At 42.0% G+C, this 60,948-nt stretch overlaps 1 protein-coding gene across 1 annotated transcript; it reads right to left on the bottom strand.

Moving 5' to 3' along the window:
• Window positions 1-202: 202 nt before the first annotated feature.
• DEPDC1 (DEP domain containing 1) lies at window positions 203-21,154 on the bottom strand. The gene is made up of 12 exons (XM_036756185.1): window positions 21,107-21,154; window positions 17,105-17,370; window positions 14,035-14,182; window positions 12,046-12,164; window positions 11,491-11,621; window positions 9,808-9,855; window positions 7,669-7,809; window positions 6,368-7,231; window positions 5,512-5,684; window positions 2,985-3,161; window positions 2,571-2,756; window positions 203-1,677 (listed from the first exon to the last, which is right to left on the bottom strand). Exons 1-12 carry the CDS (start codon window positions 21,152-21,154, stop codon window positions 1,537-1,539), a joined length of 2,442 nt encoding a protein of 813 aa, XP_036612080.1. The 3' UTR covers window positions 203-1,536.
• Window positions 21,155-60,948: the final 39,794 nt, after the last annotated feature.

Genomic DNA, 60,948 nt, shown 5'->3' with positions numbered 1-60,948 from the left:
ATGATGAGGTGCACACCTAGACAGTGTTTTTAAATTGACAAAAATACTTGGGAGCTGTTACTAGCTGTGAACAATGTTATCTTGGTAATGGCTCTGCAAATAGTGGTTGAAAGATTTATTTTACCAGGCCTTTTATACTTTTAATTTCATGATTACAAATCTTTTACTATGGCTACTTATATCTTTATTAAGGAAATTAAATATATGAATATACAAAATCAAACCATTGAAAACCCCCCCACATAATGATTTTCACCTCAATTTCCAACACAATCATATTATCACATACTTTTAAACAGCAAAGATGCTTGTATATAAAGTACATGGACATACTTAAAATGTAATTGGGTTCAGTATGTTCGGCAATTTTAGAGACAATATACCTGGCTGAAATATCCACTTATCTAAACCATCTCTCTTTAAACTACCAAACCTTTAATAAAAAGTGGTAACACGTTAATTAGAATGCTACCATTTAACAATTAAGGCATCGTGAGATTCCACTGAGAAGCAGAATGTACAATTCAGTCTTTTTTGACCTAAAGAGTCAAAATATTATGGTGGAGAACAAATGAGCAAAGTGGAGGAGGAAGCTATCCTAGGGATCCATGGAAGGCCACGGCGTGAGGGTCCTCAGTATAAGCAGCTCCCTCACTTCATTGCCATGTTACTCATGACACCCTCCTTCTTGAGCAGGTAATATTTCTAAAGAACACTTTTAACCATGCTTCTGTGAGGGAGGTGGGGCAAAACTACAGAGATTTTACAGACATCTGCTGGCACCAGTCCTGGCCCTGGGCTTGTGCCTATGAAAGATGCTCCCCTCAAACTGGGTCCAAGTAGAGAAAAGAAGACAAGATGGAGTGAGGGCCTTGCCCTTCTGGCCTGGGAGGCATAGGCCAAGATTTATATTTCTTCTGTATCCTTAACACAGCAGTGCATCTCAACTGGTTGAACAACCAGATTGAAATACTGTAACCCTATCAGAAACAAGTGAAATGTTATACTGTATTTCTAGCTTTTAAACAAATACACACAAATATATAAAAAACACAGAAAAATATGAGTGCAAAACATAGCAGAATATATAAGTTACCAAGTTTATAAAGATTCCTCACCAAGCTATCCTTGGACTAAATGGCTAATTAGCAACCCTAATCACCTAGAACTTCATGTCACAACACATTCACACAGCACACGCGGGTAAATTCTTTTCAAAGAATTCTGAGTTTGTCTTGCTGCTCAGGCATCCTTTGGCCAGCGGTCAAGTGCATCAACTTCGGGCACACGTGGTCACGGCTTTTCCAGTTGTTTGCATGAGATGCTCAGAATACTTTTGTACACTAATTGTACTTTCATTCTTCATTTGTTTACCATTGAGACCTACTGGGTTTGATGTGATCTTCCATAGGAAACCCAGAGCCCTCATACTTTGGCACCTTTCCATGTCTGTAGCATGCTAATTTTGGAAAAGCAGACTGCCTTAATGTCATGTCCTTCAGTATATGGCTTCATTTAATATCGTCTGATTATCAGTTAGTACCTAAGGCTACGGAACTTTGGCTTTCTTAAAATTAGAATTGGTTGCTTGATTGTCGGCTTGTCACCAAACAGGGCAGCTTCACTTTCTGTAGTTGGAAATCTCGTCTGGTAGATGGCAGGATATTCCTTCTGAAACTTAAAAGATTTGGAAGGATGACTAAGGCTTGGAGTGGCCACCCAACGTAAGGGTCACAGATCTGGGTCCCTGTCTCAGCGCTAGCAGGACTCTCTCTAATGACATGTTGTTTAAACTCCTGGGCTATTTAAACTCTGTAAAATGAGGTTGAACTATGATCTCTAAAGGTGTAACTAAATTTGAAAATGTTTCTAAATATTGCAAATTACCATGTATTCTCTGTGTTCTCCTTTTGCCTCAGCATTTCAATTAAGCAATGCGCATGCCTCAAGTGGTACCACAAAGTGTGGAACATCCAGGAGGTATTTTGTCAAGCATTTACTGTAAGCATCTGGGTTTCCTTCTGCCTAGCAAGTTTAGTTTACTATCAGACCATGACACATTTGTGCAGCAACAGCTTCATAAACTGCAAGATTATCATGCAGATCTGTGTGGTTTAATAATAAAACTTCAAAAAACCAGAATTGGGAACCTTGATTCCCTGAAGGCAATTGACAAACACACTCTGATGTCAAGAATTTATTTTTAAAGTATGTTTTTGGGGGTCAGAATATTCCGCTTAATTTCCCTTATCTTCTACGTCTACAGTATGGTGTAAAGATAACTGATGCTCCGAAAATCTTGTAAGATATTAAATCAAAGGGAGATTTAATTATATTTACTGTACGACATTTACAAAATAGCAAAGGTTGAACAAGAGTTTTCTGATGGATTCCATAAGCAGCCACCTTCTTGAGGCTTTACTGAAAGCCACTTCTATGGCTGGATTTATTCAGATCGTCCACCTTCAGTCTGACCATTTTATTAGGGTTGTTCTTTAAGCAAACTGCAGTTCTAACAATATACTCAATTTAGAAAATGGTTATATAACTAGCGAAGGATTTCTTCTTACCTGCTTTAATTTTTTCTTTTTTTCTTTTAGAGGTAAGCTTTTATCTTTAATAATATTCTCCAAAAGTTCTGCAATTGCGACCTGAGAGGTAGAAACTTTCTGTTCATCAAATTCCTGGGTGCTTATCTGCTGACAGTAGGAGTAAGTTGGCAAGGCGGCAATTGCTTCATCCCCAGGACACGTAATCTGAGAAGAATTAAAGGATACAGGACAATTCTATTATTTCTGTTCTTAGGTGAAAAAGTATCATTTGAATGAAATTTGGTAACTACTGGTCTGCAGGTGAGCCACACCTGGGGCTCTTCGGAAAGGTTTGCTTCGACATTGAAATGAGCTATAAAGCTTACTTCAAGTTTTTATTTTACTTTAAGACAGAATGGCTGATACTCTCCTATTAAGTTTCCCAGCACCTACATGGCCCTTCCTCAGGTAGTCCAGGTGCTTCTCCACGGCAGCCTGCAAGTGGGACGGCACTTGAAGAATTTCTTGATGATGATCCATCAAAAAGGAAACTAATCGTGTAGCAAGCAGCTCATCGAGATCGACTTCCTCAGCACAGCACAGCACGCATCGGGAAAACGTCTGTATCATCTGGAAGCATTTCAGAAATCGGGAGTAAAAACCCAGACTTTCACAGGAATCAGAAGATCAGTCATTTCCTGGCAGTACCATGCTGAAGCATTCAGATGAAGCCATAAGCTGATTTCAATGTTCAAATGAAGACAATTTACTCCTGTTAGAAAGATTAAGAATGCTGGCTTTGCTTAATTCCCTACTAATGATCTTGTATTAGCTGTGCATTTCTCAACCACACAATTCCACAGGATTAAACAGGTTTAGGATTTTCTTTTAATAGATGTTCCCTATTTCACCAGGAAACTGGACAACACTCATTAATACCAGATTGATGTAAGCTGCTTAAGTTTAAAACTGGTTTAGAAAACAATGACTCCTTATATAAAATCAATCCAACAGAAATATAAATTAGGAGAATATATAACATACCAAAAACCAGTATTCATCAGGAGTTGCAAAACTGGAACTGGTTTAACCTTTTAAAACTTTGGAAAAAAGTCATTTCATACCACATTGAGTTTAATTCAATTGAGATTTATTAAGTATCTAATATACACAATAACTGCTCTAGGCCCAGGAGTGATTCAAACATCTATGCATGGACAGGAAACCTTGAAAGTTAGAAGGAACAAATGCATAGGAGAAGTCAGACAGACATAAGCAATCCGGAGAAGGGGAGTAGGGGAATCACTTATCTCAGGGGGCTCAAAAAGCCTCTATGGAAGAGAAGGAGCCTGCCCTGAGCTTTAAGTAAGGGTTGAAAAAGTAAGTCTATGACAAAGATGGGGGTGGAATGTACAAAGACACGGTGGGGTTAGGAAAGCACCAGAGAAGATAAGAACCAGCTATGAGTCCAGTTTAGAAATATAAGGTATGTTAAGGGCAGTTGTGTAAAATAAGGTCTGAGGCCGACTGCAGAATGCCTTGGAGAACAGGGTAAGATGCATGGGAGAAGGATGGTGTCATAAAAAACAAAATAACAAGTCAGGACAACTAGATCAGGGGAATCAATTGTGGATGAGTTTCAGATATTTAGGGGCCATCAGGATGGAAAAATCCAACAGGCTGGGGAACCTACAGGGTTGGGCCTTAGAAGAGGTGGGGGCTAGGGATATGTACTGAGACAGTCATTTGAATAGAGGCAAGAATCCATATTTATCACTAAACCCAGGTTTAAAAGTACAACCATATACATGTAGAATGATTAGATTTTTAAAAGTCCTATGGCTCTTGGCTCTCCTGTTAATTGTCAATAATAGTCATGCACTTACAGAGGCCAAGTCTTTAGTCTTTCATTCCAAGTTTGGGTGGTTTTTATCTCATTGTGACAATTCAATTTTTTAAAACTTTCACAAATCTGGACTGTTGCAGAGATGTGGACTTTGTGGACTGCCACATTCGTCCCTCACCCTTCTGGTGGCGTGTGTACTGTGAGTACTATAGGGGAGTGTTCAAGCTGATGCCACCAAGGGAAGAGCCTTCTTACTGAGGAAGTACCTCAAAGAACAATTGCTCATTTCCAAAGTGTCTTTTCTTTGGAGGTAAATGGTCTTTCCAGCCTCTATTGCCTTCATTAAAAAGGCAGGATTTGCAAATGGCAGAACACAAAAGGGCAGGGGCCTTTGTGAATTTTTCACAATCTTCCAATCTTTTGAAATACTCCTCTCCATAGTCCTTTTATGTTGGGTAGAACATAGGGAGCGGGTGGTGAGAGGGCATCATTACTTTGTAAGGTTTCTTTATGGGGGCTGATCAAATGTCAGCTTTGTGTGTTGGTCCACTCCACCTTATTAAATGACTGGAGAGGGTGGAGGGTGGACATAGACCTTCCAGATTCCCCATTTAAGGAGGAGGTCCAGGGCATTAACGTAATCGATTCCCAACTGGGTTGAGAATTTCATCTTTGTTTCCAGAAACTCATCTTCCTGCAAGATGGAATCAACTCTGAAACTCACACCCGCTCATAGCCCCTGCCCTTGGTGGTCAACAGTGTCAAAGACTGCAGAGAGGTCAAGGAGAATGAGGACTTAGAAAAGGCCTTTGGGTTTAGCAACTAGGAGATCACTGGTAACTTTGGAGGCAGAGGTTTTGGGGGTCAGAAGTCAGACTGTAAAAAGTTAAGAAGAGTGAGAGGAAAGTCAAGGCAGTGATTGTAGATAACCTTGTAGGCAGTAGGGAAGGAGCCAGTAGACAGGGAGAGACTGAAAATAAGTGAGGGTGGGGAATATTAGGGGGCAACCTTCTGATGTTTTCTCTTACAATTATCTACAAGGTTGACCCACTTCCCACTCATGTTTCATTATTAAATGTCCTTTTTATCTCCTCTTCCCACCAGAATCTATCATTTCCTAGGGAGCAAACTTACAAGTGACCTTGTCCCCATTGCATCATGAAGTTTTGGCATATCAACGTTCTGACTCATCCGAGAAATCATTCTCATTAGAAGTTGGAGCTTTCTCCGGTTTGGCGGAGGAAGCAACAAGCAGCATATCTGTAAGGCATCGATGGCAACTCTCTCTAAATGAGGCTGTAGTAAACCTATAAGGAAAAATTATTACCATAAAAAAAGTTAGGGATATCATGAACTGTCATTAGCAGTGTAGTGAAAGCCAGCATAGGTTTCCTATCGCCTCATTTCATTTACTCCTTAAAATTACTGTAATGCTGTTAGTGATGTTTAAAGAAGACTTGTTCACACCGCGCAGAAACGATGTGGTGAAACAGATCAAAGACTAGACACACAGCTGGGATATCAAGTGTGTGATCGTAGGCAAGTCAATTGCCCTCTCACGGTCTGAACTTCCTCATCTGTAAAACAGAGATAAGAAGGCTTACACTACTACCTATCTTACTGGGTTCTGAGCTATTTTGTAAACCATAAAGCTCTATAGAAATGTCAGCTATCATATGTCCATCTGGCTGTTAAGAATCATTCACCTTAACAACAACAAAAAAATTATTCATAACCAAAATCACTGCTATAGGGAAGAAGAATGATGGGAAGAAATATAAAGCTACTATACAAAATATGCTATGGATCAAAAAGCTAAATAACTCAAAACTTACAAAAATACAAAATATCTATGAAAAGCACAGCCAACAAAACATTTTGGTTTTGCAAAAAGTAAAGAAAATTCTAAGATACAACAGGAAAGCAAAAAACAAAGGGTTAGTCAACAGTGAAAGTTACTATTTCATGCACTTGGAAGCATCAACCTTACTCGGAGTGTCAGTCAGCATAGAAGAAACTGGAGGGAAAGACTTTCTTGAAAGCTCTAAGGTACTCTGGCAGAGTCTTTTCCTGACTGTGGTTCTGGAATCCCAAGGCTCACTTTCCATGGCTACAGACACATCTGTGGTGCTCTGTCCAAGGTGATCCACGCAATTTGGCCTCATTGTAATTTCAGCAACAGGCGTATTGATGCGGCAACTTCTTCTACGATTACTGAAAAGCAAACTCTGAGACCTACAAAGCTGCTTCGATTTGAGTTTCCCATTGCATGATTCCTCCTGGTCTTGAACAGTTACCGTGGATGTTCTTTTAAAACCAACACAGGATGACTTTTGACTCTCTCCGTCTGAACAAATATCCAGTTTAGAGTTCTCTTTGGATTCAAAATCCAAGAATTCTTTTTCCTTATTTTGTCCTGTTACATTAAGATGAGACTGATTGAAGCTCAGGCCTTCTGTACTACCAAACCCTGAACTATCTACAATTCTTTCCAAAGAATAGCACCTTGGCTTAAGCTTAGATAAAGGCAAAACAGATTCATTTTTCAGACCTGTTAAGTTCTGACAACTCCCTCCAATTAAGACATTAGCCCTGGATCTTCTGTCGCTTGGATCACAAAGTGGCAGTTTCTCAGTGTAGAGGTTTTTAGATTCCTGCTCATTTATATGAAGAGTCTCAGAGGTTTTTGAGCCTTCCTTATGCTTCTCTTTATGAAGCAGACTAAGAAGAAGACACTCAGTCGATTTGAAAGAGTTCATATTATGTACAAGGTGGCCTTTTGAAGACTGTGGATCATCTTGGATTTTATGCTTTCCACTGGTTCTATTTGGAACCGTGATGTAGCCACAGACAACTAACAGAAAATGAAACAAAAATTAAGAGGCAACTGGATTGACAGTGGACAAAAACAAAAAAAAAAGTTAAAAAAAGGCATTATATAGTGTTAGTAATGTACAAAAAGCAGGTATTTAATTCAGAGACCACTTAAAAAAGAACCACGCAGGATTAAAATGCAAACATGCGAGACATTCCAGGTATTCCCATCAAAACATGACCATTTTACTTCAAAAAAAAAAAAATTTGCACAGCTGATTAAAATTTCTACTTCAAATATTTCCAATCAGAAAATAATTAGGATTTCTACTATCTATATTCATGTACTAATTACCCGAAGAATTCAATCATTTTAATATTAAAATTTAAAAGTTCTCTATCAAGATTTCCTTTGTATTTTTTATACAAGAGAATTCCAAAAACTAAAATCCATAGGAACCAAGACCTCATACATACCCAATATATTAACAAATAACTCATAATATTCAAAAGTAAGTAGCGGTTCTGGGAGATCTAGAAAATAGTCGGCAATGGTTCGGAATACATCTCGTTCAAATCCAACATAAGTTGGTTGACTCAGGTCATTACTTCTTGGCCCTAAAAGATTGAGTGAGAAAAGGGTATATATAGTTGTACCACATATATTCTTTTTAAAAAGTTTTTTTTTTTAAGGAGCTGTAAACCTCAACAATAAACCTCTCCATAATTGATCCTTAAAAGTTTTATGTATATATAGGAAAAAGAATAGTAAGCCCAACCGGGAAGAATGGAAATCCAATGAGGTACATGGATACGTGGGTGTAGGGCTTCACTGCAAGGACAAGCAGCAGTCAAAGCCAGGGCAGCTTATGTGCTGGGGTAGGAAGCTCATAGTAGGGATTAGCTAACATCAGGAAAAGGGGTGACTCTCCAGGAGGGGTGGGGCACAAGCCTGTCAGAACAGGGCTGAAAACACAAAAGACCAGGAGCAGAAGCCCACAGACACCCCAGAAGCTAACAAAAGAGGAAGATTAAAGAGAAGAGGACCACTCTTTTAGGTTGGGGGGTGCGGGGGGGTGTGGGGAAGGGGAGGAAGGGAGAGATGGCCCACAGAAATGCTTGATTTATTTAGAGTTCTCTTTGGATTCAAAATCCAAAATCTGTTTTCTCTGCCAAGGAGAATGCTTCTTGGACTGGCGAGGTTGCATAAGAACGATTAACAGTGAATGGAGGATGAGAATGAGCAAAGTGGGCTGCTGAACCAGCACCAAGGTCACCATCACCCATGGGCCTGTTCTCTTGTTCAGTGTTGCCCTGCCCCCCCCCCCCCCCCAGCTCCTTCTCTCCACTCCCACAACCGCAACCCTAACCAGAGCCTCCTATCTGGTTCCTACTCTTCCTCTCCATTCTTCCAGTCCTAATGCACCAGGCAGCCGCCAAAGTGGGTTTCCTAAATTCTAAGTCTTACAAGGTCCTTCCTTTTCTCCATATACTTGAGTAAGTTATTTCTTTTATATATATAAAAAAATATAGACTGCTTAGAATTCCCAGCTCTTCACCTCGTGGCTGGACGTAGCCATTACTCCATGCCCCACCCCCCAACTCTGCTCTCCAGTAAATCTGACCTGGTCTCTTACTGCTCCTCATACTCCTCTCTGGCCCTTCTCCCCACGCTTGGGCTCTGGCTCCCTCCAATGCCTGAAGTTACCTCCCCCTGCGCGATCTTATTTCCAATAAGACTCAGCACAAGCACCACCTTCTGCATGAAATCTGTCCTGATGTCATAGATGCTAGCGTGGTCCCTCAAAACTACCTTGTACTTATTTTGCATATACTTGTGTACGTGCCTATTGTTTTCCTGGACAGAAGATAAGCAATTTGAGAGCAGTCATGGTTTCATTTCTGGTGGCTCTAGGCCTCAACACCTGGCCCACAGCAGCTAATAAATGCTCATTAATTGATCTTTGAAAAATCAGGGAGTATGGGAATGACAGCACAGGTTTAGGGTATGGCAGTGCTGTTCCAATTTTCATTATACTTAGGTGGGATAAACTACAACCTTCTTATCACCCCCAAGGAGATTCCCGAGGGCAGGGGCAGTTTGGTTTTTGTCTGTTTGCCCACAGGCCACTAGTCTCACTGGGGGGCTCATCACACATCAAAAAAGGACTAACAAAACAAAAAAGGTCTAGGATCAAAAGGCTAAAGAATACAGTTTATCATTCTGCCCAGCTAAAAAAAATTATGTTAATTCTATCAGAGGACAGTAAGCCAGTTAAAAAACAAAAAAGCCACCCAAAGTCCAAAAATATTCCACCAAAAACACAAATTACAAAGATACCTATGTAATTTTGGGCAAATCACTTAAATTCTTGGGTCTTATGATTTCTAAGGTCTCTTTCAGTTCTAAAAGCCTATGATCCAAAAAAAGTGATTCAAAAATATTGGGACGACAAAGATAAGCAGGTCAAATAACAGAACAGTGTTTTATGTAAAAGGGAGAAAATTCAATTCCACTTTCTCTAATTTTACTCAAACCTTTTTAAAGTAAAAATTTAAACATCGCATCTCTCCCATTAAAGATAACAAAATGAAACAGATTCTTGCATAACTTACAATTTGCTAGGCACTTCATAGCAGATAATACCCAGTGAGGAAGGTCATCTATATAGCAAAACAAAACACAGTCAATAAGTCACCCACTTAGAATGGTAATAAAAGCAATGCTATAAATTACTCTAGTTAGTATCTGGATTTACATAATTTTAGAAGCTCAGGGTGTAGCAATGCTTGTCTGATTCTGTAAAGCAGCATGCAGGTGAACTTAGGGCTAACTACAGCAACCCCAGGTGTGTGTTAAGCTGCTCTGGTCATGGGGGTGTGGCTCTCCTTCCACCCACAAAAAACGCACAGAGATAACTGAATCATGACTTCCTGGAAGTTTGTTTTCCTCTACAATGTTGGGAGAATTACGACCAATAACCTTTTATGGGTCGTGTTGGTCCATATCAACTTGTCATGTCTTCTCCGTTTAGGAGGGTGAATTCTTTGAGAGCAGACAGTGCTCAGCCTAGTGAATGTTTTGTCATTCATTCAAGAATCCAGTTCCTGTTACTACTGCTTTATCTGTTCCTAAGTAGCCTTATTTAACACATACTTCATCAGTCTGTGATCACAGGATGACTGAGCACAGTCCCTCTGGGACACTGGCAGTAATCATGAGCTGCTGTGGCCAGTTTTTGCTATCTAGCATCTCCCCATTTAGCCTGGCAGGGCCTCATCCACAAAGCAGGCCATCCGGAAGCCCCTTTAGCTTACTTGGGGCCTGCTAGATTGTATTCTAAGCAAATAGCTTTGGCTAACTTAAAGGATACCTTCATGCTGCCCACTCTGAGGCTTTAGTGAATGATTAAAATTACCCACATCCATTTCTGATTTTACTATGTGATGTGTCTGTGAATGGGCATAGCTTAACAGGTTCTGTTATATGTTAACATGGTTATAATCACAAAATGTCTACTCAATGGAGTATTTCACATTATTTTAGCTGAAGAGACAAGAATGTTTAATTCCTAGATTCTCGTTTATTAGAAGAGTTGGAATGCTCTGCATGGGATAAAGGGGATTCTGCTTTCTTTGGTAGCTCGAAGCATTGCTTCTTTTGTGCCTTAAGCAAGATAAAGCCATGATTATTTCTTGGGAATTGGGGCCTTAAGTTAAATTTACTCAAACAGCTTAAATAAAATTATCTGTACGAAGTTGCTAAGTTGTTCATATTTCTAATATTACATAACAGACAAAAGCAAAGTCTGCATCTAGTAGAACACCTATGGAAAGGGCATGACTACAAAGAGTAAAATGGGAAAAGAGCTTTAAAAAAATACAAAGTTCTACAAATGTAGTCAAAGCAAAGCACCGGCCCTACGGAGTTTGGGCTCACATCTGTAAATGGCCTGTTCTGTTGTATTGATTTCTTTTGATCCCATTTCCTCCACTACCAATCTGTGTGATAACCAACCACATCCTCATAAGCCTGCATGTCTTTAGTGCTAAACTCTGGCAGCAGGGGACTTGTGCCTGATGCAGAACACAGGATAAACACACAAACTACCCCAATGCACTCACTCGGGGCTGATGGAATGGCATTAGTAGCTCACTCAACACCATCCCTATGTGACTGGCTGTGTCATCACTCAGACCTGTGGTTCCACTCTTACTCTAGCCACAACCCCAACAAAAAAAGTTTAAAGAATTAAAAAAAAATGTCTCTAAGCACTGAATGCACTTTGACACACCGACCTGCTTTGTTTTGCAGCACAACTACTCCATGTTTACTTGTATTCGTCATGTTATATATTACATACTGAGGTATTACTTGTGTTGGATCCAAGATTTCTTCTAAAGACGGCATCCCTAAAATGGTTTGTAAGCTGAAGGGGAACAATAATGCAGAGAATCATATTTCGGAGAACAAGGAAAATAAAATATAAAAATAAGCCACATTCAGATTCTTTCAAAGATCAAACTTGATTGACAAAGAGGTTAATTTTAAAAGAAATTGAGTACAAATAATCTCTCAATTTTCCCTTTGACAAAATCTCACATATACATGTATGTATACACAGAGAGGAGAGGGAGGGAGAGAGAGGAGAGAGAGAGAAAGAGGGGAGAGGAGAGACAGAGACAGACAGAAGAGAGAGGAGGGGGAGAGAGGGAGGGAATTACTCCTTTCCAGTTACTTCCCTCCACCCCCCAATAAATTTTTAGGATTTTACAGTAGTTATTTCAGGAATGTAGATAAAAATTGGTTTTAAAGGGGGAAAAAGAGTCTAACTTAACTAAATACAGACTTACTGCATCATAATAATATGTCTCCAAATTTCTTCGATATCATCTTGGCTTATTTCCCTTTCCTCTACTGGGTTTTCTTTATTTTCATCTTCAGTTTCACTTCTAACATTCTCCTTATTTTCCTATAAAATGAATACCACAAGTTTAGTTAAAATGATTTACCAAATAAGAAATAATTTAATATTAAAATGCCTCAAATTTGGTAAAATACTAAACCATGTAATGCTTTCCTTAAAATGCTTAGTAATCTAGTCATTTCTGTAAAGCGGTGTTGCAGACAAGGGTTGCCCACCCCAGTTATGAAAGGTCGTCCCCACAAGCAACTTCCTTCGCTAGAACTGTGGGTTCCAATAGTCACTTTTAGCTTCAAGGACAGAATTTTGGCTCCTGTGACATAAATCGGCGGTCCTTATCACACCTTTAATTTCTCTGGACATTAAGGTCAGTTGCTTGGGATTAGTAAAGTTATTGAAAAGCATGCATAACTGAAGAAATATTTCATTTTCAAACAGAAACTCAAGTTTCCAAATAAATTACTATAATACAAAGCTGCTTTTAAAAAGCAGCCCATCTTATAACAAGAGATTGCTTCTCTTTGACCATAAGGCCCTTGTAAGAAGGCATCACTTTGTCAGCACCTCGAAGAGTCTGGCACGTAGTAGGTGCTTAATAATGACTGTTAATTTATCAGCAAGAATAAATTAAAACCAAATTCCTTATTAAGACTGAAACATAGAATGTGATGCCAAGACATACAAACTGGACTTCCCCAAGCTACTGATAATCTGATCGATGAGGTTACAGAGATGGTTAGAAAAGAATTTGTAAAGCTTAAAAAAACTATAAAAATGTTAGCTGCTATTACTATTCCCAGGAAAGAGATTATGTATTCCCAATGAGTTACATGTTTCGAACAGGGAAAAACCAGACCCCTGAAATGAGCATGGGCTCAAAACATTCTTCTTTGGTTAAAGTGAAAAGGTTACAGAAGAGCAGACTTAAGGCCATCCCTGATTTTGGGTCAATAAGTCAAATATTGCTTACATACCAACAAGCAGCTCCTACTTTCCTCACTCCTTAGGAAGAACTACATTTTGTTTAATTGTAAAACCTGGAGTTTGCTAGATTTTTTAAAAAATAAACCCTGGAAAGCACGTGCTTAGGCATGAGAGGAGTTACCAGAGTGTGTAGCCTTCTGTCTTTTCCTTCCTCCAAGAATCTCTTGACTACTTGGTGAAAACTAGGTGCGCCTACCATTACCCAGGGATCAAGATGTATTTCTGGCATCCTAAGCTGGAACTCAGAATGCATTTTCCATAAAAGCAATTTCATGAATGTTGATTAGACAGTTGAAACCATATTATCAACATCATCTCTAAGATAAAATGGGTGATTACGCTCCATCTGGCTTCCTGGATGGTCTACAGGAAGCAGGGGTGGAACTCCCTTAGCTAAAGAAATCTCAGCCCTCCATCTTCTGTCCTGTTCTTTCTCCGAATCCTGCAGGATCCACATCATTTAAACACTGTCTGCTCCGCTTCTTGGCTTGACCCCAGAAACCTGCCGATTCCTAACTTTGCTCCTCACAGGGTCATTCCTATTTCCTTGCTGACTTGCCGCACTCTTAGCTGCATGGTTCGTCCCCAGTGTTGCTTACTTTTCTGCTGTCCTTCTGGACTCTTATTGCTTTGCATCCCTCAGGCTTTAAAAGATCACCCCTTGGCCCAAATGCCTTTTCTCTGAGGGCAGGAGGAACATGTGGTTTAGCTGTTCTGTGCCTGTCTGGGGCCCTCTTTTGATCTCTGGTGATTGTCTGGAGGCGTGTTACTCACACATCAGGCTGTTCTGAATGCCAAAAAACTGACTTAAAATGAACTTTTGAAACCCAACTACTTTTGAGTTTTGGACTAACTGAATGAGCTTTCGATGTGGAATGGTTACTTCACTTTTTACTGATTATTGGAAATCTTGTCAACTGGAAACATGCGTTACCTGAGAGATAGGCTTTTTAGGAGTTCTGCGAGATAAATGCCGTAACTTAAAGATACTTTCTTTCTCTTTAGACATATTCTCTAAGCTGCTTTTTCTCAATTCTGGATGATGGCGTGGTACACTTTTAAGTGGAGAAGTTGTAGGAAACCTGTTTCAAAAATAGATTTGAACTGATATAAATTGTGAGATTGGGAATAATGTTCTGTAGCTTTTATGTATGATAATCACACTATGATTAATAAGATAATTAATAACATCAGATTTATTTGGCTGTGCTAGGGAATGAAATGTTTTACTTTAGTGACTTTTCCAGAGAAAAGTCATTCTAATCATACTTACGTAGCTCTTTAAATAAAATATACTCAAAATACTAGTACTTTTTCTTGAAGACTCAAGATCAACAGCAAGAACATCAATCACTATACTATGCTGTAATATAATGACATTAGCTTGGCGCTGATGGCTCTTTGCCCCTACATTAAATGCACCTACAATACTAAGCTTTAAGGTCTCCTCTCTCACCATGATAAGTAATCACTTACCATTTTATTTTCCACATATTTTTGGTTTGCCTTTGTGGCCTCTATCTCTTAAATTTGTTGCTGTGGTCTGGGAAAATGCGTTAAATAAAAAACTTTGAAAAGAGGGAACTTCCCCTCCCAACCTCAACCCACCAATCAGAGGTAAGACAGGTCAGAGTAACTTGCTGCCACTTAGGGGATCCATGGGCTTATCCCTTCCTCCAATAACCCTCATTTCCTATTGCTAGGGGGATCCCACAGCCCCATAGCCCTGTAACCCTTGAACTCACTACCCTCTTGGTAGGGGACCATCTGCCCTATTACTCCCTAAAGATCTTCTTGGTTTTTCCACCTGTCTTGCTACTACCTGACCCTTCCATTTGTGTGTATCCTCAACACTTAATAAACTCTTTCCCCTTCCAACCTATTCCTAGATGTAGGCACATACATATAGTGGGTACAAATACATCACAGCAGAGAATTTGGACTGGTGGTCGAGTCCTGGGTTCTAGACCTAGCTCTATTACTAGCTATGTATGTGACTTTAGGAAAATATTCCACCTTTCTGACCTTCGTTTATAAAAATGAGAGGGTGCTCGGTGACCTGTGAGATCTTGTACAGAACTGAAATGTTCTGAGTTCACAAGAGAATTCTCAGCAGCTGATCTTGTGTCCACTTTATTAAGAAAAAACCCAGGCCATCTAGAGTGAACTCCTTCTCACCCTCTACACTCCCAGTTTGTTAAAATGAATATGTTGTTTTACATGTCAAAATCCTAAATTTCACTTTAGCATTACTATTCTAATAGGAATTTTTAAAATTTCCCAATTGATAAATAGTCAAAAGGTATGAACAAGTAGCTGCTAAAGAAAGAAATTAAACTAACAAGAGCCATATGGGAAATTGCTCAAAGCACTAAAAATTAGTGAAATGTGAACTGAAGCAGCTCTAAGGTTCTATCTCACACCTACTGGATTGGTAAAGAAGATGAAACACGAAAATGACAAATGCTGGAGGGGCTGTGGGAAAATAGGTACATTAATGTACCATTTTTGGAGAATAGTCCAGTCATTCTGGAAAGGAGTTTGGAGCTATGCCCCCAAAGCACTAAAGAATGAACATATTCTTTCACTTCGTGATAATATAACTAGGTCAGTACCTGAAAGAGAACAAGAAAAGAAGGAAAAGATTCAAAGGCACAAAATATGTCCAGCAGCTCTTTCTATAGTGGCAAAGAACTGGAAACTCAGGGGGTTCCAATCAATTGGGGAATGTCTGAACAAATTATGGCATATAAATGCAATGGAATATTATTATGTTGTAAAAAATGAAGAAAGGGATGGATGCAGAGCGAAGTGAGCAGAGCCAAAAGAACAATTTATGCAGAAACCACGACACTGTAAAGACAAACAAGACGTAAGAACTCTAATCAACACAGTGACAACCACAACTCCAGAAGACAGGACAGGTCAGGGACTCAAGGTGCACTGTAAAACATACACTGTTGGATATGCCAATGAGAAAATCTGTTTGTTTTCCTTGGCTCTTCATATGCCCAGGGTCCTACAACTAGCAAGTCTACAAAAGTTTTCAGTAAATATGCGGTTTGTATTATCATATCAGGGACAGCTAGGTGGCACAGTGGATAGAGCCCTGGGCCTGGAGTCAGGAAGACCTGAATTAAAATCCAGTCTCAGACATTGCCTAGCTGTGTGACCCTGGGCAAGTCACTTAACCCTGTATGCCTCAGTTCCTCATCTGTAAAATGAGCTGGAGAAGGAAATGACAAACTACTCTAGTGTCTTTGCCAAGAGAGCCCTAACTGGGGTCACCAAGGGTGACACACAACTGAAAAACCACATTACCAGGGTTATACAAACTGTGATATAATATAATTTGAATTCTAAATTTATTTTTTTATACTGCTACCACTCACTAAGGATGACCTTAAAATGCCTTCCATCATTTTCATAAATATTTAAAGTTGATTATATCTCAATCTGTTTTCACTGATATCCATTGCCTTTAAATTTCCCAAAAGAAGCTGGAAGGCACTTCAGAAGGCACGCTTCAAACTCTTCCACAAATAGAATCCCTTCTAACATACCTGTCAAAGGAAAGGGAAGGGAGCAGCCTCCATTCTACCTGGGGCTGGCTCTCCTGGTTACAAAGTCTGTCTTGCCATCAAGCCTAAATTGACTTCTTTATCCCATTCACTCACTGATCCTGGTTCTGTCCTCTGGGGCCAAACAGAGTAAGTTTAATTCCCCTCCACAGGGCAGTCCTTTAAATAAGTGAAAACAACACCATTCCGAGTCTTCTCTGGCCTTGTCTAAGTATCTTCAGTTCCTTCAATACAAATCTCATGGCAATTTGCTTTAACAGTAAAGGGCTCTGATAAATTTGTGACCTGGATTGGCTGAGGGTGGTGGGCAGAGAAGGGAAAGAAAGGCTATGTTCCCTACAGACAGTCTTTGGTGAAGTAAGTGACGCGCCAGCTGGTTGGCAGCCTGGTTCCACAGCTAGCCCCTGCACAGCAGGGCAGTACCTGAAGAGCTGGCTGTTGTCCTCCAGATCCTCCGACCCCCATCTCCCTTTAATATCTTCAATCACGTGGTTCTTGAGGAACTTCCTGAGCAGCTGCACGGTCTGCTGCCTGGTCACTTCGGGCCCGAAGTTGCTGTTGCTCCTCAGCAGCTCACACAGCCAGTCGGCGGCCTCGCAGGCTGTGAAGCAGCTGCCGTGCTTCTTAAAGCGCAGCCGGTGCTTCCTCAAAGGCATGCCGGCCCGGAAACCAGTCGTCACTTCATTCCACTGCCAGAGAGAGAAAGTGGAGACATTTATTTTAAAGCATTCCGCAGAAGGCACTACTTTAATAAAATCACCTTCCTGACCACAGTAAGATGATGTTGAGACCGTGGGAACCCCCTTGAACCTCACCTTGAATCTTCCCACTTAATTCGGCTTTTATGCCCAAATAGCCTATCATATCCTAACCTAGCCTTCCATTGTCTGGTTACCTCTGGATTGCTTCTGGCGGTTTCCCACCCTTGATCCTGACCAAAATATCTGTACCTTAGCTGTGTTACCCTAGCCCTCTGTCTGTCATCTCCTCTTAGCCTTCAGCTATTTCCCACCCTGGAGTCTGACCTCACCCCAGTCGACTCTAAACCCCTCCCCTAGTCATCCCAGCCTATTCAAGACCACCCCTCCATCCCCCCCACAATCCTTCTGTATGTAAGTGTCATCTTGCCTCCATGAAGGTGCTCAGATTCAGTCTAGCTCAGCTCACATTAATCAGGCCCGCTGCCATTAGTGTCCCAAACGCTCAGGCTCCCTAAGGGTCTACCCAATATGGCGAACCTTTAACAAACTTTGTTTTTCCTTGGCTGAGAAGGCTTGAGTCGAATACATTCGGCAGGACCCAGCATGTCGGTACTTTGAGGTCTCGAGTACCCCTCAACCCCAAACCTCATCATTTTGGTTCCCTGACTGGGAATACTGCTAATCCCAAGTTCTCCAGCCAAGACTGGAAGGTATGTGAGCCTCCCCCTCTCCCTATATCCCCTTCTAGCTCTCCAAGCACCTTGGGGGTGTTTTTCGGGCCTGACCTTGAAGGTCCCAGTAGACAGCTAGGAGGCTGTCTTGTACTCAGCCTGACCCTCTCAGGTGGTTCTTGGTCCAGCGGTTGCTGCCAGTGGCTGTGGCACAGAATGGCCGGAGATGGGCGAATGCCACGGAGAGAGGAAAAGAAAAACACGGGCCAGGAAGTGAGTTAAGAACAGCTGTTTATTGACCAGAAGGAAAGGGCAGATACACTCTCCAAGCTAGTAAACATAACAAGTTTCTCATGAAAACATTTGGCAATTGTTAACCACATTGCGTACTTTGTTTCCTTGGGCCTTATTAGTACTGTGTCTGTATCCTGTCGGGGAACAAAACATTCTATGTACACTTACACGCAAGGGGGTTGGAGAGCCCACGTCTTGAGTATTATCAGCCCAAGGACAAGAGCAGGCTTCAGTGAAAACTTGGCCTGGCTCTTCCTGTTGGGGACTTTCTCAGAGCTGGCCCTCTACAAGTGGTTATGTTGGAGGCCATGGACCCGGGCAGTTTCTGAAGCCTGGAGGACATGGATAGATGCCCCATCCAGAAGTGTATGCCAGATTCTTTCAATTCTCTGGGTGCTAGGGAATTGGGAAAACTCCTGGTACGTTCTTCTGGTTTTTTTTTTTGTCTTATTTTGTTTTGTCTTTCCATGCTTACTCCTAACTTCTCCTTTACTACAGAAGAAGGGCCTTCCAACCCAAATGCCTGAAATGAGTCAATCCTTTTCAGTTCCTACAAGTTAGCCTTTGGGTTGTCTTTCACAATGTTGGAAAAAATTTAGTTTCTCTAAAGAACTTAAAAAGAAAAAGCTGGTGTTCTTTTGCAACACTGTTTGGCCTCAGTATCGCCTAGAAGGCCACAAATTGTGGCCCATTTGGGGGACTTTACAATATAATACTCTTTTGCAGCTAGCGTTGTACTGTAGGCCAGAAGGAAAATGGGGAGAAATATGGTAATGTGCTTGATAGAAGGCCTAAGGCCTAAGAACGGCATTTCAAAAGCAGATAAATTTTCAAAAAATTAGGGAAATTATTTAGGGAGAAAAGGAAAACCCTGCCCTTTTCCAAGCCCGGCTAGTAGAAGCTATTAAGAAATATACAAATTTGGATCCTGATTCTATAGAAGGGATGGCAATCCTTAGATGTATTTCATTAATCACTCTGCCCCAGATATTAGGAGGAAACTGCAGAAATTGGCAACGGGACCCCAAACACCTCAGGCCCAATTTCTAGAAGATGGTCTTTGGAGTCTTTAACAACAGAGAGCTGGTTGCAGCAGAGGAAAGAACCCAGGGAAAGAGCTAGAGAAAAAGAACATGCTCACTTCTTGGCTGCTGCCATGGCCAGGGAAAGACCCAAGGAGCGTCCCTCCAGGGGGCCCCCTTGGAGGAAGCGCAGCAGCTTGGGCAGTGGGGAAACCTGTTTGCAATGCCACAAGGAGGGTCACTGGCCAAGGAGTGTCCCTCTAGGGCGCCCGGGCCCCCCCCCCCCAGACCCTCAGGATCTGTCTCCAGGACTATGCCCATGTGACCAGGAGGGACACTGGAGGAAGGGTTGTTCCCGAGGTTGGAAAAGTGGTAGAGCGTCCTCTCAGTACCCTGTCTTCTCAAGACTGGGAAAGATGGGGGAGCCTGGGGCTTGGCAGTGCTCCCACTTTCTCTACCTCTCTCACCAAGCCCTGGGCAAAAATTGAGGCTGAAGGTAATAGGGTTACCCACTTTATCACAGCTACGTTCTCTCATTTTATTTTAACTAATCACTCTGGCCCTACTGGCCCCTAGACCCATCCGGTCATGAGCATCCAAGGAGAAACTAAGGGATGTCTCCAGACATACCCCCTCCCCTACCTACTTGAGGATCTGTTGTTTGAACAGTCCTTCCTTACACTCCCCCCTGGCCCTGCCCCCTCGTTGGGAAGGGACCTGGTGGTGAAACTGGGGAGCCAATTTTCTCTAGTTAAACCTCCCGGCTCCCCTCTCCCTGTGTTTACCAGACCTCCCCATCTTCCCCCAGAGGTGTGGGGGAGGGTTGAGCCAGTTGTTTGGGATCAGGGAATTCCTGGGCCAGCTGCTTCTGCGCCCCAGCCACTGTTCCCCTCCAAGATCCTAAAGTGCTCCCCCATGGCCTGGGAGGGAGCACAACCGGTGTGAGCTCACAGATGCTCAGGCTCCCCAAGAGGCCACCCAACAGGGCGAATCCTTAATAAACTTTGTTTTCCCTCGGCAGGACCCGGCGTGTGGGTGCTTTGGGGCCCCCTGCACCGACGGGGGGCTCACTACCGCCGACCCCGCCCGCGGGACGCTGCTCTGAGCTCTACACTGCTCGTTCCAGTCTCTCCTCCCTCCCTACGGTCATGGAGGGTCCGGGGCGCTCACGATCCAAGGCACCACATTACAAAGAACAACCTATTTCCATTTTCTCCCCCAAATCTCTCTCCCACCTAACTGACAGGGTGGGACAAAGGAGGAAGGGCTGAACCTGGCCTCGAAGGGTCCGAGTTCAAATCCCACCCACAGCCTGCGGCCTAACGTCCTTCATTCTCTTTGACAGCGCTGACGTCAGCGTTCCGACCCGCAGGACCCGACAAGCCTCCGGGTGGGGGTCTCGGCGGGTTAGGGGCCGTCACCCCGCCCCCTCCCAGGCCAGACCCGGCCTCCAGCCCGGGGGAGGGGGCGCTCACGCACGGGACCTAGCGGGTTAGGCCCGGGCCTTTGGGGGCCTTTACAGCGGCAGCTGCCCCACCCCTCAAAGTCCGGCCGCTGACCGCTCCCCCCACCAGGGGGCCGGCCCCAAAGCGGCGGAGCCAGCCCGAGACGCGGAGCCGGAGCGCCCGGGCCCGTCTGGGGAGGAGCCCGAAGGATAGCCGCGGGGGGCCCTAAGGGATGCTCCGCTCCCTCCCCCTTTACACCCGTGGAAACTGAGGCCCGGCGCGGCCCCCTTACCAGCTTGGTGGCCCGGTAGGGCCCCGGGGTCACCCCCCGGCTCTCCATGCTGCCCGCCGGCCTCCGCTAGCTCCGCGGGCCTAGCCTCATGGCGGCGCCCCAGCCTCGGCCGGCCCCCTGCAGTCACGCCACCAACCGTCGGCCGGGCGATCCGAGAGCGTTTGAATAGCCCGGGCGGCGCCCCCAATTGGCTGGAGGCGTCACCACGTGACGCCATCGGGGCGGGGTTTGTTGAGCCAGGGCGGGGGCGAAGGCGAGTAGGGGGCGGGGCTTGTTGAGAGGGGGCGTGGGAGGAGGGAGGCGGGGGCGGGGAGACGGGAGCTGGAGGTGGGACTTGTGGGGCGGAGGCGGGGCTTCCCTGACTGGGTCGCGGGCGCTCGTCCAGACAGTCCCGTGAGTCCTGAGTCCGCAGGGGGCTGGCTGCACAGTGAAGAGCTGGCCACTCTTCCCCCAAAGGAAGGTCCACTCCTTCATTGCACTCCGACTGCACGGTCTGTTCCTGAAGGAAGGCCAGAGCGGAGGCAGGGGCTTAGGTCCCCAAGTCCACTAAGGCAGGGACTGGGAAAGGACGGCTCTGCCCCTGTTAAGTTAGGGCTCGACAGAGGAACAGCTGGCTTTCTATTAAACTAACCAGCCCCAGCCCCTCCCCCGGAGATAGATGACCGCGGCCTCTAAGCTGGGAGATAAAGCATGAGCTTTAGGAAAAGATGAGGAGGGGGTGGGGGTGAGATTCTCATTCTCATCAAGTCTTATCAGGCACAGTTTACCTGAAGCATCCCTGAGCCTCTCCAGCTGCCGGCAGAGACGCACGACACGTGCTCATCCCCACAAGGGGACGCCTCTCTTCTGGGAGACACAGAAGAGCATTAGCTCGTGACCCTCTGAATCAGAATACGGAATTCAGTTCATCAATAAGCACGGGGAGCTGGCCTTAGTTTAAATCCTGCCTCTGACACATGTTGGCTGTGTGACCCTGGGCAAGTCACTTAACCTCCATTTGCCTTGGTTTTCTCCGTCCCTGGGGACCTAGCGTCTTCAGACCCCTGTAGTCCCTCGGGGGAATACTGTGTAAGGATAAGAAAGAGGCAGAAATTCCTCCCAAAGGATTCCCTCTCAAGAGCCTAGGTGCAGTCCCCCCACTCCTACGTTGGCGGGCCCCTGGTCCATTTCAAATTAGTTTGCTGTTTTATGTGTGGGTGCTGAGGTATGTCTTGATTCTTTCAGTCATTCCCAAGCAATTTCCTGTGTGGCATCCGATGATCAAAGCTCTCCAGTGCTCTGAGAAAGATCAAGGACTTTTCATCACATTGAGAGCTATTCTGATTGATGGATTCAGTCGTATCGTCTGGGCCTTACCCGAGGTGGGGAGAAAACTCCCATCCTCACACAGTCATAGCTGTAGCAACGTAGAAGCGATCGGATGGGGTGTGCAGATGTGATTTCTTCTTTAGCAATGACAGACACCTGAGGAGCTTTCAGATCACTATTCCTAGAACCAGAACATTGGCCCTAGGAGGGACCTCTGAATCCATCTTGTTCAATCATGGAAGGGGAAACTGAGGCTCAGAGAGTTTTGTCCAAGGTCACACAGGTCTCCAGTACCAGAGCTGAGATTTGAACCTATGTTTTCTGACTGTAGATCCAGCATTCTTTTGAATCAACTACACCATATCCTGGGATTTAGAATTAGAAGAACATAGATCTAGATAAGCTCGTCCAACCCCTTCATTTTATGAGTGAAGCTACTGAGGCCCAGAAAGGGTTAACTCACCCAAGGGTGGAATTTGAACCTAGCTCTCTTGACTCCAAATGTAATACTCTTTCTGCTATAGTGAATTCCTACGCAAATTTTCTTGTCCCAATTGGCGCAGGACAGCTGATGACTCTTGGTTGACTAGTTTGCCAAATGCTAAATCACACAGTTATTGAATAAATATTTTCATCTGCTTAGGTCCCCAAAACTTCAGGTCTTGATCTTTAAGTTTTTGGACTTTTCAGCCTTCTTCATTAGTGTAGCTCAGCCTTCGGGGATTTTAATCAAATGTGTTATTTTCACTCCTACATGCACATTTAAGGAGATAATGAATTGGTTATTTTTGAAACAACCTTTCAGAGTAGAGCCGCATGCCTTTAGCTTTGTTCATCAAATTTCTAATTATCCTGGTATTACATTGATTTAAGCCTTTCCTTCTTTCTCACTGGAATTATTCTTGATTTCCAAGCATATCAAATCGTTTTGGCATTTGGTTGGGTTTTTCACAAAAACCCTTAAAGTATTCATCTCAGACCTTACAAATGAGAACACACACCTTTCTGTGTAGAATTAACAGAGAACTTGTTTCGTAACAGATATCAGAGAAGGAAGGAAAAATAGAACTCTAGGAAGATAGCTGGAGAGCTATTAGAAATTGGATCATTTGATAAAAAGTACAAATTATCAAAAGACTCAATCAACATGGCGTCGTGGGCGGAGATTACAGATGCCTTCCTCTCGGGAGACAGGTGAGGGTCTGTGGGTGCAGAATGTTTGTCCATCAGTTCGGATTTTCCTTTTTGTATTTTTTTTGTTGAAATACAGGCATGCGATGCTGTATATGAAATGCTTGCAAGTTTGGAAAGCACTTTCCATCTGTCATCTCATTTAAGCCTCACGATGCTCTTGTGAGGGAGTTGTTTACAAGGGTTATGATTCTTATTTTACAGACGAGGAAACTAAGGCTCAGAAAGGTTAAGGGGTTACCTAGTGAGAAGGTGCCAGAGGCAAGATTCGAACCCGGGTCTTCCTGATTATGAATCCAACATCTTATTCACTACACTGATAGGGAAGTGTGTAAAAACCACATCACATCTTTAAAAATGCTTATTTAATTTTTACTTGTGTTAATTTAATAAAGAGTTAAATGGGACATGTACTTGGAAAATACGGTGGAACTTGAAACGGCACAACTAGAGGCGTCAGGTCTATGGCCAGCCGAGTGTTGGGCACCCACAAAAAAAGAACTGGAAGCTTTATTTAACAATAATAGCATTTATATAGTGCCTCCTACGTGCCAGGCACTGTGCGAAGCACTTTACCAATATGACCTCATTGTGTCCTTGCAACAACCCTGGGAGTTAGGTGCTGTAATTATCCCCATTTTACAGATGAGAAACTGAGGCAGACAGAGGAGGAGCAACTGACCCAAGGTCACACAGCCAAAAACTGTCTGAAGCGTTCTTCATTCACTTGGTTTTTCCTGCGTGGGTAGTTGGACCAAACTCTTTTAGGGCATTCTGGATTTTATTGGAAAACCCCACAAAATAACTCACATGGAATCCAACCTCCTCTTTTCTCCCCATTAAAGTTTAGGCCTAGTTCATTTTATATGTGATATGCACTTCTGTAACTTTTAAATATGATTCTAGCTTCCATTTCTAACATCACAAAAGACAGATTGAATAAACACAATTCATAGGTCATGGAGCCAGTACTTGAAGATCCCCAGCGAGGGAGACTCCCTGCCTCCCCAGGCAGTCCTTTCAGCTTTTAGGAACACATTTTCTTTACTTTGTGCCTTAATTTGCCACTTGTTAACCTCCACTCATTTTTACTAGTTCTGCCCTCTAAGACCAAGGAGAACAAATTGAATTCTTCTTTCATGTGATAGCGTTTCAGGACAGCTTGATTGTGGTCCATTAAGATCCCCAAGATCATTTTTGGAAAGATCTATCTTGGATTTAATGGGTAAGTAAACTCAGGTACAAAGAAGTTGTATTATTTTTCTAAGGGCACATAGCTAGCTTGTGCTGGAACTGAGTAGAACTTAGACCTCCTGTGTCTCATTCTAGGTTCTTTTCATTTAAAGTTGTTATCACAACAGCCATGCCTTATATTTTTTCCTCTTTAATGCCGATAACACCCAGATGATGAAAGAAAGGAAGAAGATATTTAAGTAATTGCAGAAAGGAGAGTGATTATCAAACCCTCATCAATTATGAAAGGGACATGATTGAAATAATGTACTTCAGTAGTTTCAGGCAGGATGAAAATGTGTTGGGGGTCAGGTGAGCAGAGAAGGCTGCCTGAATGAACACAATAAATATGTCAGTAACGCTGCCTGATTGATGTCTGGAGAAAGCTCTCTTCCCGCTGGTCCGTTAATTTTATGTTGAAAGTGTGTGAACAATTAAGATTTACGAGAATTGTGTCACCTTTGGATCGTCAGTAATGTTGAGAAATGAACAATGTGGAACTTGGATTATTAACATTAGCGGAAAATAACACCAGACGAGGGTGGCAGAATGCATAATGCTGGATTAATTCAGTTTTTGAAGCCCTCTAAGGAGAGGGCTAGAAGAAGCAGTGCTCGGATGCTTAGTCAAAGCATGGACTCCAAGAGCCGCAGTCCAGCTGTGTGCACATGGTAATGATGATGAGGATGACAGCTGTCTTTAATATGGTGCTTTCAGATGTGCAGAGCTCTTCAGAAGTATCTAAGTGGATCCTAAGAACAAGCTTGGGAAGTAGGGGTGATTACAATTCTCATTTTATGGGTGAGAAAACAAGCTGACAGAGGTGAAGTGACTTGGCCAGGATCACACAGCTAGTAAGTGTCTAAGGCTGGATTTAAATTCATATCTTCCTGATTCCAGACCCAAAGCTCCATCCATTGTGCTCTCCAGCCACCTAGGAATATGTAAAAAGAGGTCTATTACAATTTTGGAAGACTATATGTACACTTCTGGGTGATACTCATTTTTATTTCTTATAGCATCACAATTCCAAGATGGGGCTCTCTAAAAATGATCTGGGGGTCTTAATGGAGCGCAATCTTAACTGTCCTGAAATGCTGTCATATGAAAGAAGAATTTGATTTGTTCTCCTTGCTCTTAGAGGGCATGTCTTCTTAGCATGTAACACTACTGATAGTGTGTTAGTATTAAAAAGACCTTTGTGTTCACAAAGGGCTCAAAGTCAGTAAGAGACACTTATAATTTCCTGAAAGCAATCCAGCCAAGTCCGGACCCAGCTCATTTTTGGTCTGTCTCTGTCTCAGATATACATACTGTTGGCTAAGTGTCCATTCAAATGCATGTAGAAACCTGGGCAAAGGACATTTGTCATGTTTGGTCTTTCCTGTGTGGATGGAGAAGCCACACTCCTTGATCGGACTCTTCAGGAGGCTCGGCAAAGTTCTGAGTTCAGTGGCAGAATGACTGACAATGGTCCAGCCTCTCTTACTGTAGCCCATAGTCCACATCCCAAGGCCAACTCTTAGCCAGCTTGAAGACCACCGAAACCCCCAGAATGTTTTCAGACGAACTGCACTTCCCACATCTGGTCCTTGTGAAGCTGATTTTTGGTACCCAGGAGGCAGACCTTACATCCCATGAACTTTAGTCCATCCTGTCTAGCCTGTCAAGGTCCTTTTGGATCCTGACTGTCACCCACAGTATTAGCTTTCCCTCCCAGCTTTGTGCCTGGGACAGATATGATAAGTGTACCATTTATGTGTGGGCTCTTGAAGGCTGTGCCCAGATAGCTTAGTGTCTGGCAAGCCCCACCTGCCAGAGAGGCAGTCTGGTGTAGTGGGAGTGTGGGAGACCTGGACCCAGGAGACCTTGGCTGAGATCCTTGATAGGATCACAGGCCTCGAGCTTGAGAGCTGGGGGCGGGGGCCCTCACAGGCCATCCTTCCCTCCCCAATTTTGCAGATGCATAAAGTGAGGGGTGCAGAGTCTTTGGGACTATGCATACAGTAAGTATTGAAAGCAGAATTTGAACCCATGTTGTCCTCCCTCCAAGTCCACTAAGTTGTTTGGGCAATGTCACTTAACTTGTGGGTCCTTTTCCCATTTGTATGATCTCTTTGGAATACAGACCTAGAAGTGGTATTGCATGGTCAAATGGTATGTGTAGTTTTCTAGCCTTTTGGGCATAGTTCCAAATTGCTCTCCAAAATGGTCGGATCAGTTCACAACTCCACTAACAATGCATTAGTGGTCCAATATTCCCACATCTTCTTCAGCATTTATAATTTTCCTGTTTTGTCATGTTAGCCAATCTCTCAGGAGAGATGTGGTACCTCAGAGTGGTTTTGATTTGCATCTCTCTAATAAATAGTGATTTAGAGCATTTTTTCATATGCCTATAGATATCTTTAATTTCTTCCTCTGAAAACTGACTGTTCATGTCCTTTGCGTATTTATCAGTTGGGGAATGACTTGTATTCCTATAAATTTGACTCAGTTCTCTCTATATTTTAGAAATGAGGCCTTTATCAGAGAAACTGGTTGTAAAAATTCTTTCCCGGTTTTCTGCTTCCCTTCTTCAACAAGCATTTATTAAGTTCTCACTGTGTTACCAGCAGGCACAAAAAGGGGCAAAAATCACCTCCACCCTTGGGGAGCTTACGTTTGAATAAGGTAGATAGCGTGTTAATAAATGGACACATATTGCAATGCAATTACATTATTATGCATAATAGACTGTAATATAAAACAAATATCATATCATTTTAATGCAAACACAATAACTCTGCTCAAAACCTGCAAGATGCCTTTGCCGTTTTCCTTGCCTTAAGGGGAGGACAGAAGGGCTTTCCTCTGAGATTACCTCCAATGGATCCTATACCTGTCTTATTTTCCATCCCTGTCTCTGTATCTATCTGCCTGTCCTGTATATGGTTGTTTGCAGGTTGTCTCCCCCATCAGACTATGAGTGAGGGTGAGCCTGGTTTTGTCTTGCTGGGTAGCTCCCTTCCCCCCACCTTCTCAAGGTGTCTCATACCTAGTAAGAGCTTAAGAAATGCCTGTCGACTGTTGGCTGACAATGATAATAGCGAACAGTTCCATTGCACTTTAGGGTAACTTTAATATTATTTCAACTGATTCTCAAAACAACCCTATGAAGTAGGTAATATTACAACTCTCCTTTTACTGATGATTAAAGATAGACTAGATGAAAGGTAACCGTAGAGGGCTGCCCACCAAGTGATTTTTTTTTCTGCAAGTAACTCGTTACACCCTCTCCAAAGGTAGAGAGGGCTGTGGTCTGTGTTGGTGGATGACCAAAAGCATCAGTCCTTGAAGTATTGAAAAAAAAAAGCATCTGCCTTCCTCACGAAGCATTTTATTGAGCACTTTTTAACCATAACTGCTACACGAACAAAAGCAAGGATGAGCTCCAGGTGTTATGGAACGTAGAACTGTACACATGTAATAGAGATATGTTATATATGTGCACACATGTATTTGTTGTATGTGCATATACATATCACATATGCATACACTCATGCACCTACATATGTCTGCATATTTATCATGCATAGGTATGGGTTCACTATAAGTGCACTGGGATTAGCTCCTCTTGCTGACATGCCTATGAGGCTTTCAGGTTTGGAGAGTGCTTTCTAAGCAGTCATTGCAATCCCTCTTGCCCTTAGGAGATGCCTTAATAAACATTGACAGGGGCTTATCATCTCGTCTGAACCTCACAGCAAGCACTGGGGCATTACACTGACGGAAACTGAGGCTTGGAGCATTTAAGTGACTTGACCAGTGCATCAGATAGCTAATAAGTGTCAGAAGCAAGATTCCAACGAGGTCTTCCCATCTCCCTGTGCAGTACTCAATGTACACTGTTATCCAGGAGATGATTTGGGAGAATGATGGTAGCACGGAGGCTTGCATATCTTGAGAACTGCTGAAATCGATTTGTATTAGGGCTGAGCATTTTTCTCCCCTGTTCCAGGGACTGCTTGGCAAACACTTAACGACTAACACTTGGAGTGACCAACTAAGAAACTCGGGGAACTGTGGAGGGCTCCATACTCCTGGGGCCATGTTAAGGATGACATCAGATCCAGAAGGCAGTAGGAAGTTAACTAATATTCTGGCCTGTGAGTGACTGGAAATTTACATAGCTCTGGGGGGGGCAGGGGTGGGGGGGTTGCTCATTGGAGGGTTTATATTTGATGTTCCATTGGTTGTTTACTTTATTCTTTCAAAGAAAAATTACTGTCTTTAATGCTATGAATTGCATACTTGTAAGAGGAGGAGTTAGGAACCATATATGAAGTGTTTTCCCCACTAGTGGGTGGTTTCAGTGAAACTGACCAACCCCATTGGCTGTGTCTGATAGTTTATGCACTCATTAATCCATGCCTTTGATCCTCTTCCTCAATGACAGAAGATGGTATATATGAGTGGATGGATGGATGGAGATGGAGAGACACAGAGAGAGAGAGAGACAGAGAAAGAGAGAGAGAGAGAGAGAGAGAGAGAGAGAGAGAGAGAAGGAGAGGGAGGGAGACAGAGAGAGCTCACAATCTAATGGGAGACATAATAAGTAAATATCTATGAACAAACTCTCTATACAGGATAAATAGCAGCTAATGAACAGAGAGAAGGCACTGGAATTGAGGGACTTAAAGACTTCCTGTAGAAGGCTGAATTTTAGCTGAGACTTGAAGGAAGCCAGGGAGGTCAGGGTGGAGGAGGCAGAGCATTCCAGACCTCATCATTTAGCCAGGCAAAGCTATTAAGAATATCCAACTGAGATTCTAAGCCTGGCTCTGTCACTCTACCTGAGTGACCTTGAGCAAGTAACTCATGTCTTCTGATGAAGTTTTGGCTTTTCTGGGTCTTAGTTTTATCATCTTTAACATGAAGGGAGTTGGACAGGCTCACTTTTAAGGTTCCTTCCACTTCTAGATCTATAAGGCAGCTAGATGACCCAGTGGATAGAATGTTGCACTTGGAACTAAAAAGACCTGAGTTCAAATCCAGCCTCAGACACTTAGTGACTGTGGCCTTGGAAAGTCATTTAACATCTCTGTGCCTGTTTCCACATCTATAAAATGGGGATAATTGTAGCACGTACCATCCAGGATTGCACTTTACCTGACACATAGTAGGCATTATGTGAATGTTATTTATTATTATGGTTGTAGAATAGGAAAAATTAAAACTCTATAAGCAATCACTCAAATGAAAAAGCAGCCATGAGTCACACCAAAGAGCAAGCCAACGGTAACCCTCTTTCCCTGCTTCCTTCTCCCCCTCCCCAAAGCTTATGGAGCAGGAAATGGGCAGGCAGAGTTAGTGGTTATTAGAACGCTTTAGGGCACAGAATGTTACTAAGTTGGTCCCTTCAATGCCATTAAATTTATTGTGTAGATTTTCATACCTTTATATTTTTGTGCACTCTTCCCACATATTAGTTAAATGATTTCTTCTCCAGTGCCTGTGGGAGTAAATTAAAACCACCTGGGGTTTCCACAGGAGAGTACTGCTGTTACATAATAGTAATGGCATCCATGCAAACCTGTCCAGAAACTCCTGAGAGACAGTGAGGAAATGCCCTGTGTGGGACACAGTTTCTGGAGGGTTTAGGGGCTCTTTCAAGTGTTGCCAAGCTTCTAAAAGTCTATTGGGCCCCTTTTTATATGCTTGAGTCACTTACCTGGTAATTACCATTCTGCTTTTCAATTTCAGCCTTAAGATGGTATCAAACATGTTATCAACATTTGACTTGTAGCTGAGCAAGCGTTAGAGGAACCAGATTTGTGATGAATCTGCCCATTAAGCCTGGACAAAACTGGAAGGTTTGCTTCTCAAAAGTTCTAAAATGATGGAAATTAAACTGCAGTGACTTTCTGCTGCTTGATATGAGATTTCTGAAATATCTAGATTGAAGAATGAAAAAGCTTTTTTTTTCTTTGAGATTAAGGACAAAAAAAGGCAAATGGAACATATAACGGTTCAGAAGCCTGATGTAAAGCTTATGGACACATGTGTTTACAAAAGCAAAAGTGATGGACAGGAAGCCAGCCCCAGTAGCACATTTTGGAGGCTTCTTTAGCAGGGAAGCCGTGAAGGAGCAGAGAGAAGCAGAAATAGACTCTCAAGAACAAGAAAGAAGCGGCCTCTGAGAAGGAGCAGGTCCTTGCATCTTCACCAAATGCGAAAGGACTTTGTTTGCTTTCCTCCTTTTACTTTTATTTATGCTGTTCAGTTTGTATTACATTCATTTGCAAATGTAGCCCTCCCTTCTACTCTATCAAGGCTCTCCTCATGATGAGGACAAAAAGAAATAAAAAAAAAACAGTTCCGCAAAACCAACTGACTCCTTGACCATCTGGTAGCATATGCACTATTCCCTACCTGTGGTTCTCCACCTCTGCATTGCAGAGAGGGAGATGAATTTTCTCAGCTCTTTTCTAGAGCCAAGTGTACTCCAGAATGATTTATTTTCTAAGGGAACTTTCCTCTAGCTGTAATAATACTCATCACTTATCTAACAGAACTTTTAGCAATAGTAGACTGAGATCCTCCTCCCTCCCCTCTCCTCCCAAGCCCTCCTTTCTCCTTCTCTCCTGTCCTGTAAGCAAAATAGCATCTACATACACTTGAAAAAGAATATATATGTATATACATATATATGTATAACTAATATATGTATAATATGTGTATATATTCAATTCAATAAACATTTGTTATGCACCTACCACGTGTCAGGGAGGCAGCTAGGTGGCTCAGTGGATAGAATGCTGGTCCTGGACTCCAGAAGACCCTGGGCAAGTCACTTAACCTCTCTTTGCCTTAATCCACTGGAGAAGGAAATGGCAAACCACTCCAGTATCTTTGCCAAGAAAACCCCATGGACAGCACTGGCGTGTTATGGTCCACAAGGTAATGAAGAGTCAGACATGACTGAACAATTGAACAACACAATCACAACTCTGTGCCAGGCACTGTGCTGAGTGCTGGGGATACAAAAAGACACATGAAACAATTCCTCCCCAATATGTATGTGTGTATGTAATAGTTCTGGGCAGCTAGGTGGTACAGTGGATAAAGCACCAGACCTGTAGTCAGGAAGATCTGAGTTCAAATCTGGCCTCAGACATTTGCTAGTTGTGTGACCTGGGCTTACTCCAGCTTCCTCATCTGTAAAATGAGCTGGAGAAGGAAATGGCAAACCACTCCAGTATTTTTGCCAAGAAAATCCCAAATAGGGTCATGAAGAGTTGGACATAACTAAAAACAACCAAACAGCAAATATGTACTAGTATTCATTTATCTAACGGAGCTTATGGGAAGAGTAGGCTGAGATCCATTTTCTCATACACAGACACATGTGTGTGTGTACATATATACATGTACATATCTGTGTATACATATGATGTATTTATTCAGATGGCAGAAGAGATATTTGATCTCACTGAGCTGGGTATTCCTTCTACCAACATAATCGCTCATTATCTATATCATTCTCATCTATGTCCTCCCATATATTTCCCACTGGAGCTTATGCCTTCCTCCAACATTTGACAAGTTGTCATCCAGCTTCCACCTGAAGAAGTCCGGTGATGGCAAATTCCTGACTGCAAGTCTATAAATTAGGGTGACAGAACTGGGGATGAAAGGGGAAATTGTGGGCTCTCTATTCAATTTCTAGCCCAGTCCCTGCCCATGCCTCCATTTCTTTAAAGGCCAGACTCATTTTTAAGACCTTGGACTATCTCAACATGCGTGGTTCTGTTTAAACTCCTGGGGCTTAGCCAGCTGTCTCTGAGCAGAAAGGAGCAGCAAATCTGTGGTTTATGCTGAGATTTTATTGCCTTGTTGAACTATAAATTTCTTTTCCTCCAAAGTGCTGAATGAGCAATTCAATCAATAACTCTTAAGAACTCAGCTTAGGCATTTTAATTAAACATCTTTAACTTTCAGGCAATAATAAGCGGCTAGTGCCAGACACAATGGATCTCTTTGGATCCCCAGATTGAAAGCTCTTCAGGTAAGTGGAGTCAGCTCCATTCTGAACATCATTCTGACTCAGTGCCTTGATAATGGAAGAACACTTTTACTATCTAAAAGTACACACATATTGGATTCCACGTGGGAAGTACATATTCTTAACTGGTGATGAAACACACATGGGACTCCATTTAATATTTCCTACCTCCTATACTGAGGTACTGGAGCACCTTGGTGGTGCAGTGGGTAGATCACTGGCCTTGCAGTTAGGAGGACCTGAATTCAAATCTGGTCTCAGACACATACTAGCTGTATGACCCTGGGCAAGTCACTTACCCCAGTTTGCCTCAGTTTCCTTATCTGTAAAATGATCTGGAGAAGGAAATGGCAAACCATTCCAGTATCCTTGCCAAGAACACTCACATGGGGTTACCAAGAGTCAGACACAACTGAACAACATAGTAGAATGGGAATCTCAAACCCTAGTCTTGTAGGCTACATGAGGCTACTTGGATTTCTTCAAGGTTTAATCTCTTTTTTGTTAATACGAGTTTTCAGAGGTATATTTTTTCCTTAGAGGACTTCTTTAAGTGCATGTCCTACTTATCTTTTATATAGGGTTTTCCAAGAGTCTTACTACAGTGTTAAGTTTTAAGACCCTCTAGATAAGCCCTTTGTCCCCCTTTTCAGATGAATATATTATAAAAACATTCAACCACACAAACATTTCTCCAACACAGCAATGGAATCACCCCTGATTCCAAGGGAGTTCCAGTTTACTGTGGGGACAAACTTGTGCCCAGATAATTCAGTGCAAGGTAATCTGAGAATGGGGAGAGCCCTAAACCATGACAACACGGGGGATACTCTTCATGGAAGATAAGAAACACTGAAGCTGAGTCTTCTAGGAAGCCCAAGATTCTGAGAGGAATGGAAAGGAGAGAGTGCATTCCGGGTACCATGGGGATGACTTAAACCAATGCACAGAGGCGAGACATGGGATTGCAGAATTTGGAGGCAGCCTGAGGACCTGGGTTCAAAAGGAGCTCAGACTCTAGCTTTGTGACCTTGTCATCTTCATCTGCCTGAGTGTCAGTTCCATCATCTGTAAAATGAAAGGACTGGATTGGATGGGCTTTGAGATCACTCTAGTTGAAAGTGAATATAAGGTCCTCAGTAGCTCCTTCTCCCAATCACTTTATGATTTCAAAGGAAAACTCAGAGGCCTTTTTCTAGTTTCCAGGGACTCATATACTTCTCTATGTAATGAGGCACCAAGTGGGGGCTTAACAAATGTTAACAAAAGTTCTGTGACTGATGAAGAAGATAACCTCTTCTTTGGCCGGTGTAAATGACCATGCTAAAGGCTTTTGGAGATGCTTAAGCATCCTTTTTCTTCTCCTAAAAGTGTTCCTTTTTGTCTAGAGTTCCTACCAGATCTTTCCCAAAACTACTTTGTAAGTCTGTCTGCTTGACCTCCCTAATCTTACCCAGACTCTAGGTCTTGTAGCTCTGGAGCAGAGGCTGTACATTGTGAGGCACCCAAGTTCATCACCTACTGATGGGATTTGTCACACTCCTGAGTAGATAAATCAATTGCAGTGTACCTGTCTGTCGGTAACTTGTGGCTCATTTGTGCATGCTTGCAAGAACCCTGATTATTCTCACAATACTTCCAACTCCAAATCAATGTTCCTAGGATCCCAGAGGTCCAATTTGATAGGAGAGTATTAATGTAGGGAGAGGGGTCATATCAAATCGGGCTAGAAAGGTAGGTAGGTTGTAGACCAATTTCAGCGGCTCTTAAATGTCAGGCATTCTGTCTTGGGGGTAGTGTGCTGTCATGGATAGGAAGCTCGCCTCCGATCCAGGAAGATCTCATCTCAAGGTATGTTCCTGACACATGTGGGTTTGTTGACCCTGAGTGAATCACTTACCTTCTCAGTGCTCTAGGAAATGCTTTAAGACTAAATTGCAGAGAAGTTGGCTAAGAAGTTGGATCACCAGGCCTGCAGTCGGGAAGATGTGAAGTCCAATCTAGTTTCAGACATTTACTAGCCATGAGTCACTTGGTCAAGTCACTTAACTTCTCTCTGCCTCAGTTTCCTCATCTGCACAGCGGGCATAATATAAGCACCTACCTCATAGGGTTGCTGTGAGGATAGAATGATATAATATTTGTAAAGAGCTTTGCAAACATTGGAACATTACATTAGTGTTAGACAGTAGATTGTATATCTACGTTGGTAGAAGGCATTTTCTGTCCTGGGAGCTCCCTATGCCAATTGAATCCCAGGTCTCTGTCCTAGGCTAGAGGCAGGGACCTGCAGGTGCTTGGGCATGGGATTCACATGGTGGCTGTCTTCTGGTATTCAGAGTCATCCCATGGGTAAGTCTGGGAGGTAGCACAGTAGAGAATGTTGGGGCCAGGGGACTCTCAGCAAATCCCACCTGGGCTAATGCAACCCCCAAGATTCCTCATCTCTAAATCAGGAAGGAGAACTTGACCATCTCTGGATCATCACTAGCTCTCAAGCTATGACCCAATGACTTGTTCTTTTGGGGCACAGAGGGAAAAAAACCAACAAACAAGTGAACAAACAAAAACCCAGAGGGCACAGAGGGAAAAAAACCAACAAACAAGTGAACAAACAAAAACCCAGGAGCAAGCAGTGGAAGAAGCAAAGAAGCCAACTTAGGTCTGATGTCAAAGAGAAAAAAGACTTCCTAAAAATGAGAACTATTCAATAGTGAAATGTGCTGCTTGAGAGGTGCTAACTTGTCTGTCCTGAAAGGTCTTCAAACAGAACCCAGGCAAGCCTTCTTGTGAATGTTAGAGGAGGGAATCCTTCTGGGCAAGATCTGGACCAGTTGGTTCCTGAGGTTCCTTCCACCTATAAAATTCTCTGATTCGGTGAATTGCTATTTTCAAAAGTGAGGCTTGTGAAAAGATGACCTCACAATGGCCAAATCAAACCAAGTCAAACCAAATAACAAAAACATAGTGATGGGAGAGATAGGCAAAGTCTACAATGACACCAATAGTTGCATGGGACAAAGGAAGGAGCCAAGCTTTTGACTCAGAAACCCTTCTGTGGGTTAGGGCTATAGAGAGAATGAATGAGTATAGATTATGAATAGGTAACTAGATTTCAAAACTGTCTAGAAGGAGAAACTAAAGGCATATGGAATAGGACAGGAATATTGAAAGGATAGAGGGCCTTTAGGAAGAAGTTTGGATCAAACCTATACAAACAAAACTAATCTGTAGCCAGACGAAAGTTCTGGCCATGAAAAAATCAAAACAAAAGAATTAAGTGGAGGAAAACAGAAATCTATTTTTTTAACCTTAATAAATGAGAATGGATTAAACTTACCAAGAAAGTGAATAAGAGGAGGGGAAGAGCCAAGATGGCACCTGGAAAGCAGGGAATTGAGTGAGCTCCCCACCAAATCCCTCCAAAAACCTATAAAAATGGCTCTGAACAAATTCTAGAACTGCAGAACCCACAAAATAGCAGAGGGAAGCAGGGCTCCAGCCCAGGACAGCCTGATTGGTCGCTGGGTGAGGTCTATCGCACATAGAGCTGGGAGCAGAGCCCAGCGTGGGCGGCAGCAGGACCAACCAGACCAGGAGCCAGTCAGAACATGCCCTAGCACCATGAATCAGTGAGCTGTGGCAGTTACCAGACTTCTCAACCCACAAACACCAAAGACAACAGAGAAGTTTAGTGGGAAAAGCTGCGGGGAGTGAAAGGAGTGCAAGGTTCGGCCACTGCCCCAGGGGCAGCGGAAGTGATGCAGCTACAGAACTACAGCTGCAGTTGCTTCTGGCCCCAGGCCCACCTGGTGGGAGGAATTAAGTGGTGGATCAGAGCAGGAGTGCAGAGCCTGCTTAAGATATGAGTCAGATCCGGGTTGGTGGTTCTTGGGGGAGGAATAGCACTGGTGTGGCAGAGCTTGCTGTGAGAAATAGCTCTGAAAACAACAGCGCATCCCCTCAAGCTTGGAACAAAGTACTCTCTACTCTACAAGCAACCCTACAAAAAACTCAAGGGTCAAGTAAGTTGACTGGGAACATGGCCAGGCAGTGAAAATGGACACAGATTCAGACTCAGGCTTTGGAATCTTTCTTTGGTGACAAAGAAGACCAAAACATACAACCAGAAGAAGACAACAAAGTCAAAGAGCCTACATATAAAGCCTCCAAGAAAAACATGAACTGGCTTCAGGCCATGGAAGAGCTCAAAAAGGATTTGGAAAAGCAAGTAAGAGAAGTAGAGAAGTAGAGGAAAAATTGGGAAGAGAAATGAGAGTGATTCGAGAAACCTAAAAAAATTAGGTTGGAGCAAGTGGAAGCTAGTGACTTTATGAGAAATCAAGATATTATAAAACAGAACCAAAGGAATGAAAAAAATGGAAGACAATGTGAAATATCTCATTGGAAAAACCACTGACCTGGAAAATAGATCCAGGAGAGATAATTTAAAAATTATTGGACTACCTGAAAGCCATGATCAAAAAAAGAGCCTAGATATCATCTTTCAAGAAATTATCAAGAACTGCCCTGATATTCTAGAGCCACAGGGCAAAATAGAAATTGAAAGAATCCAGAGATCGCCTCCTCAAAAAGATCCCAAAAAGAAATCTCCTAGGAATATTGTCACCAAATTCCAGAGCTCCCAGATGAAGGAGAAAATACTGCAAGCAGCCAGAAAGAAACAATTTGACTATTGTGGAAACATAATCAGAATAATACAAGATCTAGTAGCTTCTATATTAAGGGATCGAAGGACTTGGAATACGATATTCCAGAGATCAATGGAGCTAGGATTAAAACCAAGAATCACCTACCCAGCAAAACTGAGTATCATGCTCCAAGGCAAAATACAGATTTTCAATAAAATAGAGGACTTTCAAGGTTTTTCAGTGAAAAGACCAGAGCTGAATAGACAATTTGACTTTCAAACACAAGAATCAAGAGAAGCATGAAAAGGTAAACAAGAAAAAGAAATCGCAAGGGACTTACTAAAGCTGAACTGTTTTTTTTTTACATTCCTACATGGAAAGATGATGTCTATGATTCATGAGACCTCAGTATTAGAGTAGCTGAAGGGAATATGCATATATATGTGTATGTATATATATATATATATATATATACATATATATGTGTGTGTGTGTGTGTGTGTGTGTGTGTGTCTGTATGTATGTGTATATATATATATATATATATATATATATATATATATATATATATATATATAGACAGAGGGCACAGGGTGTTGAATATGAAGGGATGATATCTAAAAAAATAAAATCAAATTAAAGGATGAGAGAGGAATATATTGAGAGAGGCAGAAAGGGAGAGATCGGATGGGGTAAATTATGTTGCGTAAAAGTGGCAAGAAAAAGCAGTTCTGTAGGAAGGGAAGAGGGGGCAGGTGAGGGGGAATGAGTGAATCTTGCTCTCATAGGATTTGACCTGAGGAGAGAATACCATACACACTCAATTGGGTATCTTACCCCACAGGAAAGAAGGAGGAAGAAGATAAAAAAGGGGGGATGATAGAAGGGAGGGCAGATAGGGGGAGGAGGTAATCAAAAACAAACACTGTCAAAAAGGGACAGAGTCAAGGGAGAAAATTCAATAAAGGGGGATAGGTTAGGAAGGAGCAAAATATAGTTAGTCTTTCACAACATGAGTATTGTGGAAGGGTTATACATAATGATATGCATGTGGCCTATGTTGAATTGCTTGCCTTCTTAGGGAGGGTGGGTGGGGAGGGAAGAGGGGAGAGAATTTGGAACTCAAAGTTTTAAAAACAGATGTTCAGAAACAAAGAAAAAAAAAGTTTTTGCATGCAACTAGGAAATAAGATACACAGGCAATGGGGCGTAGAAATTTACCTTTCCCTACAAGAAAGGAAGGGAAAAGGGGATGGGAGGGGAGTGGGGTGACAGAAGGGAGGGCTGACTGGGGAATGGGGCAACCAGAATATACGCCATCTTGGAGTGGGTGGGAGGGTAGAAATGCGGAGAAAATTCATAATTCAAACTCTTGTGAAAATCAATGCTGAAAACTAAATATATTAAATAAATTAAATAAATAAAAATGAAAAAAAGAAAGTGAATAAGAATGACAAAATGGGTAAGAATCATTAAACTACTAAAGCCCCTCTCCCTCCATGGGCAGTGTTTCGAAAATAAGAAATACATTAAAAATTCACATGCAAAATAAGAATGATAGATTACATCTCTGATAAAGGCCTCATCTCTAAAATATACAGGGAACTAAGCCAAATTTAGAGGAATACAAGTCATTCCCCAGTTGAGAAATGGTCAAAGGATATGAACAGGCAGTTTTCAGAGGAAGAAATTAAAGATATCTATAGTCATATGAAAAAATGCTCTAAATCACTATTGATTAGAGAAATGAAAAACAAAACAGTTCTTAGGTACCACATCTCTCCTGTCAGATTGGCTAACATGACAAAACAGGAAAATGATAAATGCTGGAGAGGATGTAGGAAAGTTGGAACACTGTTACATTGTTGGTGGAGTTGTGAACTGATCCAGACATTCTAGAGAGCAATTTGGAACTATGCCCCAAGGGCTATAAAAATGTGCATACCTTTTGACCCTGTAATACCACTGCTAGGGCTATATCCCAAAGAGATCACACAAGTGGGAAAAGGACCCATATGTACAAAAATATTTATAGCAGTTCTTTATGTGGTAGCAAAGTATTGGAAATGAAGTGGATGGATGCCTATCTGTAAGTACTAACTTTGATAGACTTGGCTCTTTTCAGCAATACAAGGTTCAAAGACAGCTCCAAAGGACTCATGATGGAAAAAGCTATCCACATCCAGAGAAAGAATTACAGAGTCTGAGTGCAGATTGAGGCAAACTATTTGCTCTCTTTTTTCCCTTCTTTTTTGGTTTTGTTTCTTCTTTCTCATGATTCATTCCATTGGTTATAATTCTTTTTTAGAACTTGACCATTGTGTAAATAAGTTTAATGTGAAGGTATATGTAGAGCCTATATTGGATTCCATGCTGTCTTGGGGGAGAGGAGGGAGGAAAGGGAGGGAGAGAAAACTTGGAACTCAAAAACTTGTGGAACTAAGTGTTGTAAACTAAAAATAAAAGAGAACTCCCCCAAAATGATAGGCTGGAGCAAAGTTTAGTAGGTGTCAAAAGATTCCCCCAAAAGCTAGAAATCACGGTTTTGGACCAAGTAACAATAAAAATTCACTGTTATTGTTTTCCCAGTTATTCAGTTACTTTTTTTAGTTATTCAGAGTTCCTCTTATTTTTAGTGATCTTTCATTTACAACTTTGTAATAATTGTGTGGATTATTCTCTTGCTTCTGCCTATTTTACTCTTTATCTGTTAATAAAGGCCTGTCCCACATTTTTATGAATCCTTCACATGCATTAATTCTTATTGCCAAATAATATTTTATTATATTCAAGTCAACAGATACTTCTTTTTTTTCTAGATCTTTGCTTCCATAAAGAGTTTTGCCATGAATATCTTGTTATATATTGGGCCTTTATTTCTCTTTCCTGCTTCCTGAGGGGTATGTGCCAGAAGTGGGCTCACTGTTTTCAAGGACATTGATAGTTTAGTCACACTCCCAGAATGGATAGATTGATATGCAGCTCCACTAACATTTTACTCATCCAGCCGTAGAGGCCTCTTTGCCGTTCACTCTTCCATCTTGCTTCTTTGCACCAGCCATTGCTCATGCCTGGAATACTTCCTCCTTGCCTCCACTTCCCACAGTCCTTGACTTCCTCCAAGGCTCAGCTCAAATGCTACCTTCTGTAGGAGGCCTTTCCTGCTCTCTCCAGATGCTCATGTCTTCCCCTCTTGGGTTACCTTTAATCTACTCTATGGATCTTGTGTGTACCAATTTATTTATATTGTCTTCCCTGTTAGATTGCAAGCTTCTGCAGCATAGGGACTGTTTTTTCTTTGTCTCCCCAGCACTTAGCACAGTGCCTGACACAGAAGAAGTGCCTAATCTATGTTGATTGACTTATGCTACCATCACGTTCCTTCTCTGTTGGCATGCTCACTCCCACTCTTTCCTTCTGTGATCTGCCTCCAAATGTTCTGCTCTCATTTTCTGGTAATACCAAAGGCAGGGAGGAAATCAAAAGCCTCTCATCCACTTCTCCTCTTGATTCCTGTCCACCTTCTCCTGTGCCAACCCAAGAGAAATTCCTGTGAATCATCACACCAACTATAGTACTGATTTACCAATAGGAGAATAAGGAATTTTTTCATCCCTTAAGTATAAATCCACTTCTTTCTATTCTTTTCATGATTTTCATAATGTATCTTTCATTTCTTACATCCTTTAGCTCATGGATTCTCTCTTTGCTTTTCTATCTCTCAGATGTGTAATTAAAGAAAAATCAAATAGTTAACAAAAAGATTTCTTCATCCTACATTCATGGTCTTGTGTAAGCTTAGCCCCATGGAAAATAAACATTTAATTTGTAATTATGGGAGATTCCACCTGCAGGGCAATTAACATAATCACAGAAAGCCCAATCAGCTCAACTGACTTGATCAATGAAATATTGAAAAAAACTGTACACTAGGTACCAACAAGACTGTAATCAATTTGAGAGGACTAATGTACTTTGATGATTGGATAAAAACAAATGAAGACACATTGGAATGTCTTGAGATTGGCTGTAAGAATCAAATAACCTTCTGGGTCCACTTATAAAGCAGCAATCCAGTTGGGGTTCATGGATGGAGACTGGTGCCTATTTTCCTATAAGAATCCTCATTCTGTACTTTCTGAAGTTTGGGTGCCTGGCATTCAGATAAATAGTGATAGTACCTCTCTGCCTGGGATATGAATAGCACCATCTCCAATCTCCCGAGGATCTCAAATTCCCATATACTTATTACCCCATTTATCCTCCCTCTCTATTTGTAGAGTGTATAGTGGGTCCCCTGCAATCCTGTTCTCTTCCCCATCACCCTTTTGCTTTGGAGGTGCAAGGAGATCAAGTAACATGCACTCTTCCATGCTCAGTCAGCGGTGGTGCTGGAAGCCTTCCTCCCAGCCCAATGCACATTTCTTTAGATTGCCTCTTGTCCTAAGAGGAGGCTCGTTCCTTCTTCTTTTTAATAAACATGCAGCTGGACGGAGTTTTCTCAGATTAGCTGATCATCAAGTCTATTATTCCATAAATGTGTATCAGATGTTGCTTAAATCCAACTTGATTACAGATGCTCCCCACAGTTTTTCTCAGTTGGTTAACTCCAAACATTTTGTCATTAAACCATTTAATTTAACTAGCTCCAAAAGTTCCATTTAAATTGCTTAATGTTATAGACACGAAATCAGCCATCACTCACACCATCAAAGGCCATGCGATAACTAGCTTCCTCTATATTTAAATGTCCTTCCACCCAAGATGCCAACATACTTATTTTCTTTAACTTATTGATTCCTGGGATATCTTTGTGATACTGAGAGGAGGCATAGAGAAAGGCATGTTAGGTCTAGAGTGGGGATTGACCTGGGTTTGAATCCTACCTCAGATGTTTACTATGTAGGTGATGGGTCAAGTCACTAATCTCTCTGATTCTAAGTAGAGATGATAAAATAAATGCACCTTCCTCATTTTCTCCTCCTTGAAGCCTTTCCTGATTCCTTAAAGCTTCTGCCCAGCATGGAATGGAACAGGTCAGAGCTTCTGTGCTCCTCACCAGTGGAATGAATTTTTATATCTCCAGCCTGGGTGACATAGAGGGACCCATTCTCAAAGAACCAAACCAAATTGGAAATGCTCTATCAATGTGAGCTATCATCATTGCAGAGGCCAAAGGACTTGTAGGGGATTTAGAGATAGAAAGGACCCTAGAGATCATTGAGTCATTTTATAGGAAAGAGAACTGAGGCCCAGAGTGGCCTAATGTGACCTAAGTAATAAAGAACAGAGCTGAGATCTGAGCCCAGGCAGGGGATCATAGAATCTTGAGCTGGAAGGTACATCAGAGGCCAACTAATCTAAAGCCCTCATCTTTCAGAGGAGGCACCTGAAGGCCAGAAGACTTTTAAGTGAGTTGCCCAAGGTGACATGGGTAATACATTTGTTTTCATGCTGTCTGCTTCATTAGCTCCTTGAGGGTGAAGACTGTCTTTGGCCTTATTTTGCATCCCCGGCACTTAGCATAGCATCTGGCATACAGTAGGTGCTTAATAAATGTTAATCGATTGAAGTGGCAGTGCCAGGATTAAAACCCAGGTTCACTTTAAATATAGTGTTATTTCCACTCTACTGCAGACCCTTGGAGATAATGTCCTGATTTTACAGGTGAGGAAACTGAAAGAAGAGATGAGCTAATTTGCCTTAGGAATCAATACATAAAAACTGAAATTTAACGGCAGTATAATTTTGGTCGTACAAGCCCACAGCAATGTTGCCTTCTGCTAGCGCCAGTGATGGGGCCAGAGATGTGATTATTAGCATGTAGATATCATAAAATGTTATAAGCGGGGATGATTTCTTATGAAACAAATCTTTATTTTTAAATCATCTTGTTCCTCCTCCCACATTATTTTGATGACCTTCCTTCCTTGGCTTTGGACCTTTTGTTCACAATCCTCTCTCTTACCCATTAGATTTTGGCGTTGCTTTCCATTCTTCTTGTATGCCCCCTGAGCAGGGCACTGGACTTGGCCCCAACATTCACAAGCTTGTCACCCCTTTATCAGTCACCCACTGACTTCCAGCCCATGTTGGCCCTTCCCTCTGATCCCCATCCACCCCATAGGAAGGAGACCATGACACTGATCACAGAATGAAAATATACTCTTTCTTTTTACATTTACACTATTATTAAATTGCCACAGTGTGCTAGAAGCAGCTGTACAAAATACATAGAATGACCAACCAGTAGTTCCATTGCAGGGAAAAATAACCCCCAAATTAAGATTGACAAATATAGGGAGAGGAAAGAAATAAGCCAGAACTAGGTGATTCAGTGAGGACGTAGTAATCCTGCCCTGCTCTCCTCACCTTGTGCAGCATGCACTAAGTATATTTTACTGGGTACATGTGGTGAATGAGATAATACTGAATTTACACAAAATTTGCATGTGGTTTACATAAACATATAATTTAAATTAATTTTTAATTGTTTTCCTGAAGTCTTTTATTTCTTCCTTTCCTCCATTATTAATAATAGCTCATAATTATATAGAGCTTTAAGATTTTTGAAGTGCTTTCTGCCTGTTAATTTAACTATTATTACATTCACCCGGGTCCAGCTCCATTGACCAGTGAGTTGACATATCATTAGAAACTAAAGTGGTTAGCACAGGACCTGGCACATAGTAGGCACTTAAATCTTTATTGACTAGTTGAAATGACTAAAACTACAACACCTCTCTCATTAATGAATCAATTAGCTCTGCAAAACCAATCCAATTAACTTCTATCTATTCAATGAACTGAAGAAACCTCTTTTCTCAAAAGCTTTTGCCTTTCTCTTTATGTAAAGATTCACCCCCTCCCCCTTATCTCTTAGCCTTAAACAACAGTGTTGCTGGTTATCAAAATCGTTAATAGCATAACAATAAACAATGACATAGATAATTATTTACAGTAAATCAGCTGTGAGAAAGACCATAGCCAGAGTCACATTTAATCACCACTCTGTAAACATAGTCCCACCATTCATGATAGCATCCAAAATCTCTCAGAAATTCTTTTCATAGTGTTTCTTTGCAAGAATTAACTCAGTCTCTCAGTAAGGTCATATATACATACATACACATGTGTATGTGCATGTATATTTAGACACATAGAAAAATATATATATACATTTATATAGACAGATATATGTATATTTCCACATAACTCTGTGTGTGTGTGTGTATGTGTGTTTATTTGTATACTCCAGTATCTCTGTCAAGAAAACCCCAACTGGAGGCACAGAGAGTTGGACATAACTGAAAATGACTCAATGATAAAATGATTTTTTATGCAGTAGAGTGATGTGGTCAAGACCCGTGCTTTTAAAAGGTTCTTTTGGAAGAGGCAAAGCTGAGGGGCCCTGGAATCATCCTGGTGGAGAGCATAGAGGGCCTGCTTTGGAATCAGGAACACCTGGTACAAATGCGGCTTCTGCCTCTTATTGGTGACGACTCCCCCTGTTTGAGACTCAGTTTCATCTATAAAATGAAGGGGTCTGGGCTCTCTGGCTTCTAAAGTCCCTTCCATTTCTCTATAATCCTACAAGCACTTGATCACCCAGGCTCTTTCCAGCTATAACATGCTCACTGGAGGATTTTCATTCCCCTTCCCAAAGTATCTGTTACCTATAAAGTTGACCAATTCCCCGAACCTTAACTCTCCTCCTCAGACAGAACTGAAGTCCCTTGAAGGTAAAGGCTGTTGAGTTTTTGTTTTTGAATCCTCAGCATCTAGCACAGGGCCTGGCACATAGTAGGTACTTCCTAAATTCTTGCTGCTTGATTGATTGGATGCCAGTGTGAAGAAGTGGCTTATTGTTCTTGATACCTAGGTGCTAAGGCCAGTTTCAGTAGGGAGCTACTTAGTGGTCCTTCCTTTAAGGATGGGACATGAGGCCCTGGGGGACTCTTTACCCAGAGGGCCCTTGTTGCTCTCCTGGGGCTCTATCCCATGGGTTGGGGTCTGTCTTGTCACCCCAAATGAGCACCTCATCCCTATGTCTTGTCCAGGGTACAGCTGGTGATATTCCTGGTTACAGCTCAGATCTCATTCTTGCATACAAGGTAGGTGCTTAATTAATGCTGCATCTAGAACTTGAAGGGGGTAGGGTGGAGGTTCCTTTTATGGTTTGCTGAGTGCCCCATGCAGTCCGAATGGGATGGTTACATGTCTATACATTCAGCCAACTAGTCCCTGAATGTGTGTTCTTGTCTCTAAACAGTGGCTGAGGTAAGAGACTTTTGGTCTTGTTTTTGGCCATGCGGGCGGGGCCCAGGTCTGCCTTTTTGGGAGGACATTAGGGCTCTGAGGAAGAGTGAGGACCCAAGCAGGGTAAGATGCTTTTGGTAGACATGGCATGACATCTCAGAATGGAAAAACATTGATTTAGTGCTCATTGTGCACCAAGCACTAGCCTACCAAGAGCTGGAAATACACGTGGAGAATACATAAAGTCCTTGCTCTCAAGATCTCATACTTTAATTGGGGGAGATAAAGGAGAGAAGGGCTCGGTTGCAGGGGGGATAGAAAGGCCCAGTGGTTCTTAGGGCATATCAGCAGGGTCAGTGGTGAGGCCCAGAGGTTTTCAAATTGGAGCCTTGGGATGGGGAGCTAGATCGAGGTAGGATCTGGGTGAGTGGGGTTGGATGCAGGCCATTTGGGAAAGGAGATAGATAATATATATTATATATATACATTTTTACATCTCTATTAAGTCTAAGATTATGTAGACACACCCTGAGGCATTATCTGGTTATCACTGAGGCTATATTATCTATGATAACATAGATAATAATAACATTTATATAATGCTTTAAGATTTATAAAATACTTTATGTATACTATTACATTGATCCTCACGACACGCCTAAGGATAGGTGCTATTTTATCCCCATATTACAGATGGGGAAACTGAGGCTGAGAGAGGTTCACTAATTTGCCCAGGGTCACTCACCTAATAAGTGTCTGAAGCAGGATTCAAACTTGGATTATTTTCACGGATCCAAGTCCAGCTCTCTCCCCACCACACTGCCCCATCTGTCCAGAATCATTGGTGGTAGAGCCATACTTCAGTCTGCACTTCTCACCTGCAGATCCAGGGCTCAGGCTCATTCTCCTAGATTTGGAACTGGAAAGGACCTTGGAGGTCATCAGGCCTGACTGGCTCATTTTATAGATGAGAAAGATGAGGCCTCTGGAGGCCCAGTGACGTCCCCTGGTTCATACAGGCTGTGTCAGAGTAGGATTAGAACCAGTCTCAGTTTTGCATCTGTGTCTGCAGGGCCCAGCACGATGCCTGGCACATGGCAGTATCCATATATACATATATCCACAAGTGTGTGTACACATATAAATATCCCCACACATATGTGTACGCAATATGGCAGCAAGGTGGCACAGTGGATAGAGTGCCAGGACTGGAGTCAGGAAGACCTAGTTCCAATCTAGCCTCAGAGGCTTACTAGTTGTGTGACCCTGGGCAAGTCTCATAACCCTGTTTGCCTCAGTTTCCTCATCTCTAAAATGAGCTGGAGAAGGAAATGGAAAACTATTCTAGTATCTTTACTAAGAAAACCCCAAAAGGGATCACGAAGAGGCAGACATGACTGAAAATGACTGAATGACGTATCGTCTCTCCATCTATCCATCTGTCTAGCTGTCCTTCTATCCTTCTATCTAGCTGTCCTTCTATCCTTCTATCTATCTATCTATCTATCTATCTATCTGTCTGTCTCTCTGTCTGTCTGTCTGTCTGTCTGTCTGTCTGTCTGTCTATCTATCATCTATCTTTGCAATTGTTTGAAATCAAGGTCCCCTGACTCCAGAACCAATACTCTTCTTCCAGGCCATGCTTCTTTCTCATGACACCTCTCAGGTATGGCTCAGGGCCGCATTTTTCATGGCATTTTTTTACAGGGCTTGCTTTTCCCCATTGTATGGGGTGGCTGAATTTTTGTTCACCTATTAGAGATTTTTGCACAGTTTTTTTTCATGTTTCCTCCTATTACTAAAAATAGAATAGAAATGATGAAACTGCTATTAAAATTAAACTAAACCCTAAAAAGCAAATTATGGATCAATCTATTTTTTTCCTATGTATTTTACCCACAGTCTATGAAATTAAATTATCAAAATTATTTTCTTAATAGCACCAATATTTATCTAAAGAGGCAGCTAGGTGGCTCAGTGACCCGAAGTCAAGAGGACCTGAGTTCAGATCCAGCCTCAGACGCTTACTAGCTATGTAACCCTGGGCAACTCACTGAATCTCTGTTTGTCTCAGTTTCCTCATTTGTAAAATGAGGATGACTATAGCACCTTCCTCCCTTTGTTGTTGTGATGATCAAATGTGGTCATATTTATGAAGTACTTAGCACAGTGCCTAGCACATAGTAGGAAATTAATAAATACTTGTTTCCTTCTTATTAAACTAGGAAACCACGGTAAATGCAAATCTTGTTTGTGGTAAAGCATCCCAATTTATGGGTGAAAGACGATTCAGATGCCATCTTGTCCAATCCTCCATCTTACCAAGGAGATAACTGAGCCCAAGAGAGCTTAAGTGACTTGCCCACTGTCACATAGGCAGTGAATCCAAGGGGTGGGGTTTGTCATATGGGCTGAAATTTCATCTTCACGTGGGGGACAGTTTTTTTCCTATGTGATTTCTTCACTTTTTGCCACAGGGTGGTAGTATTGCTTCTTTTGTTAAGCAACCAAAATGGATTTCTTCTGCCAGTTCAAGTTGTAAAAATTTTATTTCTCTAAGGAGATCTAACAATAAAGCATCAGTTTAATAAAAAAAAGAAAATGACTCCTACACTTTTCATGTTATTTTTAAAAACCAGGAAATATTCATGCCAATGTTTCCTGAGGAGAACTGCAGTTCTTCTTTGGGAAACAGATTTTTCTATAGGTCAGGAATGTTCTCATCATCCTTTTTCTTTGGGGTACCTTGTTTTAGGCAGAATACTTTCAAGTGACTGTCCTTTTTATTGGGTTTTAACCATCTAATATAATTTCTTTCCCTGCACGTCACAGAAGACTTTTTTTTCCCTCAAGAAAGTAAATCTTAAAGATGGTTTTAATATTGATAACATTCCTAATCGGTTTTTGAAAAATTATAGAATCCTGGCACTGGGAGGGATGCTAGAGGTTATCTTATTTCATATGTCATGCAGTGCAGGAATCTGTGAAGCCTCCTTTTCTTGAATACTTCCAGTGATAAGGAACTCACTCTTACTAAGGAATGACTTCCCATTGCTGGATAGCTCCAAATATCACTTGTTAGGATCCAGGTTATCAGTTATTCTCCTCTTTCTTGATATATTTGTTTTCTATCTATTTAGTATCTCCTTATCTGCATACGTGTTTTTTTCCTGCAAGTAGAATATGAGCTCTTTGAGGCCAGAGACTGATTCAATTTTTTCTTCCTACCATATACCCAGTGCCTGACAGAGTGCTTGGCACCCAGTAGATGCTTAATAAGTGCTCATCGAATGGAATGGTCTGAGTATGGTTTGGTTCCATTTCTGCATCTCCGCAGTTTGTGCTAATCCAAAAGCCAGGCCCTCATCATCATGGCAACCGTCTTGTCAAGAGCATGAGTCATATGCTAAAAGTGTGAAATGAGATTTATCTGCCATGGTACTGTAAAGTCAGCCACAATCTGTTCTACAGCTTCAGCAAATACAAGGCGAGATCCCCAGCAACATCTCAGGCTCGGAGATACTAGGGTTTAACAAGATCGAGACAAATTCACATGCATGCTGGTTACCAAAGACTTCCTCCAGCATTCAGACAATTAGAATTGCTAGCTGTCCCATTCCCAGAAGGATACTATCTGACAGCCATTAACAGTTTGATGGTAAGCAGGTTAAAGAAAGAGATGAACTGCTTTGTTGTTTAGTCAGTGAGAGAGAGACGGTTAGTGCTGAGAAGTCGGTTCTGGCTTCCTTCAAAGCACAGCTCAGCTGCCAACTCCCACATGAGGCCATTTTTGATCCTCTTCTCCCCCCCAAGCTATTAGAGCTCACTCTCTCTTAAAATTACTTTGTTTTTGGAAACCAAGTAGATGCCTGACTAAACCAATTATGGTACGTGAATGTAATGGAATATTACTGTGCTGTAAGAAATGCCCTATACAAGGAATGCAGAAGTAAGAGAAGTATGGAAAACTTATCTGAACTGAACCAAAATGAAATGAGCAGAACCAGGAAAACAACTGAGAGAAGAACTACAACAAGGTCAATGGAAGGACCTACAACTGTAAAACAATCAAAACTAAATGAACTGGAATTCTACTGACCAAGATGGCCCCCAAGAAGAGAGATGAGAAGACACCTCCCATGCAGAGGTGGGCAACTGGTAACACTGGTTATAGCATCCAACTTTTCTAATACATTGGTTCACCTTGCAGAACTTTTTTCATCTTCTTTCCTAAATGGGATGACTCTCTGGGACAGGGTCAGCCAAGGGATGTAGTGAATGTAGATGTAGATATAGAAATTTAGATGATGTAAAAACAAAGATAGTTAAACTGAGGTCTTCCTGACCCCAAGCTCTGTGCTATACCTATTGCACCACTTAGCTGCCTACCAGATTAGCTCTTGAAATACCAAGGGTTCTGTGGATGAAGGATATCCAACTCCTATCCCTGATTGAAGCATGGTGCAACCTTGTTCCCTAAGAAAAATGGCACAGCACTTTATTCTTTGGTTTGGGAGAAGATGTAATTCAATTAACAGCCCTTCTGGAAGAGTAACAAAGGTTTAGATGGAAGCAGGAGTGACCCCAGATTAGAGGTAATGACTTAAACAACCATTAGAGTTTGAGGCTCTGATGTAGCCCAGTGTCTTTAAGATAGTCGAGGAGAGGCCAGCAGATTGTTTTAGAATGAGCATCATCATTCAATGAAAAGAAATTCAGCTCAATTCGACAAACTTTTATTAAGAGTCTACTGAACGATAAAACATCTCGGGCTATTCTTGTAGAAAAGAAATGGAGAGATGCGGGTCTGAACCAGAGGATAATGAAATGGATTCCGACTAGTTGAATGACTAGATGTAGTGAATTATCACATGGCACCTTGGAAGGAAGTTTCCAGGGGGATTGGTCTGAGGATCTTGGGCTTGGGATCTTGCGCTGGCTTTCTTTCTTTAAGTTTTGTTGATGTGTTTTGTTTCTACATTATAAATGTTTATAGGATACTCCCACTTTGTAAGAGGTCTTTTGTTACTAAGTAAAATATTTAAATTAAACTAATAATTCAGTGACCTTTTCTAAATGTTTATGCATTATTTCACAAGTTAAGTACTCCTTCTTGATTAAAAAAAAGTAACTGATATTGATTCTCTCTTCTTTCCACCTCTCACTTTGTTGGAAAAAAGAAAAAAACAAATTTCTCATAACAAATATGCATAATCAAGTAAAATGAATTCCCTGAATGGAGATATTAAAATGTATATGTCTCATTCTGCACACTAAATCTGTCTCTTCTCTGTAATGGATAGCACTTTTCATCATCAGTCCTCTGAAATAATGAATAGTCACTCTGTTGATCATAATTCTTACAGCTTTCAAAGCAGTTTGTCTTTACAGTATAGCTGTTATTAGATCAGTTGTTCTCCTATTTATGCTAATTTTATTCTTAATCGTTTACAAAAGTCTTCAAAATTGTTCATTTTTATAATATTGATTCCACAGTAGATATTGTTCTGGTTCTGCTTACTTCATTTTGCATCAGTTTACATAAATCTTTGAATGTCTCTTTGAATTTGCCTGTTTCCCCATTTCTTATATCAAAATAATATTCCATCACATTCATCTACCATAACTTATTCAAACAATCCTCAATTGTTGAACATCTTCTGGATTTCCAGTTTTTTTTCCACTCCAAAAAACTGCTAAAGTATTTTTATACAAAAAGGACATTTTCCTCTTTCTTTGATCTCTTTTTGGTTTAGGCCCACTAGCTATTCTGGGTCAAAGAGTATTCACTATTTAGCTAGTAAGTCAGTAAATATTTATTAAGCACCTCCTAATACCATAGCAAGTTATATTGGTAATTAAGATGGTCTTCTATCACTTAGTCAATCAAGTGCCCTTGAAGAGTTTGACCTTTGTTTCCTTGATTAAAATAGGAGTCCTTGATGACCTCCTTGCCTCAAGGGAAAGCCTAGTTTACATGGGTTTGAGTGGCATGTTTGTCACATCAGAGGCTTTTAGACCACATGGGTTTAAGTTGCGTTTTTGTGACGCTTTTAGGTCACATGGGTAAGTTTCATGTGTGACTCACCTTTGACCCTGAACAAGATATATAAACCCAGAGGTTGGCATTCTCCCTTGGGTCTCTGAGCCACAGGAGGAGTGGCACGTGACTCTGGGCCAGCTGTTGTTATGAGCTCCCCAGCTCCTGAACTCAGATGTTGATGGTTTCTTGGTAACTATGAGTCGTATTTGGTCTGTTTATAATGTATGTTTGTAATGGTTTGTATTTGCTCTGAAGTTCAGGGTGCTGGCTTTTTCCCCTGAACTAAGTGAATGATATTTGTATGTTGGATTGAAATAAGATTGTTAACCCCTTAACGTTGCTTTCCTTATTAAAGCAGATCAAAAGAACCTGTGCTGGCAGCGTTCTTGTTGTTGGGCTTGTGTTGGTCTTTCACCCCCACAACAGCTGCTAGCTGAATTGTTGCAACGTAAGTGTTGGAAATACAAAGAAAGACAAAAGACAATCCCTGCCCTCATGGGGCTTACAGTCTAATGGGGGAGACAACATACAAACAACTATACTATATACAACAAGTTACATACATGATATATAAGAAGTATAGAACTATACTCAAATACTTAAATGTCTTTTGTTTTTACATCATCTAAATTTATACATCTACATCTATATTCACTACATCCCTTGGCTGACCCTGTCCCAGAGAGTCATTCCATTTAGAAAAAAAGAAGAAAAAAAGTTCTGCAAGGTGAACCAATGTAATGGAAAAGTTGGATGTTACCAGTGTAACAGTACTGGTTACTATAACAGAACAGTTACTGTTCACCTGCCTCTGCAAAGGAGCAAGGGAAGCTGTCTTCTCATGTCTCTTCTTGGGGGCCATCTTGGTCAGTAAAGAGAAGGTAGTAGAATTAAAAGGGACTGGAAAGCTTCCTATAAAAGTTGGGAATTTAGCTGGGACTCAAAGGGAATAAAGGAAGCCACAAGGTAGAGATGAGAGGGAGGGAATTCATGCATGAGGGACATTTCGGACTTGGGAGCTGGAGAGTCTAGTCTGAGAAAGAGTAAGGCTTCTGGGGTCATTGGATTGAAGAGTGAATGGGGAGGTAGAAGGTGTAAGTATACTGGCAAGGTTATAAAGGGCTTTAGATGCCAAATATTTTATATTTGATCCTAGAGGCTATAGAGAGCCAGCCAGCCACTAGCATTGAATGAGTAGAGGTTGATGTGGTCAGACCTATGCTTTAGGAAGGTCACTTTGATAACTGAGTGGAAATGGACTGGAGTGGGGAGAAGGTTATAGCAGGAAGACAAATGAGCAGTTTGGACAGTCATCCAGATGTGAACTGATGAGGGGCTGCACCAGGGGCTGGTAGTATCAGAGGAGATAAAGGGGCATATTCAAGAGATGTTGCAAAAGTAAAATCAGTAGCCCTTAGCAACAGATTGGATACAGGGGTTGAGAGAGAACGGAGAATCAAGGATGACACCTAGGTCGCAAACCTGAGCATCTGGGAGTATGGTGGTGCCCTCAGTAGTAATAGGGTAATTTGGAAGGAAATAAAATGAGTTCAGCTCAGATATGTTAAGTTTAAGATACCTATGGGACATCCAGTTTGAAATGTCTGAAAGACAGCTAGAGATGCAGCAGAGAGGTTAGGGCTGAATAAGTAGATGTGAGAATCATTAGCATAGAGATAATTGAATCCATGGGAATTGCTATCACCAATGAAATATTATAGAAGGGAATGGGATAAGGGCCCAGGACAAATCTCTGTGGGACACCCACTTTTAGTTGTCATGAGTTGGATAAAGATCCAGCAAAGGAGATGGAGGAGTGGGCTTATAGATAGGAGGAGAACCAGGAGAGTGTCTTGAAAACCTACAGAGAAGAGATTATCAAGGAGAAGAGGGTGACTGATAGTGTCAAAGACTGCAGAGTGGTCATGGAGGATGAGACTGAGAAAAAGGGCATTAGATTTGGCAGTTAAGAGATCATGCTGGAGAGACAAGATTTGATTGAATGGGGCGGTCAGAAGCCAGGCTGTAGAGAGTTAAGAAGAGAAGGGGAAGAAAGGAAGTGGAGGCTCCTGGTGCAGATTATCTTCTTGAGTTTAGCCATAGAAGACAGAAAAAATATGGGAGGATGATAAGCAGGGGTGGGTGGATTGTGAGGTTGTTTTTAAGAATGGACGATTCATTCATTCACCTATTTATAAATATTTAGTAGCTTTTTGTATGTAATTCCAAATTGCCTTCTAAAATGGTTGTACGGACTTACAGGTCTGTCAAGAGTGCGTCAGTGTGCCTGTTTTCCTCTGGCCCATCAACGCTTATCTCTTCCCTTTTTTTGGTCATCTTTGCCATTTTGAAGAGTGTGGGGTACAATGTCACAATTGCATTCGTTACTGTTTCTTGAATTAGTGATTTGGAACATCTTTTCATATCGCTATAGCTTGCTTGGGTTTCTTCTCTTGGGAACTGAATTCCTATATCCTCCAATCATTTTCAATTGAGGAATGGCTTTTTTTCTTACAAATTTGAATCAGTTCCTTATATATCTTAGAAATGAGACCTTTATCAGAGAAAATTTCTGCAAGGATTTTTTCCCAATTAATCTCTTAGCTTTATTAGATTTGTTATACTAAAACTTTAAGTTTATGTCATCAAAATTGTCTATGTTTTTCTTCTATGGTCTTTTCCGTTCCTTATTTCGTTATGTACTTCTCTCCCACCCATGGATTTGATGGGTAATTTTTCTTATATTTCTCTGATTTGTTTGTGATGTGACCTTTTATATTCAGGTCATCCATCTATTTGGTCTTGTGTTATTTTAATCAGTGACTTAGATGGCATTCTTAAAAAATATTGATGACAGTCAACAAGCTTTCGTTAAGAGCTTACTATGTGCCAGGCACTGTGCTAAGTGCTGGGGATAAGGCAATATACAGAGACCCAAAGCTGGGAAGATGAGCTAACACTCCAGATGACTGAGTCAGGCTCCTGAAAGATCTTGACAGGCTAGAAAATTAGCCTGAATTGAATAAAAATGACATTTGATGAGGATTAATGCAAAATCTCACACAGGCTTAAGAAATAGGCTTCATAAGCACAAGAAGGGTAAGGCGTGGGCAGACAGCAGATTATATACAAGGATGAACTCGTCAGGTGAGTTTTGGTGAGGGTTCCTTTTCGATACAGGTTAGATTGGATGGTCGGTCATTGAGGTCCCTTCAAAATTACTGTCTGTAAACTGGGGTTTTCGTGGACTTGAAGATGAATGAGTCAACAATGTAATAGGGATGGGGTGGGGACTGGACCTGGGACTTCCTGGGTAGTGGGGAAACACCTTCCACTAGTATGGGTCATCTTCTTTGTAAACACTAATCTTATGCAATAGCCTAGAATGCTAAGATGTTGGGTGACCCAGCCCATGTCCAGGTTCTGTGCTTGGCTGGTTTACAATGTGACAGCTTCTGGCATGAAAACCAGATGTGCATCACTTGCACACTTGCACACATGGACTCTTCCTCCTGGTGGAGAGGTCTTTGTAAGGAGACCAAATTGTAGATCATAAGGAAACTTAATGAACACAGAATTAGACAAAGTAAACTAATGAAGACCATTCATATAGAAGTAATGTCCAAGTCACTGATCAAAATAGCACAGGACCAGACAGATGGATGACTCAGCTCTTTCTGACTCCAGCCATTGACATCTTACCACTATGCCCTGGCAGCCCATGGCAGAAAATGGTGTATGATACTTCCTCTGTCCAGGGATATTTCTGTCTCTATAACCAGTTTGGGGCAGCTAGGTGGCACCAAGTACTTGGCTTGGAGTCAGGGGGACTCATCTTCCTGAATTAAAATCTGGCCTCAGACACTTAATAGCTGTGTGACCCTGGGCAAGTCACTTACCATGCTTGCCTCAGTTTCCTCATCTGTAAAATGAGCTAGAGAAGGAAATGGCAAACTATTTCAGTATCTCTGCCAAAAGAAACCCCTAATGGGGCCATGAAGAGCTGTACGTGACTGAAAAACGACCGAACAACAAGAAACTAATTTTGGGAATTTGAATCAGAGCCCCCTCGTTCATTCCTAAGTTTGGGGACCCACAGACCAATTATTTCCCTCCAATTTTTCTCACTGAAACATTGCTTCCTGAAGGACATGTTCAGGTTAATTACTCTGCTTTATCTATATTTTTGCTAGGTGGCTTCCTGACAACATTTTTGGAAGGCTCCTAGACTTCTTGATAAGGTTCAGAAGCACTGTCATTCAATTCCATGAAACAAACATTGCACAATTCCTAAATGTGGATCAGGTAGTATGACTACACGTTGGGCAATTTTGGGGGAGAGTTAGGGTTCTAGCCCATGATTTCAAATTTCCTCCATCAAGGCAGATGGGCAAATATTACTCAACTCACAGTCTTGGAGAGTTGCCTGGGTACTGAATAGTTAAGTGGGTTGTCCAAGGTCAGACAGTAAACGTGTGTGAGAGGCAAGACCCAGGGTATTCTTCCATAGGAGCCTTTCTTGGCTCCTCTTAACTGCTGCACCTTTTCTCCCTTTTCTTACCTTGTATTTATCTACTTTGGGTCTGGTATATTCCTGTCTCTCTGTGTATGTGTGTGTGTATTGTCTCTCTGTTAGAATGTAAGCTCCTTGAGGTCAGGGGTTGCTTCATTTTTGTCTCAGTTTCCCCAGTGCCTGGCACTTAGGGAGTGCTTGGTAGATAAATGTTTATTGATTGATTGTTCCTGATTCAGCAACTCAATTTCTATCCATTATGACACATTCACAATTAATTGATTAATTAATCACCCATATCTACAAGTCACCTTTTTGCAGTTTCTGTATATGTTTTGTCCTGGGTTTTCTTTTCTTCTCTCTCTGTACTATTTCACTTGATGACCTTATCAGCATCCATGGATTTAATTATCATCTCTGTGCTGATGAGCCTCAAATCTATGTATTCTGCCTCACCTCCCTGCTGACTTCAAATCTCAAACTGCCTTTCAGACATCCCCAACTGGATGTCCCACAGACTTCTTAAATTCAGCATAACCAAAATGGAACTCATTCTCTAGTTCCCTAAACCTTTCCCCCCCCCACCTTCCCTATTATTGTAGAGGGTACTACCATTGTCCTGGGCCCTCAGGCTCACAACCTAGGAGTCACCCATGACTCTTCATTATATCTAACATCTCCCATATAAAATCTGTTGCCAAGACCTTCCAGATTTACCTTTGCAACATCTCTCCAATATGCTTTCTTCTCTCCCACTCTGGTGCAGACCCTCATCATCTCACAGTTGGGCTCTTGCCGTAGCTGCTGGCTTCAGTCTCTCCCCACTGAGTCCATCCTACCTTCGGCCACCAGAGTGATTTCCTCAAATGCAAATATGAGCACATTAGCACCTACTGAATAAACTGCAGTGAATCCTTTGGCCTCCAGGAGCAAACACAAATGCTCTGCTGGACAGTCCAACCCCTTCATAACAATCCCTCTCCTACCTTCTCCGTCTTCTCACCCTTCATTCCCCACCACATACTTTTCAATCCAAGGATGCTGGCCTCCTTGCTGTTCTACAAACAAAACATTATGTCTCTGAGAATTCTTTCTGGCTGCCCTCCTAGGAAAATCCCATTTCCACTCTAACTATTAACCTCCTTGGCTTCTTTTAAATCCCAACTAAAACCCTGTTGGGTCTGCTAGGTGACACAGTGGACAGAGTGCTGATTCTGGAGTCAGGAAGACCTGAGTTTAAATCTGGCCTCAGACACATAGTTGTATGACCCTGGGCAAGTCACTCTACCCTGTTTGCCTCAGTTCCCCATCTGTAAAATGAGCTGGATAAGGAAACGGCAAACCTGTCCAGTATCTTTGCCAAGAAAACCCCAAATGGGGTCAAGAAGAATTGGACACAAATGAAAACAACTGAAAAATCCTGTCTTCTATAGGAAGCCTTCCCTAATTGTCCTTAATTTTAGTGCCTTCCCTCTGTTAATTATTTCCTAATTATTCTGTGTCATTTGTATATATTTGTTTGCATGTTGGCTTTCCCAGTAGATTATAAGTTCGTTGAAGGCAGGGACTATCTTTTGCTTCTTTTCGTATCCCCAGTATTTAGCACAGTGCCTGCTCTATATAATTGTTTATTTGCTCCCCTCCCCTCTCACCCTTCCTCTCTTGTTCCCTTGTCTTCCCTTCCCTGGATTTTCCTGTAATGTGTCTACAAGAAAGTATGAAGGAGAACACAAGTAAATGCCAAGACTTGAAGCCCTCTCTGTTCTGATTAGATATGGCAGATACTCTGATTAAGCAAGATCTAAAAGAGGAGAAAAATGTAATGATCGTCTCAGGCCACAAAGTTCTGAAATTATTTATGCTGCAAATGGAAAGTCGAATAAAGACCCACTGTATTGGCCAGCCATGGAGGCAGAAAGATCCAAGTTCAAATGCTGTCTCAATCAACCAACTCATAAGTCTTTATGAAGCACCTACTGTGTGCCAGGCACTGTGCTAGGTGCTGGGGATCTAAACACAAAGAATGAAAGAATCCCTTCCCTCAAGGGATTTACATTCTAATGAGGTGGATAATGACCACTCACACACACACACACACACACACACACACACGCACACACACACGCACACACACACATGTACATATGTATACACCTACCACACGTATACAATAGTAGTGTATCCATAGGTAAGCTGCTTCCCTGGGACTCAGGCAGGTCTCAGCTTTCTAGGACTCTATGAGGTATCTGTGTATGGGGAATTTCAATGCTGGGTGCTCCTAAACTAATGAGCTCATTGGTCTAGAGCTCTCCTCTTCCCTCACAGCCCATCACATTGACTTCTTTTACAAGTCAATCTTTAGCTGCTTTTTTTCCTCCTGAAGGCTTTTGCTTGTTCAGACTGTCCGAGTGTAGACGTCAGCTGTGGAATCCTGAAGTCAGAGATTTCCATGGCAAGAAGAGCCTAGGAAACACTATGAAGGTTTTGATTTTTTTATTTCATTTAGTATGAGAAGATGGAGAACTGAAGGGACCTTAAAGGTTGTCTGGTCTCTCATTTCGTAGATGATGACTCCAATGCCTGGAGGGAACCAAGGCTAGAGTCGAGATGGAAACCTGGGGTCTCTTGCCTCATATGTTTACTATGCAGCCTTTTGCTGTTTGCAGCCCTGTAGTGCATGGTACTATGGGAAATTTTATTGAATAATGAAGAAAAGAACATAGAAACCCTTGTCCAATAGCGATTAGCCCTGAAGACACACTATACGTTCTTTGGTACATAGTAAAGCTTGTTGACCAGACTTGACTCCAAGGGCATCCCATCAGCCTTTGCGGTTGATCTAGGTTATCGGCCCAGCCGAAGGCCGTGGAAACTTGTTTATTCTAGATTAGAGCATTCAGCTCCCTTGATTTACCTCAGTGTAAAGCCTCAAAGCCCCTAAAGGTGGCCGTGAGTGGATATAGCTCTGGACCTGGAGTCAGCAAGACCCTGGTTCAATTATGGCCTCAGACACTTACTAGGTATGTGACCCTGGGTCAGTCACTGAACCTCTGTTTGCCTCAGTGTTTTCCATTTCTAAAATGGAGGCAATGCACCTGCATCTCAGGGTTATTGTGAGAATAAACTGAGATAATATTTGCAAAGCTCTTTGCAAACCTTAATACTATATTATTATTGATATGATATTAATTAACATTATTTTTATTAATTATAATCTTTAGGCTGTCCCATGGGTGAGATATTATTGTCTGGATAGAATAAGGCCTTTTGGGAACCATTTTATGTAGCTCCATTTTCTGGGTAAAGAAACAAAGACAGGGACCCAGTGAATAGCAATGAAGTGGGCCAAGGAATGCACACGTCCCATAGTATCTTTTATGGATATCTCCGCATGATCTGTTATTCAATAAGCCTAGTGTTTTAATCAATTGAGGGTCAGGAATTTGTGTTTCTTGCAATCCTGAACCTGACTAACACAGAGTAGTTAACATTTGGTTCTTTTTAGCACAGTTCTCTAAGTGGGTTAAATGTTGGCGGCTGCGATGAATCACTGTTATGCTTCTGATAGGCAGTTCTGTAAGGCGAAGGATGAAGAGAGGCAGCCGTGAGCTCTGTGGCTAACGCTCCTCTTCTGGAGGTGGTCATCGTTCTCAGAGGACCCAGTGCCACAGGAAACTTCATGCTAACAAACCGTGGACGTTGACAGCCCCAAGAGCAGCCTCCCCAAACTGGAGCATCCCTCCCTCACTCCGTCCCTCCCTCTTTCCCTCCCTCTCTCCCTCCCTGCAGGGTTGAGAGTGAGGAGAGCACTTTGTAAATCTGAAAATGCACCAGAAATGTGTCATCAGTCAATCAATTGCCAATCAAGTCTTTATTATGTGACTGGCATGAATTATGAATTATTATTATTTCCACTACCTCCTATTCCTTATCATTTGAATCTTGAATGCTCTGGAGACTCACAGAATTTTAGAGCCAGAGAAAAACTTGAGAGCTCTCGAGGTTCTACATTTACATTCTGCCCGTGATAGGGGTTCTCATCCTTTTTTGGGTACTGGACCCCTTTGGCAGTCAGTTTGGTGATGTCCACTGACTCCTTCTCAGAATCCCTTTTTTAAATGCATAAAATAAAATACATAGGAATACCAAGGAAATAAATTCTATCGAAATAGAGTTATCAAATATATTAAAAAAACAGCCAAATACAGAGACTACTAGTTAAGAACCCCTGTACTCCCTCCCCACTCATTTTTTTCAAAGGATGAAACTAAGGCCTGAAAGAAGAGGAGAGGTCTCCTGGTAGGCCAGCCCTGGTAGCCAGGGTTTACGCTGCTGCCTCCTGGTCCCATGCTCTTTCCACCAGAAGCTGGTCTCTCTCGGTTGGGCATGACCCACACCCTTAGTAGCGTCTCATCCGCAAGTCTCCGAGGCCTTGACCTCACCTCTCAGAGCTGGAGCCTCTTCTTAGGGTCAGGAGGGTACAGCGGTGCTGAGCTCCTTCCTGCTTTCCTCCCCACCCCAGCAATGCTCCCAGGCTCAGAAGAGCTCCTGGTGGCCAGCAGCCTAATGTGCCCCCTGGTACAGGAGAGCCATCAT

This window comes from Trichosurus vulpecula, chromosome 4 (genome assembly GCF_011100635.1).
Source record: "Trichosurus vulpecula isolate mTriVul1 chromosome 4, mTriVul1.pri, whole genome shotgun sequence".
Taxonomy (NCBI): Eukaryota; Metazoa; Chordata; class Mammalia; order Diprotodontia; family Phalangeridae; genus Trichosurus; species Trichosurus vulpecula.
This window is presented reverse-complemented; position numbering and strand designations above follow the sequence as displayed.

Excerpts from the sequence above, each read along its gene's own strand:
- DEPDC1 (XM_036756185.1), bottom strand. The coding sequence starts at position 21,154 with ATGGAGAGCCGGGGGGTGACCCCGGGGCCCTACCGGGCCACCAAGCTG. Across the intron at positions 14,183-17,104 it reads GACAACAGCCAGCTCTTCAG|GTTTCCTACAACTTCTCCAC; the intron begins GTACTGCCCTGC and ends TTTTTGAAACAG. Across the intron at positions 2,757-2,984 it reads ACTACCTGAGGAAGGGCCAT|ATTACGTGTCCTGGGGATGA; the intron begins GTAGGTGCTGGG and ends AATTCTTCTCAG.